General features: G+C 53.8%; 1 pseudogene; it reads left to right on the top strand.

Moving 5' to 3' along the window:
- Positions 1-494: 494 nt before the first annotated feature.
- On the top strand, positions 495-27339 carry LOC142360034 (MAP kinase-interacting serine/threonine-protein kinase 2-like; annotated as a pseudogene).
- Positions 27340-70810: the final 43471 nt, after the last annotated feature.

The following is a 70810-nucleotide window of genomic DNA, read 5'->3' on the forward strand; positions in this document are numbered from 1 at the left end:
ACCATACCATACCCACAGCATCACACCGTACCCACTGCATAGTACAAAAGACACCACACCTTACAAAACAAAACACTGTATGTACCATACCATGCCTCACACATACAACAAATGCAACGCAGAATGGAATACAATGCAAAATGTAACGCAAGACGTTCAAAACAATACCGTACCGTACCCAATGCCATACCATACCCACAACCAAAATACCATACCATACCGTATGTACCAGACAAACAGTAGAACATACAGTACCAGACCATGCCTACCATACCTACAAACCGTGCCACGGAAACCGCACCACACATGCAGTGCATACCAGACAATCCTACCTACCCTCACTGTACAAAATACAGCACATTACAAAATGCAACACTGTAAATGCCATACCATACAGAATAACACAAAATACTGTATGAAACACGCTACACACAATGCAATAGAAACACGACGATACAAAAAAATACGATATAATACAAAATAGAACACGTACAATGGAGCCTATAGCCCTCCATCTCAGAACTCCAGCTGTGGGACTCATTCCGCCGTGTCTCGCTTATCCCAGTGGATCTGTGATGGAATACAGCACACGTTGTGTGCACTCTTGTACAAGACAGCCTGCAATACTGCAGGGCCATACAACACAAACCAAAGTCCAGTGCAAGCCATACACTACAGGCTGTACGGTACAAGCCACGCCACACATAAAACACACTGCAAAATACATTGCAACGCAAAATGCATTACAATACGTACAATACAATAAATATCGTACAGTAGAATACAGTATATAAAATACGATACAAAACCCCCACAATACAATACAGAATTCAATACAATTCAAAATACAGTACGCACAATGCAATAAATACAACACCATGCCCTACAGTACATACCATACAACACCACACACACAATGCACACCATGGAACACGTGCATTACAATGATGCCATAGCATGACGTACAGTACATGCAATGCAACGCAACGCAAAAACCACAGAGCACATACATTCAATAGAAAATACAACACAAGCAACACAACACCTACTATAGCACACACTATATATGTTACATACTATCAAATGCACACAATACAATACAAAATACAGTAGAAAAGAAATTACAGTACCTACAGCACAAAACACACAACAGAGAGAAGACAATACACACCGCGCAATGCAATACAATGTGTACACAACATACAGTACATACAGTACCTACAGGCTGTACAACCTATACAATCACAGAATCACAGAATCAGAGAATAGTAGGGGTTGGAAGGGACCTCTGTGGGTCATCTAGTCCAACCCACCTGCCGAAGCAGGGTCACCTACAGCAGGCAAAATACAATACATACCATAAAATAGAATACAATCGATACAATGCACAACATAAAATACAATGCACACCATACCATACATACCATACCATACAATGCGTACCATACAACACAATTCCCACTGGACTAGAAAATACAATACAATAAATACCATGCCATGTACTACACCCAAAATAATACATAGAATACATACAATAAAATAAATACCGTAACATACATTAAAGAAAACACATAAAATACAGTATAGTACATCAAATACATAAAATTCAATGCAAAATACAGTACAATGCCATACCATACAATGTCAGACCATAAATTACCATACCATACACTACCATACCATACATTACATACCGTATGTTACAATATAATACAAAAAAAATACATAAAATACAATAAAAAACAAACCATACAATACAGACAATACTTACAAAAAATAAATACCACACCTTACAATACATTGCATATAATAAAATAAATGCCATACCATAAAATAGAACACCAGACTTACAATACAAACAGTACAATGCAATACAAAAGAGAATCAAACCCCACACAATACACACAACACAACACACAGAACAGACCAAACCCAGTACAACACAAAACCCAGTGTAATACACCGCATACCATACATTCCGTACCATTCTGTATTCTACACACCATACATATAATACAATATGAAATACAATGCAAAACGAAGCACAGCATCCAAAATAAATACAATAGAAACAGTTAGACAACACACTGCATAGAGCACAACAGCATACTACACAATAAATACAGTGCAATTGCAATAGAAAAATAAAATACAAATTAGAAACATACAACATGATGCAGACAATGCCCTACAATACACAAAACACAAAACAATACCCACAGTACCGTACCATGCCTACCATACCACACAATACACACAATACACTACACAAAACAATAAACAATACAGCAGAAAATACATGATAGGATGTAATACAAAAAATAAAATAAATACGGTACAGTACAATGCACACAATACGATACACACTCTATGACACAATACATACCACACAACATATACAACACATACAGTACAATAGATACACACCACACAGCACAGACAATACGACACCATAACAAAACTTGCCTTTCGATATATAGCACACTGTTCATGCCAAACACCATACACCCCAATGCCACATCCCCAAGACCATACCCCCAACACCAAAACCACAAAATACACCACACTGTACAAAATACACAGCACAGAAACGCCGTACACACCACACCGTGCATACATTGAACGCAATGCAAAATCTGACGCCACACAGAATGTAACGCAGACAGCACAGCACCATACCCCATACCATGCCCAGCGCTGTGCCACACGGGCAGTACAAAACTGAATACAATTCTTACAGTACAGACCATACCGTCCCTACCAGACAAAATACCCTACCATACCAAATAAAAAACCGTACTATACCAGATACGAAACCATACCATACAAAATACAATAATACACGATACATACCACACAATACATGCCATGGAGCACACACTGCACCATACAAGGCTTACCATCCTATAGCGTCCTGTACCGTTCAAAATGCCATCCACACCATCCAAAATGCCATCCACACCACAAATACCTTATCATGCACTAAACTCCACACCATGCAGCAGACCCAACACGCAGCAGAGGGTACAGCGCACACCACAGAAGACAGGACACAACACACACCGTCCCAAACAGCGCCGTGGCAGCCCTGAGCTCACCTCCAGCTCTCCCGTGGGTGTCCTCCGACCCCTCCATTCCCGCTTAAAGCCCTCTCCGTCCGTCCCGCCGGCTGACCAGGGCCGTACCCACACGCCCGGGGCCTCCTCCCGATCCCACCGAGGTCCCTGGGAGGGTGAGGAGGGTTCTGCCGACAGCCCCGAGCAGTGCCCTGCTGCCGCCCCTGCCCAGCCCTCCCCTGAGCCTTGCTCCCGGCACACAGACGGCCCCTGGCCCTGCCGCGCTGGCCGTGCCCACGCCGAGCTGGGCTGTGCGTGCCGCAGACGGCAGAGCCCAGCTCCGCGGCTTGGGGTCCCTCCCGGACACCCCTCCGCCTGCCCACCCCCTCCCGCAGCTCGGCCCCCGGGCAGAGCCCCGCGTCTGCCTGTGGCACCCCGGCCGGCCGGCTGGCTGTCACCCCTCCGGGAACAGCCCCGCGCACCCCTCCGCCGGACCCCGGGCGGGCGGTTGCCTGCGGGGACAGGCGCTGGGGCCGGGCGGCTGCGGGGGCTCTGCCGGGCGCAGGCAGCCCCGGGGAAGCCGAGGACGCCACGTTCCGCCCGCTGCCGGCGCCTGCGCTGCCGCGTCCCTGGGCATCGCCGTGCCGACGGGTGTGGCCAGTGCCCGCTGGTGGCCATTGGTTGCCGTTGGTGGCTCCGCCCACTGTGGGCGGTTCCCATTGGTGGCTCCACCCAGTGCTGGCTCGGCCAATCCGCGGCCTGGGCCCGGGGCTGGGGGCCCGCCCCCTGGGCCCCACACAGCACAGCAGCCAGCACAGCACCGACAGTGTCACACAGACCGTGGGCACAGGGCAGTCGGTACCACAGAACGCAGCAGCACAGCACAGGGAACGCGACACAGAGCAGACAGGGCAGTGAATCCCACAGCGCAGCACACGCTGCACACCGCGCAGTGCACAGGAACGCAGCGCAGAAATCAGGAACATGAAATAAAACGAGGAGCTGGCATGTGACTGCTAGTGACATGTGCTGTGACAGTTAACGAGTGCGTCCCATGTGACACAATTCCTTCAGAGGATGATGTCGGAGTAACCCAGAGGTGTTTTTCTCCCCTCTCCCTGTTCCAGGTTTCCTCCAGTAATCGCCAGTCTGATGCGACTCATCCAACGGAAGCTTGCCAGCAGCCGTCACTGTTCCTGCTTGTGGAGGTGAGTTTCTTGTGACAGGGCTGTCTGCCCCAGCGTTTCCTTTTCGGAAGCATCTGATGTTCAGCTGAAAGAGAAATCAGAAATCTTCCACTAAAATTCACGCTTTTCTTTGTTCGTTCTGGTTGGGTTTATGGTCCTGGATCGTTTATCAGCTGGGTAGGTGCAGGAGCGCGTGTGTAGGAACACGGTGGAAACCCTGGAGCAGTGATGGAGCTCTGGTTTCAGCAGCAATGGAGGGATGTGTCATGCCTGCACCCAGTTTTGAACCAGCGTCGCAGTAACTAAAGTTTTTGCATGTGTTACATGATGGATGTTACATGATGTCCTTCATCTGTTGTGGCTGCTTTAGTTCTTGACTCCATCAAAATCAGCTGTAGTGCTGGAAGTTGCAAAATGTTCTCCTCTTCTTGTGTTATTTGGTGGTTATTCCAACCACCAAACAGCTCTGTGCGGCTGTGCTTTAGCTTTGCAATGTGCAACATTTATGTCAGCAGAGTTCCAGTAATTGCTAGAAATGCAACTGTGGTGTTTGGTTTGGTTGTTGCTTTTTTTTTTAAAGTATAAACTATTTCCTCAAAGTTTTAGTGGATTTCATTGGCCAAAGTCACAAGGCATGATTGCACCTTGATTTCATTCAAGCTGTTCCAAGGGAAAGTACTGAAAAATGCTACAGAACCTCTTTCAGCTTCCCCTCCTCCCCACCCCGCTACTAAAGCTGCTGTTGCTCTTTCAGACAGAAGGGCTGTCATTTTCACAGGGTGTCTTTGTCAAGTTTGGCAAAAATCCCGTTCCTGGCTGTGCCACTCCTTCCTGGGTCCTGTCTGTGTGCACACACGGCTGCATTCAGTGGGCGGAATTACGGGAAGGAGTTTGCAGCAGGCTGCTGTCGGCCATGGGCAGTGCTATGGAGTAGTTATTTCTGCTGTAGCCAAGTAGAGCTGTGTCCTGGGTTTGGCCAGGACAGGGTTAATTTTCACCAGACACCAGGAAGGGGCACAGCCGGGGGGTGGGGGCTGACCCCACCTGGCCAAACAGAGCCCGGTATTCCATACCATGTGACGTCACGCTGGGTTCCGGTGGGGGGAGCGGCACGGCGGGAACGCACTCGCGGCTTGGGGCGGGCGCAGCGCCGGTCCGGTTTCGGGAGAGCGGCTGTTGTACGGTTCGTGGTTGTGTTTTCTCCTTATTTGTATCGTTGTTGTTCCTGTTTTCCCTCTGTTTGCTGTTCTGTTAAACTGCCCTTATCCCGACCCACCAGTTTCTGCCTCTTTCTTTCCATTCTCCTCCGCACGCCGGCGGGGGGAGGGGCGGCCGCGTGGCGCTTTTGTTGCCGGCGGCAGCCGAAACCAAAACATTAAATTGGCGCCCAAACGTGGGGCGGGGATAACGGCAGGGCTGAGCAGCGGGTGTTAAAACTGTTTTCTTAGATTTGCTTGAATTTTGTTATATGCATTTACTGTGTTAGTTAAAGTCGCCGGCAAAAATGTTTCTGACTTTGATCAAATATCTCTGCTACGTAAATCCTTACTTCCTGTATGTGTTTGTGGCCGTGCTGTTTGTTACCTCGGGAAAAAAGATCAGGATGATGATTTTGCTGTACTGTACGATATCGACTTATGATATGATAACATCACTGTGCATGAAATTAGTCTTGTATTTGCATGCGGCACTGCGGTCATTTCCGTACCTCGGATCCTATGTCTTAGATTTTGTTAATAATCAAACCCAGTCTGTGGGGAAAGCCGAAGGGGATACCTTCCCCCACTCTTTCGCCCCCCCCCTCTCCCTCAGGCTGGTCCTAACTGCTTTTGAGAATTTCGAGTACCCGTGGGATGCTCAGGGCAGCACTCTCCTTTTGTTTTGCCTCCTGAATGGGTTGCAGGTTTTGTTTAGGGTTAAGCAAGTCGTTAAGAACATCGTGCAGAGACCTGCCCCGGGGCTGGATAGCTGTGAGTGGCTGGGTGTGTGGGACAGCATGGGCAGATGTCTAGAGCAGTGGGCACCTGCGGTGTGTTTTAAACTCACCCCTGAACAAATACAGAATCCGGACAATCTGGTAAAATATCTGAAGAAAGTGTGCTGCCACCCTGGGAATTCCAGAGAGACACAGATCACCACAATGTGCTGGGGTCTGGCCCATGCCTACCGAGCCCTGTTCAACACTGTTCAGTGCCTTAAAGGGGAAAGGGGGGGAAGCAAAGCGGCAGGCGCTGCAACTGGCGCTGCCCCCCCAGCCGGCCCTGCAGCCCCTCCAGCCCAGCAGGCAGTCACAGCCCCCCCGACTGGCACCGCCGCTGCCACAGCTGCAGGGTCTGCCTCGGTTTCCCTGGCAGGAACAGCAGCTGCTCCAGCCCCAGCTCCAGCTGCAGGCAGTGTGGCTGAGCCCAGTGACCAACCTGTGCCCGTAGCAGTCGCCCCTGTAAAACTAAAGAAAGACGCAAAGAGAGCAGATCGCTCCGGGAGGGATGACGATGAGCCAGGGTCATCACGGGAGATAGAGACAGAGATCATCACCCGGTCCCTGTCCCTGGGTGAGCTGCGAGACATGCGGAAAGATTTCAGCCGCCACCCAGGCGAGCACATTGCCACCTGGCTGCTGCGGTGCTGGGATAATGGGGCCAGCAGCTTGGAATTAGAGGGCAAGGAAGCCAAGCAGCTGGGATCCCTGGCCAGGGATGGGGGCATTGACAAGGCCATTGGGAAAAAGGAACAAGTCCTCAGCCTCTGGAGGAGACTTCTGTCGGGCGTGAGGGAGAGGTACCCCTTCAGTGATGATTTTGTATGCTATCCTGGCAAGTGGACCAATATGGAAAGGGGTATTCAGTACTTGAGGGAATTAGCTGTGCGGGAGCTGGTTTACTGTGACACAGACGATGAGCAGGTACCCACAGACCCAGATGAACTCCAGTGCTCACAATCCATGTGGAGGAAGTTTGTGCGGAGCGCACCCTCCTCGCATGCCAACTCACTGGCAGTTGTAAACTGGAAAGGTAAAGACGCACCAACAGTAGACGAGGTGGCTGTCAGACTCCGCCAATATGAGGAAAGTCTCTCTTCCTCCCTTGTCTCAGCCGTGGAGAAACTGGTCAAGCGACTAGACAGGAATATGTCCTACTCCCCACCTGTACGGGCCAGTGTCTCAGCTATTAGGCGCAAGCATTTCTCTGCTCAGGAGAGGGAATACAGAGGCTATACACCCCGGGGCACCCTGTGGTTCTACCTGCGTGACCACGGAGAGGACATGAGGAAGTGGGATGGAAAACCCACCTCAAGTCTAGAGGCACGAGTACGTGAGTTGCGAGGTAAAACAATCACAAAAGGGGACTCTGTTAGGAAAAATGCCACTCCAGTTTCTAAAAGCCAGCTCTCCAGACCAGGTAGACAGTTTGACCTTGATTCCGATCCTCTGGAGGGGACCTCCAAGTCATTTTTACAGCAGGTGAGCAGCAATTTCTCTGACGAGGATTAGAGGGGCCCTGCCTCCAGCCAGGTGGAGGAAAGGGACAACCGTGTCTATTGGACGGTGTGGATTCGGTGGCCTGGCACGTCAGATCCACAAGAGTATAAAGCTCTAGTGGACACTGGTGCACAGTGTACTTTAATGCCATCAGAGTTCAAAGGGTCAGAGCCCATTTGCATTTCGGGAGTGACAGGGGGGTCCCAAGAGCTGAGTGTACTGGAGGCTGAAGTGAGCCTCACTGGGCAGGACTGGCAGAAGCACCCCATTGTAACTGGCCCCGAGGCTCCGTGCATCCTTGGGATAGACTATCTTAGGAGAGGCTATTTCAAGGACCCAAAGGGGTATCGGTGGGCTTTTGGCATAGCTGCTGTGGAGACGGAAGAAATTAAACAGCTGTGCATTTTGCCTGGTCTCTCGGAGGATCCTTCCGTTGTGGGGTTGCTGAGGGTTGAAGAACAACAGGTACCCATCGCGACCACAACGGTGCACCGGCGACAGTATCGTACCAACCAAGACTCCCTTCTCCCCATTCATCAGCTGGTCCGCCAGCTGGAGGAGTCAAGGAGTGATCAGAAAACTTGCTCACCCTTTAATAGTCCCATATGGCCAGTGAGAAAATCTACTGGAGAGTGGAGACTGACAATAGACTACCGTGGCCTGAATGAAGTCACACCACCGCTGAGTGCTGCCGTGCCAGACATGCTAGAACTTCAGTATCAGCTGGAGTCAAAGGCAGCCAAGTGGTATGCTACAATTGACATCGCTAATGCATTCTTCTCCATCCCTTTGGCAGCAGAGTGCGGGCCACAGTTTGCTTTCACCTGGAGGGGCATCCAGTACACCTGGAATCGACTGCCCCAGGGGTGGAAACACAGTCCCACCATTTGCCATGGACTAATCCAGACTGCACTGGAAAAGGGTGAAGCTCCAGAACATCTGCAGTACATCGATGACATCATTATATGGGGCGACACAGCGGAGGAAGTTTTCGAGAAAGGGGAGAAAATAGTTCAGATCCTTCTGAAAGCCGGTTTCGCCATTAAGCGAAGTGAAGGGACCTGCGCAAGAGATCCAGTTTTTGGGAATAAAATGGCAGGATGGGCGCCGTCAAATCCCAATGGATGTCATCAACAAAATAGCAGCTATGTCTCCACCCACCAGCAAAAAGGAAGCACAGGGCTTCCTGGGTGTTGTGGGTTTTTGGAGGATGCACATCCCAAATTACAGCCAGATTGTAAGTCCTCTGTACCACGTGACCCGGAAGAAGAATGATTTTGAATGGGGCCCTGAGCAACGACAGGCATTTGAACAGATTAAACGGGAGATAGTTCATGCCGTAGCCCTTGGTCCAGTCCGGTCAGGGCAAGATGTTAAAAACGTGCTCTACACCGCAGCCGGGGAGAATGGCCCAACCTGGAGTCTCTGGCAGAAAGCACCAGGGGAGACTCGAGGTCGACCCCTGGGGTTCTGGAGCCGGGGATACAAAGGATCCGAGGCCCGCTATACTCCCACTGAAAAAGAGATTCTGGCAGCATATGAAGGCGTTCGAGCTGCTTCAGAAGTGGTCGGCACTGAAGCACAGCTCCTCCTAGCACCACGATTGCCGGTCCTGGGCTGGATGTTCAAAGAGAGGGTCCCCTCTACGCATCATGCCACCGATGCTACGTGGAGTAAGTGGGTCGCTCTGATCACCCAGCGCGCCCGAATGGGAAACCCCAGTCGCCCAGGAATTCTGGAGGTCATCATGGACTGGCCAGAAGGCAAAGATTTTGGAGCATCGCCAGAGGAGGAGGTGACACGTGCTGAAGAGGCCCCACTGTATAACCAGCTGCCAGAAGATAAGAAACAGTATGCCCTGTTCACAGATGGGTCCTGTCGCATTGTGGGGAAGCAGCGGAGGTGGAAGGCTGCTGTATGGAGCCCTACACGACAAGTCGCGGAAACTGCCGAGGGAGAAGGTGAGTCCAGCCAGTTTGCAGAGGTGAAAGCCATCCAGCTGGCTTTAGACATTGCCAGTCGAGAGAAGTGGCCAGTGCTCTATCTTTACACTGACTCTTGGATGGTGGCCAATGCCTTGTGGGGGTGACTGCAGCAATGGAAGAAGAACAACTGGCAGCGCAGAGGCAAACCTATCTGGGCTGCCCCATTGTGGCAAGATATTGCTGCCCGGCTAGAGCAGTTGGCTGTAAAAGTCCGTCACGTGGACGCCCACGTCCCTAAGAGTCGGGCCACTGAAGAACATCAAAACAACCACCAGGTAGATCAGGCTGCTAAGATTGAAGTGGCTCAGGTGGATCTGGACTGGCAACATAAGGGTGAACTCTTTATAGCTCGGTGGGCCCATGACACCTCGGGCCACCAAGGAAGAGACGCGACATACAGATGGGCTCGTGACCGAGGGGTGGACTTGACCATGGACACTATCGCACAGGTTATCCATGAATGTGAGACATGCGCTGCAATCAAGCAAGCCAAGCGGGTAGAGCCTCAGTGGTATGGAGGACGATGGCTAAAATATCAATATGGGGAGGCTTGGCAGATTGACTACATCACACTGCCACAAACCCGCCAAGGCAAGCGCTATGTGCTCACAATGGTGGAGGCCACCACCGGATGGCTGGAAACCTACCCTGTGCCCCATGCCACCGCCCAGAATACCATCCTGGGCCTGGAAAAACAAGTCTTGTGGCGACATGGCACTCCCGAAAGAATCGAGTCAGACAACGGGACTCACTTTCGCAACAGCCTCATAGACACCTGGGCCAAAGAACATGGTATTGAGTGGGTGTATCACATCCCCTACCATGCACCAGCCTCTGGAAAGATTGAACGTTACAATGGGCTGCTAAAAACCACTTTGAGGGCAATGGGGGGTGGGACTTTCAAAAACTGGGATACCCATTTAGCAAAGGCCACCTGGTTGGTCAACACCAGAGGGTCCACCAACAGGGCTGGTCCTGCCCAGTCAAAACCTCAGCGCCCAGTAGAAGGGGATAAAGTCCCTGTAGTGCACATGCGGAACATGTTAGGGAAGACGGTTTGGGTTAGTCCTGCCTCGGGCAAAGGCAAGCCCGTCCGGGGGATTGCTTTTGCTCAAGGACCTGGGTGTACCTGGTGGGTAATGCGGAAGGATGGGGAAGTCCGATGTGTACCTCATGGGGATTTAATTTTGGGCGAGAATAGTCCATAAATAAATTGTATAAAGTTAGTTGTTAAATAACCCTGTCACTGTCTGTTATCACTGTTATAATTGTTATATGTTGTACCAGTAGTAGCATAGTAAGAATCGTCCAGATTAAAGAAGGATGGACTTTTTCAATGAAAACCTAGCAGAGCACGGTGATGATGGAACTGGACCTGGTTTTCAACAACTGGCATCCAGCGACTTCATCAAGATCAACATCTCCTGCAGACTGTGGGCACGGGCTGCACCAGATACATCAGCCGTGAGCTCCGGATGCAGCAAGTGACCGCCCATCACCACACATCACCTCTCCCGCCATGGAAGACCATTACGACAGATGGAGCCTGAAGTCATGGATTAAATGAACTCAACGGACACTTTAGAGTGATGATCCATAGATTAAAGGAATGATATCTGGAGACAGGAGAAGTGGTGGTGATCAACTGGACAATGGGGGACCTGGGCATGACGTAGATGGTATGGAATAAGGGGTGGATAATGTCCTGGGTTTGGCCAGGACAGGGTTAATTTTCACCAGACACCAGGAAGGGGCACAGCCGGGGGGTGGGGGCTGACCCCACCTGGCCAAACAGAGCCCGGTATTCCATACCATGTGACGTCACGCTGGGTTCCGGTGGGGGGAGCGGCGCGGCGGGAACGCACTCGCGGCTTGGGGCGGGCGCAGCGCCGGTCCGGTTTCGGGAGAGCGGCTGTTGTACGGTTCGTGGTTGTGTTTTCTCCTTATTTGTATCGTTGTTGTTCCTGTTTTCCCTCTGTTTGCTGTTCTGTTAAACTGCCCTTATCCCCACCCACCAGTTTCTGCCTCTTTCTTTCCATTCTCCTCCGCACGCCGGCGGGGGGAGGGGCGGCCGCGTGGCGCTTTTGTTGCCGGCGGCAGCCGAAACCAAAACAAGCTGTGAGGAACTGGGAAGCGTGCTGAGGTCTGACGTGCCTGGAGACATTTGGTGATGTAGACGTAGCATGGGGTTCTTTCTTCCTTACAGCCTCTCATCTGTCTGTCTGTCTGTCCCAAGGGCTGGAGGCGTCAGTTAAACCCAGTGGCTTTCCACCACAGATGGTGAAAATCTCAGGAGTACGACTTTGGTGGGTCCTGTCGGCACGCGGGCAAGGGCACTGGTCTGCCAAGATGATGTGACATCCTCAGAAGAGTTTGGTGTCTTTTCTCACTTTTGGAGTGTTGCCAAGTTACACTCTGGGCTTTCTCATTCTGCTCTGATATTGCAGAAGCTCGGTCCTTCTTTGTCCCTCTCCTGGGTACCTTTCTGGAAAGCCATTCCAGAGGCCCGTGGTGTCTGAGCAGGGGCTGTGTCCCTTCGCGCGGTGGCTGTTGGCGAGCTGCCAGCTCACAGGGGCTGGTGGCTGTCACCCTCCTTGCTGTGTGAGGGACAGGGAGCAGATGGGACCCCGTGCTCTCCTGGCCTGCCTGGATGTGTGCTTGGCAGATGTGAGCAGATGGAGATGGCTGCTTTGTTGAGAAGAAACAAGAGTACCTCTGAGATTTAGTCAGTTAAATGCTCAGCTGTTAGGAAAGAAAGAAAAGGCTTCCAGAGGGTGGAAGGCAGGGTGTGGGGGGGCGCCCCGGGGCATGCTGGGAGCTGTAGTCCTGGGGCCTGCCCTGGGGCAGGGGCTGCTGCTGGCCATGTTGGTTCCCGGGGCATGCTGGGAGCTGTAGGCCCGGGGCAGGGGCTGCTGGGTGGCCATGTTGGTTCCCGGGGCATGCTGGGAGCTGCAGGCCCGGGGCAGGGGCTGCTGGGTGGCCATGTTGGTTCCCGGGGCATGCTGGGAGCTGCAGGCCCGGGGCAGGGGCTGCTGGGTGGCCATGTTGGTTCCCGGGGCATGCTGGGAGCTGCAGGCCCGGGGCAGGGGCTGCTGGGTGGCCATGTTGGTTCCCGGGGCATGCTGGGAGCTGCAGGCCCGGGGCAGGGGCTGCTGGGTGGCCATGTTGGTTCCCAGGGCATGCTGGGAGCTGCAGGCCCGGGGCAGGGGCTGCTGGGTGGCCATGTTGGTTCCCAGGGCATGCTGGGAGCTGCAGGCCCGGGGCAGGGGCTGCTGGGTGGCCATGTTGGTTCGCGGGGCATGCTGGGAGCTGCAGGCCCGGGGCAGGGTCTGCTGGGTGGCCATGTTGGTTCCCGGGGCATGCTGGGAGCTGCAGGCCCGGGGCAGGGGCTGCTGGGTGGCCATGTTGGTGTGGCAGGGACAGGATCCACTGCAGGCCGCGGCTGAGGTGAGGGCTGGGGCTGCCCGTGAGGGGAGCGGGGCCGTGGGGCGGGCACTGGGGGCTGTGCTGCCTGCTGGCCACGCGAGGGGGGCGGGGGGGAGCTCCCCGCTGGAGCTGGGCCCGGCCGGGGCAGCCCCGGGGGGGAGCCCAGAGCTGGGGAGGGGCAGGGGACGGAGACGGAGCCCCTGGGCACAGGCACCAGCGGGCTTGTGGGCTGAGCAAGGGAAGGCAGAGCTGCTTCTCTGTGTGTTGCCTTTCCCTCTGCTCCCTTCTCCCCTCCCTGTGTGTTGCCTTTCTCTCTGCTCCCTTCTCCCCTCCCTGTCCCTCGGTGAGGCTGGTGTCCTTCCCTGGTGTCCTTCCCTGGTGAGGTGAGCTCCCAGCCCGGGCTGAGGGAGAGAGAAAAGGGGTGAGGGGGGAGGGGTCGCAGCCCTGAGTGTGCAAGTTTCATACAGACGCCCGGTTCTGAAGATACAGCGTGTGTGTGGGTCAGCGTTACCTGAAGATTTTTTTTCCTGGTTGATTTGATGCAGCGTGGTACATTTTGGTGGGAACACGGGGATGATGTATCCGAAGTTGCTGAAAATGAGGTGATCCTGGTCATAGGTTTTATTTCTTTGCCTGTTCTGGGAGCATCATTCTGCATGTATTGCTAAATGTATGTCTTCATTTCATTGAAACTGCAGTGTAAAACTGGAAATATTGTACCTGCAAAAGAATGGGAACAGCTGTCCTTGTTCGCCAAGGTGAGCAGAGAAGCAGTGGGGAGCAGTTTGCAGGATCAGAACTTCAGCCTGCTCTGGGTGATAGACCCTCAGGTGGGTAAAGAGAAACCTCGCTTTTTGAAATACAACTCTTCCTATCATGGTATTTCTTTTGTTCGGTTGTGTTGGCAGTCAGACTCTAAACATGTGATTAAACTGTTAAAAATCAAGCTATTTAAGGATTCTTTACTGTCTTAAATCCCATTACAAGCAGTGCACTGTGTTGCCCTGTGGATACTGCATTCTCATGAGTGACCTGACTGGAAGTTTTCCTTTTCTTTCTAGTACAGGGATGCATTTATGAAGGCAAATCCAGGGTACAAGTGGTACCCCACAACAAACCACCATGTGACGGCTCAGACATCCCCTGTTGCAAACAGGAGAAATCCATGGGCTTTGCCTCAGACTCTGGGAGAGATTCACTAAGCCTGAGGAAAGAGACTACAAGGTGAAGAAATGCCCCAGCGTCACTTCAGCGTGGCAGGTGAGATTTCCACCCATGTTGCTCAAACACAGCAGCTTCAGTTTGTTTGAGGATGCGGTGTTGGAATTGAACTGCAAGAGCAGTTTTCTCTACTGCACGTAGTACTGTAGTGCTGATACCTTTCATGTCCCAAATGCGGTTGCCAAGACTCGAGTTAAAACTCTGCATAACAACCTAAAATTTTCCTTAGTGCATGATTGTTTTGAAGAGTCAAGTCCCGATCTGTGGCATATCATAACGCACACCCTGTATTGGGTCCAGATTTGACTGAAGCTTATTTCAGGGCTATCTGCTGTTGAAGATTTTCATTTTCTAGTCAAGAGGGAAAACGCTGGTTAGAGTGATTCACAGATCCGGTAATAACCTAACAGCACAATGTATGCTGTTAACCAGGTGTCCTTTATTACGGCGCCGGGCACATGGGGGATCTCTCCTCCAAACGTGTGCGCCAAACACCCTTTAATTTCAGGTTAAATAGAACTACAATATGCATATTAATCGTTATATTTTTGAGAGCGTATGAATCTATTCCAATTCTCCTTTAGCAGGTGTATTAGAGCTCCTGGGTAGTCTCTGGTGGTCTTAGGTCGTTACTTCATCTCTTTCAGTAGTCTTCCTCACTTGCCCGTGAGTTACATCCGGGGCGCTGCGCATGCTCGGTTCGTTCTATCTCGTTGCAAAACTGCAAAGCTGCTTTTCGCTGGTTCTTGGTCGCAGCTCCTGCTCTTGTCACAGTCTTGTCCTTGCTAAGTTTGCTAATCTATAAGGAGAGCTTGCAACTTCCACACAGGTGCTTTGTTAAAACTAAAACTAGAAAATACCACTGCAGCTAGTTTGGTAAAGTGTCATGTTTCTTATTATTCCTTCTATCAAGAGGTGTTAAAGTTCTTGTGGATGAATGTACCACAGGCGAAAACTTTTTGTATTTAAATCAGTAGAATTGCTATTTAACTTCACTTAAAGAGTGCCCTGTTGTCTATTACATCTTGGAGAGGAAAACATAAAAAAAAAATCAGATCTGTGACTAAGTGTAGGTGCAGTGCCTGAACGAATGAAAAGCAGGTCATCTCTCACTGGTGTCCACAGACAGCAGAACTGTTGCAGTCCTGACCTTGAAATACAGAGACATTGACATTAAATACTGGCACCTTAAGAACCTTGGCTTTTACATTGTCTTTCTACATCTCATTTTAGTTTGCTGCCACTCTTTTGTTTCGTTTGTCCCTTCACTTCCTTCATCCTCCTCCCTACTTAGATCTTGTTGAAGGCTAAGTTTTTGAAATCATTGCCTGTATTTGTAGGTATTGCTTGTTTTGCTGTAGATCTCTAGCTTTTTGCATAGCCTTGCTATGTCTGTGTTCGTGTGCTGCCCTCAGGTTTTTAGGTTTTGCCTTGACTTCCTTAATCTTCCTCCCTAATTAAGTTTTCTTTCAAAGTCGAAGGGTTTCCAGAATGCCCTTGCTTTCTGCATTGTGTTTCTGCAGCGGATTTAGTTTGCTGCCATGGGTTATTAGATTTGCCCTTCCTATAATCTTCCTCCCTATTTCAGTGTTTGTATGAAGTCTGAGGATTTCACATATTGTTGTCTTCAAGAGTTTTGTGTCATTCCTTAGTACCTACCTTTATTGTTCTATTATTTTTTTCTTTTTTCCTTTAATCTCTGTCAGCTTTTCACTTTTTGACATTCATTTCTTGGTCTTCCTTTCTGCTGTAGTCATTCTGTCTTGGTTTGTGTCTTTATGCTGGCTTTTTAAATTGTCTTTCCACAGCTGTTTCAGTCTGCTGCCACTCTTTTGTTTAGTATTTCCCTTGACTTCCTTCATCCTCGTCCCTATTGAGATCTTATTCAAGGCTAAGTTTTTGAAATCATTGCGTGTATTTGTAGGTATTGCTAGTTTTGGTGTAGTTCTTTAGCTTTTTCCACATAGCCTTGCTATGTCTGCCTTAGTGTGCTGCCCTCGGTTTTTACTTTTTGCCTTGACTTCCTGAATCTTCCTCCCTAGTTAAGTTTCTTTCTAAGTCGAAGGGTTTCCAGAGTGCCCTTGCTTTCTACATTGCGTTTCTGCAGCGGATTTACTTTGCTGCCATGGGTTATAAGTTTTGCCCTTTACTTCCTTAATCTTCCTTCCTTATTTTAATGTTTGTGTGAAGTGTGAGGATTTCAAATCTGGTTTTCTTCAAGAGTTTTGTGTCATTCCTTAGTACTTACTTGTATTGTTCTATATTTTTCCTTTGTTTCTTTAATCTCTGTTGGTTTTTCACTTTTTGACATTCACTTTTTGGTCTTCCTTTCTGTTGTAGACATTCTGTCTTGGTTTGTGAAACTCCCCCAGGCACCAGTACAGGCTGGGGCGGCCCTGCTGGAGAGCAGCTCTGCGGAGAGGGACCTGGGTGTCTTGGTGGACGACAGGCTGACCATGAGCCAGCAGCGTGCCCTGGCTGCCAAGAAGGCCAATGGCATCCTGGGGTGCATTAGCAGGAGTGTGGCCAGCAGGTCAAGGGAGGTTCTCCTTCCCCTCTACACCCTAGTTAGGCCTCATCTGGAGTGCTCTGTTCAGTTCTGGGCTCCCCAGTTCAAGAAAGATGAGGAGCTACTGGAGAGAGTCCAGAGGAGGGTTAGGAGGATGATGAGGGGACTGCAGCATCTCTCCTACGAGGAAAGGCTGAGGGAGCTGGGCTTGTTCAGCCTGGAGAAGAGAAGGCTGAGAGGGGACCTTAGAAATGCCTCTAAATATCTGCAGGGTGGGGGTCAGGAGGACAGGGCCCAACTCCGTTCAGTGGTGCCCAGCGATAGGACAAGGGGCAACGGGCACAAACTGGAGCAGAGGAAGCTCCAGCTGAACACGAGGAAGAACTTCTTGCCTCTGAGGGTGACGGAGCCCTGGCCCAGGCTGCCCAGGGAGGCTGTGGAGTCTCCTTCTCTGGAGATATTCCAGACCCGCCTGGACGTGATGCTGAGCAGCTTGCTCTGGGTGACCCTGCTTGGGCAGGGGGTTGGACTAGATGACCCACAGAGGTCCCTTCCAACCCCGAACATTCCGTGATTCCGTGACCCACAGAGGTCCCTTCCAACCCCCAAACATTCCGTGATTCCGTGACCCACAGAGGTCCCTTCCAACCCCAAACATTCCGTGATTCCGTGACTCACAGAGCGCCGTGGCAACCCCCAAACATTCCGTGGTTCCGTGGTTCAGTTGAGTGTGCAGGGAGCGTGCAGGGAGTGTGCAGAGAGGCCAGGCGTGCACAGGGAGCAAGTCGTGAGCGTGGAGCGTGAGCAGTGACCATGCAAGGAGCACGCGGTAAGTGTGCATTAAGCGTGCAGTGAGTGTGCAGACAGGCCAGGAGCGTGCAGGGAGCTTTCTACGATGGCACGACTGGTTGGGTAGAGGAGGGGAGAGCCGTGGGTGTTGTCTGCCTCGACTTCAGCAAGGCTTTCGACACAGTCTCCCATCACATCCTCCTAGGGAAGCTCAGGCAGTGTGGGCTGGACGAGTGGTCGGTGAGGTGGATTGAGAACTGGCTGAATGGCAGAGTTCAGGGGGTTGTCATCAGCGGCGCTGAGTCTGGTTGGAGGCCGGTAACTAGCGGTGTGCCCCAGGGGTCAGCACTGGGCCCAGCCTTGTTTAACTTCTTCATCAGTGACCCGGATGAAGAGTTAGAGTGTACCCTCAGCAAGTTTGCTGATGACACCAAACTGGGAGGAGTGGTGGATACACCAGCAGGCTGTGCTGCCATTCAGCGAGACCTGGACAGGCTGGAGAGGTGGCCAGAGAGGAACCTGATGAGGTTCAACAAAGGCAAATGCAGGGTCCTGCAGCTGGGGAGGAAGAACCCCAGGCACCAGTACAGGCTGGGGCGGCCCTGCTGGAGAGCAGCTCTGCGGAGAGGGACCTGGGTGTCCTGGTGGACGACAGGCTGACCATGAGCCAGCAGCGTGCCCTGGCTGCCAAGAAGGCCAATGGCATCCTGGGGTGCATTAGCAGGAGTGTCGCTAATTGGGGCGCCCTCGTTAGCAGCGCTAATGTAGAGCAGGGCGCTGATTGCCCCGGCTGCGAGGGGGGCGGGATTTGGGGGGGCTTGGGGGGTCCCGACCCCCCCGCTCTGGCCCCACTGGCACTTTGGGGGGGGGGGGGCACACCCGAACTGCGGGGAGGGGGGCGGAGCGTGACGCGGTGCCCGGGAGGGGCGGGGCATGGGGGGGCGGGGCGATGGCGGCTCGGGAGGGGGCGAGCAGCCAATAGGCGGTGCAGGTGGTGACGTCATGCGCAGCCATTGGCCGAGGCGCCGCCGCTCGGCGCGTGCGTTCTGAGCCCGGGTCGGCGTCAAGCGATACGTGGGGTGGGGGGAGGGGAGGGGGGGACACCCGCGCCGTGACAGGCTCCCACGGTGCCACCCAGCCGGGGTGGGGCCGTGGTGGGGGGGGCTGTGCTGTGACCCCCTGCCGCGCGCAGGCCTCGCGGCTGAGCACCGCCCCGCTCGTGACATGTGTGGGCTGTGGGGGGGGGGAACCCGGGGGGTGTCCGTGGGGCTCCCCGCACCCCGCCTGGTGCAGCCAGGGGGGGGCTGTGGGGGTCCCCGCCCCTGGGCGCAGCGTGGGGGGTGGGGTGGGGGTGTGTCCCCGCGGGGGGGCGGTGTCACACGGCGGGGGCGGGGCGAGGGGGCGGAGCCGCCGCCATAAAGCTGCGGGGGGGGGGCGGGGGCACGTCCCCTCCCGGCGGTGCGGAGCGATGCGGAGCGGAGCGGGCTGCGGTACCCCCGGCAGCGGCAGCTCTGCGGGGCCGGTGAGCGCCGGGGGGGTTTTGGGACCAGGGGGGCTCCGTGCGGGCCCCGTGCGGGCCACAGCCCCCTGACACCCGCCCCCCCCCGGGCTCCTCTCTCCACAGGTCTCGGCCTACCCTCGGCCCCCCCCCGATGGCTCTGCCCGCCCCTCCGCATCCCTCCCCCCCCTCCCGGTTTATTTTCCTGTTTTTGTTGGTTGGTTGGTTGGGCTTTTTCCTACCCCGCACCCCTCCCTTCTTTCTCCCTTCCCCCCGCCCGCAGCAAGGTGGTGCAGAAGGAATCTGAGATCCCCGGTTTCCACCGCTCCTTCAAGGTAAGGGGGTGCTCCCCGCCCCCGTGATGCTCCGGGGGGGGGGGTAGGGGGTTGGGGTGCTCCGGGGGGGGATGGGAGGGTGCGGGGTTGGGGTGCGGGTCTGCGGCGGTTGGATCCCCTGCCCGGAGTGGGGGGGGGGGGGCACGGACACACATCAGCGACCTCCCCCTTCCCCCCCCCCCCCCGAGGAGAGAGGGGAGCGCCCAGGGTGATGCCACCCAACCCGGGCCGCAGGACCCCCATGTCCCGCCGGCCCGGTGGTCGGGGTGCTCCCCGAGGGGGGGTCAGACACCCCACACACCCCACCCCCCCCCCCCCGCAGCAAGGCTTTGCTCACCCCGCTGCAGCTCCCACGGGTGTCCCCCGTGGGGTGGGTCAGCGGGTGGGCTGCATGTTCCCCCCCCCCCCAGCTGCACTCATTCACCGCACGTCTGCGAGCAGGGGGTGGGGGGCTGCCGGGCCCAGCCTGGGACCTGTTGTGCGAGGGCCAGATCCTGGCAGGGGGTCTGCAGCCAGGGCACCAGGACCCCCGTCCCTCCCGGTCACTGTCAGGCGAGGGGGGTGCGAGGGGGGGGTCTGGGTCCCCCAAACGCTGGCTCTCGTCAGCCGGGCACCTTCGTGGGAGCTTTGTTTAGTTTGGCTCCCGGGGCTGCGAGGGATGCTGGGACCTCACCCGAAACCTGCCCGGCTTATTTTAGCTGACACCTAATCCTGCTTTGAGGACTTCTGGCTGGGGTTTGGGCCCCCCCTCCATCCCCCCCTCCCATCCCCCCCTCCATCCCCCCCTCCGTTCCCCCACCCCGGGTGGTTGGGGACCAGGACGGGGGGGACACGGGGGACACCTCGGATGCGCTGCCGGAGCCGCCGCGCAGCGTCTGCCCTGTGTGTCCCATCCCCCAAACCTTTTGTGCGCCGGTGCTGCGGCAGCGGGCAGGGCCCCCTGTCCCCCGTGTACACCCCTGGTGCCCCCCCCCGGGAGGCCTCATCCTGCCCGCGGTGCAGGGACTTGGGCCCGAGCCGCTCATCCCCGCCATGACATGGGGGCCTTGGGGGGGGCTGGAGGGTGACACCGCACTCCGCAAACCCTGATACTGTCTTTTTTTAGGGGGGTGGGGGGGGAATCTGGCCAAACGCTGCGCAGGAGCGTTTTCAGGCATCAGGAGTGGTGCTTGGTTGGGGGAGATGCTCGTGGCATCCCCGCACCGCGATGGGGACCCCCCGGCCCCTCGAGAGCCGCCCCGGCAGCAAACAGGCGCTCTCGGGCTGTTTCTGGCGGCGGTGGCCGGGGCTGGCTGCTCCCGCGCCGCGCTGGGGCTGGCAGCCGGCCCGGGCACCGGGGCACCGGGGCGGGTTGGGGAACGCCGCCGGGAGCTGCTGCCTCCACCCAAACAGATTTCGTAACCCCGCGGAGGACGGGGCCCTTTCGCCTCGCGGCCGGGTGCCCCCGGCACTGCCCCGTCCCGCGGTGGGGTGGCTCGGGGGGGGCTGAAGTTCCCCACGTCCCCTTTGGGGTGCTGGGGGCGGAGGCGCTGGGTTTGGGGTGGGGGAGGCAGTGGTTCCCACACCCATCGCCCATGTGGGGTGCAGGGAGGGTTGGGAGCGGGGCCCGATCCTGCCAGGTCACGGGCATCACGCAGCCACGGGCACGGCGCTCACCGGAGCGGCGCTGAGTGGGCTCCGGCCCCCCGTGACCTTGCGGGGAGGCGGGAGGACGCGGTGCGGTGGCTCCGGAGCCCGTCCTGCCCTGTGGCTCTTCTTCCTCCCCCCCTCGCTGTAGTTCAGGTCAGGGTGGATGTTCGGGGCTGGGTTGGTACGCGCAGCCCCAGTCCCTCTCATCATCGCCCGCGTGCCGGCCTGGGGCTGCTGGCACAGAGGCATGACCCCGCGGCAACATCCCCGGCAGGAGACGTGGTCAAACCCTTCCTCCTCCTCCTCCTCCTCCTCCTCCTCTTCCTCCGGCTCTGCTGCATCCCTCTGGCAGCAGTGCCATGAGCCGGTGCCCTGCACGAGCAGAGCGTGTGCCAAGGCCAGCGGCGTGCCTGGACCGGGCGGGCGGCGGCGGCTGGTCCAGCGACTGCCGTCTCACTCGTGTTCTTGGCCCTTGCAGGAACAAAACCCCTTCGAGCTGGCGTTTGACCTGGAGCCCGTCTTCGAGTGCCCTGGACCTCGGGATGTCGGCCCTCTGCATTCCCTCGAAGGCGTTGGGGGGCTGCCCCAGGGGTGGCGATGCTGGGGGGAGCGCAGGGTGGCTGGGGGTGACTCAGGCCAGTGGCTTTGCTCCGGCGCAGATGTGCCTTTGAGTCAGCCCATCGACATCCCCAGCACCAAGAAAAGGAACAAGAAGCAGCACTGCAGAGCCACCGACAGCTTCTCCAGCAGGTTCGAAGGTGAGCGGGGCTGCCCAGGGACCCCAGGGGTCCCCCCCCCGGGCTGCGGCAGGGCTGGGGCCCTCCTGGTGTCCCCAGGCTCGGGGACAGCCGTGGTGTCCCGTGCCGCGGTGGGGCCGGCAGCTCAGGCGCCCTCTCTCCTGCCAGATGTTTACTGGCTGTGCGACGAGGTGCTGGGAGAAGGGGCCCAAGGCAGAGTCCAGTCCTGCGTTAACCTCGTCACCAACAAGGAGTACGCAGTGAAGGTAAAGCTCTGCGGCTTGGGGCTGCAGAGCCGGCTCCTGCCCACCCCCTGTCTCAGTTTCCCCTTCTGCCCTCCACATCCTGGGCTCCTGGCTCTCCTGGCTGTGCGGAGCTGGCACAGGACGACGGTTTCACGGGGTAGAGGGGATGGAGAGGGGCAGGAGCGGGGCAGGGCCAGGCCACGCAGGTGGCACACTGTCCTCTGCCACCGCCCAGCTGCAGGACCTTGGTCAACCCCCTTAGCCACGCTCCTATCCCTGTAAATTAGGGCAGACGCGAGATTAAATTAACGCTTGCGCCGCGTCTAGGGACTTGGGGCAAGCAGGGGCATGTGGTGCGGCAGGGTGGCCAGCCCCCGCTCGCCCCAGGGAGGTCTTCGTGCCCCCGCGAACACTAGAGGGGTCAGGGGATGAGCCAGCTGCTTTGGGGTCGGGGATGGTGGTGCCGCATCCCTGCACCTCACAGGCTCCCAGTCACAGCGTGGGGGGGCTGGGACAGGCCCTGTGTCCAAACGCAAGGGGCACTTGGCTTCCCCTGTTGCCCCAGGATGCTTTTGGGTGCCCAAGGAGGGAAACTGAGGCAGGGGGAGGGCTGCATGGTGGTTGGGTGTTCAGTGTGCCCCGAAGGGCTGGGGGTCAGTGAGACCACCCAGCTCTCCCCCGCGGGTGGAGACCCCCTGCTCACCCCATGGCACGTCCACCAGGCACCCACTGTGCCAGCGCCCGGCGGGGCGAAGGGCCGTGCTCCGCTGCCGGGGCGGCTGCGCCGGGGCTCGGCCGCAGAGCTCGCCTTGGCTGCGGGCCCCGGGAGGGAGCGGCTTGGCCCCGCTGCCGGGAACAGCCTGTTCTGCTTCTTTAACCCCTTCGGGCACCCCCCGCCTGCCTCTGCCCGGCCCCGGGGGTCCCCAGCGCCGGGTGGGTTGGGGCGCGGTGGTTGCCGGCCCCGGTCCCTCCCCAGCAGCGGTGCCTCTCCCTGAGTCTCGCCCGCTTTGCCTTGCAGATCATCGAGAAGCGCCAGGGCGACGTCTGCAGCGGGGTCTTACGGGAGGTGGCGATGCTGAATCTGTGCCAGGGACACAGGTACCGCAGGGCAGCCGCCGTCCCCATCCCCCACCGTGGGCACAGGGCGCGGGCTGAGACCGGGCTGGCGCTCGAGACACCCATGGGCGGCAGGCAGGCCGCCCTCCTGCGCGGCTCTCCCTCCGCGTGGCCTCGCCGGGAGCATCCCGAGGCGACGTGGAGCCGCTTGCCATGACGACGGGGCCACGGCGGCCGAGTTGGAGCAGTGCCGAGGGGCGAGCCGAGCTGCCGCCGCGGCGTTCGCCGTCCCGCCGCGGAGAGCTGCTGAGCGGGGCAGTTTCTGGAGCGGGGCGAGCGAGCCAGGAGGGTCTGCGAGCAATTAGGGAGCGGGGCCCGGCGCTGGAAGCCCCTCTCCCCACTGGAATGTGGCCGGGGGCCCCAGCCGCGTGGTTTCAGTCGCTGGAAACCCGATTTTCTCCTCCGTTGGCCCTGCCCCGGGGAGCCGTGTGGGGTGGGGGGCTGCGGGGAGGGGGGGACCCCACGATCTTTCTGGGGGGATGCCAGGCTGACGCCGCTGTCCCCGCAGGAACATCCTGCAGCTGATCGAGTTCTTCGAGGAGGAGGAGAGGTTTTACCTGGTGCTTGAGAAGATGAGGGGAGGTGAGTGCGGTGCCGGGGCGGGGGGAGCGGGGGCGGCAGGAGCCCCCCCAACACCCACGAGCCCCCACTCCGCTCTCGCCCGGCCGCAGGCTCCATCCTGACCCACATCCAACAGAGAAGCCGCTTGAACGAGCTGGAGGCCAGCACGGTGGTGCGGGACATCGCCAGCGCCCTGCACTTTTTGCACAGCAGAGGTGAGCCGAGCCACCCCGGGGTGCAGCCGTGCCCCCCCCAGCCGGGGGGTGCTGCCCCCCCCTCCTGCCCGGGGAGCAGGGGCCGGTGCCGGCCGCGGGCGCGCAGGGTCAGGCCCGGCTGCGTCGTGTTGTCGCGGTGCGGAGTCTGCTCCTCCGGTTTGGCCGGGACTCGGGGCCAGCAGCAATTTGTGCCCTTCGCCATGACGCGGGTGGTGATTTGGGGTGGGGAGGGAGAGGTCCCTGCGCCGCCCCCAGACCTTCTGCTGTGGAAATCTTGGGGGGAGGGGGGGGCAGGCTTTTCCACTCATCGCCTCTTCTCCCCCCTCCCAGGAATTGCTCACAGGGATCTAAAACCGGGAAATATTCTGTGCGAGCGCCTGGACCAGGTGAGCGGGGAGCAGGGGGTGGTGCCGGGGCTGGGGGAGCCCTGGTTCCCCGCGGGGGATGCTGCTGCGGCAGCTGGGGCGCGAACGCGGGGCTGAGGGTACCCGGGGGCTGCTGGGGGGGGTCACTCACCGCTGCTCCCCCCCTCCCCAGGTCTCCCCAGTGAAGATCTGTGACTTCGGCCTGGCAAGTGGCATCAAACTGAAGGGGAATTGCTCCCCCATTTCCACCCCGGACCTGCTCTCGCCGGTAAGCGTGCAGACCATGGGGCAGGGGGGGTATAATGTCGATGGGGGGGGTCCTGGGGGAGGGGTGGGTGTTGTGGAATGTCCATGGATGGGGGGAATGTCCCTGGTGGGGCTCCCCCAGGCTTTGGGGCTGCGTGCAGCCCCCCGCTGCTCGTCGCTCCCGTCGCTGCGGGACCCCCCTCGGCAGCGGCGGGCGAGATGCAGTTCCGTAACGCGGGGGGGCCGGGCAGCGCAGGGGGGGCTGGCGCAGAGCCCGGGCTGCCGTGAGCCTTAGCAACTGCCGGCCCCGGCGGAGGCAGCTGCGCAGAGGCTGCGCTTTTGGGGAGAAGTGGGTCAGGCGAGGGGCTGGGGGGGCCACCGTGATCCCCCCCACTCCGGTTGTGGGTGAGAGGGGGCTGGGGCTGCTTGCGTGCGGTGCAGCCCCTGCAGGGTGGGCACCCTGAAAGCTTCTGGGGTGCCCCTGCGTTGCAAGGAGCTGTCTCACATTTGGGGGGGGGCACATACCAAGCCTGCCCCCCCCTGCAGAAAGCCCTGCTCCCCTTATCACCAGCAGCAGGGCCCCCCCCCCCGCGCAGGGATTTGCCCTGTGCCCCGCTGTTTTCGAGGTGCTCACGGTGTTTCCAGGGTGCTCACGTGCTGGGGGGGGGCAGACCCTGGCCCACGCGGGGTGCCCAACAGCAGAGGGGGGGCCAAAACACCCCCCCCCCTTGTTCCTCCGCGTTTCCCCTCCCCCAGGGGGAGGACCTGAATTTCTGAGGTGTCCCGAGTTTCCCGTTCTCAGCAGCGGGGGCAGAGGGGGGTGGGTGCTGTGGTCCCTGCCGGGTGGAAGCCCATGCAGGGTGCTGCGGGTTGGGCTTGCGTGGGTGTTTTTCTTCTTCTTGCGGTGGCATCAGCTGCCGAGGCCGGCGAGGCGTCTCGTTTGGAGGCCTCTCGTTATGTTATGGGGTGATTATCTGCTGGCTGCAGCTCTGCTCTCCCCTGGTCACGAGGTGGTGCGGGCTGCGGGTCGGGTCACGTGCGCTGGAAAGCCCCAGAGCCCCGGCAGCCGTGGGGGAACCATGGGGGAACGGGACCGCTGGCTCTCGCCTCGCATCAGCGTTAACTCCTCCGGCACCGGATCCGGCGCCCGCTGCGGCGGCCCTGCCCGCGTCAGGCGGGGGAACAGGCAGAGCCGGCTCCGTCCCCGCCGCCCGCCCGCCATGTCCCGGGCGATGGGACGGACGCTGCCCCGCTGAGCCGGCCCGGTGGCGGCAGTGCTGGGGGGCAGTCTGGGGGGGTGTTGCACCCCTTTAGGGTTTTATTTTTTTCGGGGTGGCAGGGCTGTGACATCCCCCGCGTGGCGATGGGAAACCTGGCCGGGATGATCTGCCCTGCCAGGACCAAACCCGGGAAGCGGCCGTGTCTGCACCCTCATTTTGGAGGGGGTAGCCCCTTAGTTCTGGCAGACACCCCCCCCCCTGCCTCTCAGCTCTGCCCCATCGCTCCCCTGTCCTTTGGGGCTCACCCCTGCCTCTCCCCGCAGTGCGGCACCCCCGAGTACATGGCCCCGGAGGTGGTGGACGCTTTTTACAAGAATGAGGAGGCACCCACCTACGACAAGCGCTGCGACCTGTGGAGCCTGGGCGTCCTCCTGTACTTCATGCTGAGCGGGTACCCCCCCTTCGTGGGCCACTGCGGCTTCAGCTGCGACTGGGACGACGGCAAGTCGTGCTACACCTGCGAGGTGCGTGGCAGACCCCAGCAGTGCCGAAACCCGCCGCTGGTTTGGCAGCACCCCTCCCAGCTCAGCCCCTTTTTTATTTGCCCCCCCAACCAGGGTATGCTCTTCAGGAACATCCAAGTAGGGAAGTACGAGTTTCCTGACAAGGAGTGGGCGCACATCTCCTTTGGGGCCAAAGATCTCATTTCCAGGTTGTTGGTGCGAGATGCCAAGAAGCGGCTCAGTGCGGCCCAGGTCCTGGAGCACCCCTGGGTGCAGGGGGTGAGTGCTGCTACCCCCCCTCCCCCCCCTCCACTCCCCAATGCCGGGGTGGGGGGACACCCCATTGCGGGGTCCTCAGCTCTGACCTGGCTGCGTTTCGTTGCAGTGTGCCCCGGATAACAGCCTGCCGACCCCCATCATCTTGTAGAGGTGAGCGTGGGTGGCCCTGGGGTGGGGGTGGGGGACACATTCCAGCCCCCCAAATCCTGGCTCCTCTCCCCAGTGAGCTGCTCTCAGCTCTGCTTGGCTGCAGCTCTCGCCATCTGGGCAGCTGTTGCAGCACGTGATTCGGGCTGGAGCTGTGTTTTTGGTGCCTGACCCATCTGGCGTGGCATGCGCGTGAGGGGACACCCCGATATTTGCCCCCCAACCTCCCTCCAGCCCCCCGCATCCCACCCTGAGCCGCTTTCTCCCCGCAGGAAGAGCAGTGCCAAAGAGCTCACCTCCTTCGCCGCAGAGGCCGTCGCCGTCAACCGCCAGCTGACATGGTGCGACAAGGATGAGGAAGAGGAGGCGGAGGAGGAAGCACGGCCCGTCACCATCAGTGCTACCTCACGGGCCATGCAGCTCTACCCCCTCCTGAGTCCAAGCTGGTGGCCAAGCAGCGGCAGAAGTGCAACCTGGTCAAGGCGGTGGCTGCTGGGCAGCACCTGGTAGCCCCCGTGGTCGTGGTGGCTGACCAAGCGTGAGCTGCACCCCTCGGACCTGCTGTACCCCACGTCCCCCCCATCCTCCTTCTTTCTTCCCTCCCCCCCCAACCCCCACCATTTCTGGCTAGTGACAAGATCAGGACTCGTCCCTGTGGCTGGTTTCCAGGGTTTTGCTGATCTTGTAGGTCTGGGGTTGGGAGGGTTTCTTGAAGATCTGTTTTTTAAGGTATTAAATCATTAAGGTTGCTTCACCCAGGACATCTGACTGACACACGGACTTTTGTTTCCCCGACTCTTGGTTTCTCCTCTGAGATTTTTTCCTCCCTCCCTGACACCAAAGGACTCTTTGTATCCGCGGCCGCTTTGCCGAGTTCAGCTCATTTCATGCTGTGAACAAAAGGCCCTCGGTCGCGTTTTCGACAGCGGGAGTTGCGTTTTAACCTCGTCCCTCCCTTCGGAGCTGCGGGTCTTTCTCCGATGTTGGGGTCGATCCCACAAACCCCCCCTCCCGGGGGTCTGGGAGGCATCTCCCGGGCGCAGGGACCCCCGCCGTCCCGTGCTCGGGGGCATCCGCGGCTGCGCTTCGAGGGGCTGCGGCGGGCAGGGAGCAGCTCGGGCCGGGGAGAGACGGTGCCAGCGAGGGAGCAGCTCCCCGTCCCACTGAGCCGCCCTCTCTCCTCGGCAGCCTGCTTTCAGAGTAAGCTGTTCACCCCTTTTTTTTCTTTTTTTTTTTTTTGTTTTTTAATTGTTGTTTTTAAACTGCTAGCTGTGCTTTTCTGCAGGGCATGGAGAAATGTCTTCCTTTCCCCCCGCGCTCCGGCCGGCGGCTCCCCGGGGGTAAGGTCAGAGCCGGGGGGATGCTCAGGCGCCTGGGGCCGTGCTCTTGCGCTGGGTCGGGCGTTGCACCCCTGTTTGTGGAGGGGGGTGCTCACCAGTGGCTGGTGGAGGTGCAGGGCAGGATGAGGTCTCCAGGGCGGCTGGAGCAGCCAGAAAATATTACCCCTGCGGGAATAGCGGGGTGCTCTGTGGGAAGGGAAGGACCCCCCTTTAAAGAGCGCTGGGACTCGTTGCAGGGCAGTGTGACCTGGCATGGCTTTGGGCTGTCCCCGAGGCTGCCGTGGCCGGAGGGTCTGGGGGTGCCGAGGGTGCCGAGTGCCCCAGGATGTGCCGGTGGGCGAGCGGCCGGGCTGGTGGCAGCACCCGAGGGCCACGGCACTGGGGAGCAGCTTGGGAAGGGCTCGGGATGCGGGGCCGGAGGGTTTGGGGTCGCGGCGGCAGCGCCTGGGCAGTGCAGTGTGGGACGGGTGGCTGGGGAGAGCTGGGCATGCGTGTTCATGTGTGTGCATCCGTGTTCATGTGTGTTCATGCATGGAGTCACGCTTTCCTCGGAGCTTGCTTTGGGGAAGGGAGGGAATGCTCGCGGGGGAGGGCCTGGGGGTGCTGAACTGGGACGAGGCCCTTGGCTGGTTTCTGCGGAGCGGGGCCGGATCTGTCCGGGTGAGCCAGCAGCGCCCGTGCTGGGGGCCAGGCTGGCCTCCAGCTCGTCCGAACCCCCCCTGGCACCACGCCGGAGGGGCAAAGCCCCGCTGCCTGCCGCGCGTCGTGCCACCGAGCTGCGCCCGCCGCCGTCCCCGCGCCTCACCGGGAGGGAGGGTGCCCCTTCGTTAGCGATCTCCTCTCCCTTCCAGCTGAATGCTTTGAGCTTTATACTCTGAAAAAGCAGCCTCGGCCCATGGCGTGCACAGGGGAAGGCTTTGGGAGCTTGCTGTGAGCCGGGGAAGAGACTCCCCCCAGGTCTTCAGCCGAGGGCAGTCACTGTCTCTGAAAGCAAAACAAAGTTCTCCTTTTTGTTTGAAGACTGCTGACAGCAAAACTATGCAATATCTGTTGTTTTTTGTTTCAGGGAGGTGTGTGTGAGTGAGCTTGGGACATGGTGATCTCGGGTGTTGATGGAGCTTGGGGCAGGGACCGTCTTTTCTGGCCCTTCCTGGCCCTTCTGCCGAGCGGCATCGGTGGGTTGGGAGGGTGCTCCCCCCAAAACCGCCTCTGCCCTCTCCCCTGGGTGCCCCTGGTCCCACCACACAGGGTGGGGAGGAGCAGGGCAGCAGCGAGGGGAGACCCCCAGCACAGGCACCGTGACACCCCAGAGAAGCCTCCTTTAAAGGAAAAAAAAAGAAATCCATCTTGATTGTACATTGTTACTTTTTATAGCTTATTTTGTCTTATCAGTTGTCGATAATTCCTTATTGTCTTATAGTAAGAAATACCGAACGCTGTACAGTACGCGATGCCTTGAGCTGGTGTTGTGGAAGCTGTTGTTAATGCTGCACGCCGCAGCCTTTTTTAAAAAAGAAAAAAGTCTCAGGAAGGGGATGGCAGGGGGAAGTCTCTCCCATGTTTTTTTGGCCCCCGTGCTGGTGTTGGCAGACTGAATTTCCCTCTCTTCCCGTGTGTAAGGCCGAGCTCTTCCACAGAGAAATGCGGTACACGCTCTGCCTGCGGTGGGTGCGTGGCCGGGGGGCCGCGTGCTGGGCCGGAGCTCGTCCCCGTGGGTGCGTTGCCCACGCATCCTCGGCCGGGTCTTTGCGGCGAGGCGGTGGACGTGCCGGCGAGCATCCGAGCTCTTCGCTGGTCGCTCGGCCCAGGCTTGGCTTTGCGTTGCGGCTCGGGGGGGTCGGTTTTGGACCCGGCGCTCCTGGCGTGGCACTCGGGGTCTGGAGGGGACCTGTGCCGTGGGGCTGGCGAGCTCCTGGCAGCTCCGGCGTGCGGGCCAGGGTCGGCGTCTCTAGAGAAGTTTTAAGGAAGGGAAGGGACCGGCATGGCTGAGCCGAGACCGTCTGGTCAGACCAAAGGGCAAGAGGGAACTGCCCTGGCAGTGGAAGCAGGGACAGGTGTCTTGGGAAGAGTATAGGGATGCTGCCCGGTTGTGCAGGGACGGGGTCAGGAGGGCCAGGGCGTGGCTGGAGCTGAACTTGGCAAGGGATGCACAGAATAACCAGAAGGGCTTCTACAGGTACGTCAGCCAGAAAAGGAAGGTTAAAGAAAGCGTACCCCCCTGATGAACAAGAGTGGTGACCCCGTATCAACAGACGAGGAGACGACTGAGGTACTCAGCAACTTTTTTTGGCTCAGTCTTCACTGGCAGCCTCGCTCCTTGCCTGTCCCGAGTCCATGGACTGCAAGACGGGGACCGGAGGGGCAAAGCCCCCCCCACTCTGAGGAAAGGTTCGTGACTACCTGAGGAACCTGAACAGACATAAGTCTATGGGACCTGATGAGATGCATCCCAGAGTCCTGAGGAAATTGGCTGCTGTAGTTACCAAGCCACTCTCCATCATATTTGCAAGGTGATGACAATCACATGAAGTCCCTGGTGACTGGAGGATGGGAAACATGGTGCCCTTTTTTGAAAAGGGTAGAAAGGAGGACCCTGGGAACTACTGACCTGTTGGCCTCGCCTCTGTGCCTGGGAAGATCATGGAACAGATCCTCCTAGCAGCTATGCTAAGGCAGGTGGGGTCAGGGAGGTGATTTGAAGCCATGCTGGCATGGCTTCACCAAGGGCAAGTCCTGCCTCACCAACCTAGTGGTTGGTCTTTCTATGGTGGAGCGACTGCATCAGCGGACAAGGGGATGTCATCTACCTGGGTTTCTGTAAAGCCTTCGACACGGTCCCCCACAACATCCTTCTCTCTAAATCGGGGAGGTATGGATTTGACGGGTAGACCGTTCAGGTAGATAAGGAGTTGGTTGGAAGGTTGCAACCAGAGGGTGGTGGTCAATGGCTCGATGTCCAAATGCACAGTGGTGACAAGTGGTGTCCCTCAGGGGTCTGCACGGGGACCGGCACTGTTTAATATTTTCATCAATGACTTAGAGAGACCGAGTTCTCACTGAGCAAGGTTGCAGACAGCACCAAGCTGAGTGGTGCAGCTGACACGGCACAAGGACGGGATGCCGTCCAGAGGGACCTGGACAAGCTGGAGAAGTGGGCCTGTGTGAACCTCATGAGGTTCAAGAAGGCCAATTGCAAGGTCCCGCACCTGGGCCAGGGCAACTCCCCGCTATCAACACGGGCTGGGGGATGAAGGAATTGAGAGCAGCCCTGTGGAGAAGGACTTGGGGGTCCTGATGGATGAAAAGCTGGACGTGATCTGGCAGTGTGCGCTGGCAGCCCAGAAGGCCAACCGTGTCCTGGGCTGCATGAAAAAAGGGTGGCCAGCAGGGTGAGGGAGGGGATTCTGCCCCTCTACTCTGCCCTGGTGAGACCTCACCTGGAATCCTGCATCCAGCTCTGGAGCCCCAGCACAAGAAGGACATGGACCCGTTAAGGCTGGGTTGGACGGGGCTCTGAGCAAACTTCTCCAGCTGAAGATGTCCCCGCTCATTGCAGGAGTTTGGACTTGATGAGCTTTAAAGGCTCCTTCCAACCCAAAAGGTTCTATGATTGTGTGATGTCTAAGGACTCTTGTCCCTGTCCAAGAAATTGCTAAGAGTGAAATCACCAGGATCTTCCCGCAACCCCCTACAAAAGTTCGAAATAGAATATAATCGAATAATTCCGGCTGGAAAGGAAGCTGAAACCATCATCTGACGCGGCTGCCTGACCGCTGCAGGGCTGGCCGCAGGCTGAAGCCTGTTGTTCAGGTCACTGGAGACCGCAGCACCGGGAAGAGGGGGCGGGAGCAGCGCTGGTGCCATCGTGAATAGCACCGGGCGGCGGGCGCTGCGCCTCGGCCCGCGGCTGCCCGGCGCCGGCTGCCCCGGGGCCCGCGGCGGGTGAGGGAGGGGCGGCCCGGGCTCCGGCCGGAGCCGCGCGGCGAGAGGGCCCGGCTGGCGGCCGGAGGGCCCGGCGGGGAGCGAGGGCGGCCGAGCCGGGGCGGTGCGCGGCGCCTGCGGGAGCGGGTCCCGGCGAGGGCCGGGCGGCCGGGCCGGGGGGCCCTTCCCCGGCGGGGGCTCCGTGCCCCGGGCCCGGCGTGTTCCTCCGGGGCCCGTTCGCCTGGGGAGGCCGCGGGCGGGGCGGGGCGGGGCGGGGGAGGCGTTCGCTGCCGCCGGGCCGGGGCTTGGTGAGGGGGGGGAGCGCTCGCCGGTGCGGCCGGCGGCTGCGGGAGCGCGGGAAGGCGGCGAGCGACGACGGGCGCTGCCCCGCGGCTTCCGGCCCCGCGCGCTGCCGCGGGGGGTTCGGTTCCCGCCGGCGTGCGGGGCGCGGGGCGTCTGCGGCGCGGGGGGGCGGGAAAAGGTTTCGAACTGAGATGGTTCGGGGTGGGCGCCGCAGGGGCGAGGGTTGGCGGGGCTCTCGAGTTATGGTGATTGATCTGCGGTGCGGTCCTGGGGCGTGTAGGGCAAAATAAGTGACGGCAGGCGTGGGGGGATTGTTAAAATTCATGGAGTTGTTAGTGTTTAGCGTTACGGAATGCATTTTAAATTAAAAATTTGTACTCCATAATGCAGTAAAATGAGTTGAAGATTTCTGTTTTCTGTTTGCTGATAGGAGGAAGAAGAAATGGTGCCATAATGGCGGTGAAAGCAGTGCGGTTGAAGAAAGGACTCTTATTTCACCTGAAACTGGAGGAAGAGATCTTATTTTTAAAGATCAGAGGATAAGGTAACGTAACGATAGCAGATTAGTGGGGGAGAAGCTGGAATTGCGAGTATAGAAAATGCTTCCCGCAGGTCGGCACAGACAGCATGACCAGAAGTTTCCAGCAATTGGGAGGAAGAATTCGGGGTTCAGTTCCCCGTGGTGCTTTTGTAGGTTATGTACAGCTGAGCAGGTCTGGCTTTCGTGTTGTAGTTTATCTGTCAGTGCACGGGAAACAGTATTTCTTGAATATTTGTATATCAGTGGGACTTTTTTTTGTAAGGCATGTTGAAGCCTTTAGGGTTTTTGTCCTAATTAATGAGAAGCCGTAGTGAGTCCGTGATGTCTTCTGGGTTTAAAGCTGCTCATGTGCTGTCTGGATTGAACCAGAATCCCAATACACCGTTAGCTTTTCAAAGTTTGAGCTGCATCCCAGTTTTGTGCTCTTGGTTTTTGTGGTTTTTCATCATTTTTTCTTCTCGGTTGAGTCTCTGGGAACACTACTGTGGTTGCAAGCCACTAGTCTTGACCCCTTTTAGACTCCGGAGAGAATATGAGTTTCTGTGCTGTTAGAAAAACCTCCTGGTAAGTGGCCGTGGTGTTTTGTTTTTTTAATCTTCCTTAGAACTGCTGTGCATGTTGTGACTTTGTCTGATTTGGGAATTTTAATAGCTTTTCTGGTCTGGTAATAATTGTAATTTCATTCAGCAAAGGGTGTGTTCAGTAGATTAGTGGCTCGTGTCACTGTGTGTTTTCTGTAGCAGCCGTGCTGCCTTTCGTGTGCAAGCATTCAAAACACACAAGTTTCACAGCGTGCTGTTGTCGACTGCAGTCCAAAAGATGCTCGTGGAGGACTGCCCAAACCATCGCATGAGTCCAAATTAAGTTTACTAGCTAATCAAATCTCTGGCTTCACTTCATAGCTCTTTTAGTTTATGCGAGTGATTAAATTAATGGACGTTTACTTCTTCATTTCAGCAATCGCATGATGGCCATGATTCCGGCAGACCATTCCAGAGCAGCATTTCGTCGTGTGCACCGAGTGTTGCTCATTGGACAACCAAAAGTGTGGATTCAAGTGATGAAAGCTTTTCTGAATCTGCTGATGACAGCTGTTTGTGGAAAGGAAAACGGCAGAAATGTTTCAGCTTTCCTCCTGCGAAATCTGAGCCTTTTCAGCTTGGCCAGAACCACCAAAACCAAACTGCTGTCGGTGGGTGTGGTGCTCCAGGAGCAGAATCGGGATGCAGTGGCTACTGAGCTTGGGATTCTAGGCATGGATGGTAGTATTGACAGAAGCAGGCAGCCTGAGACTTACAGTTATTTCTTGGCTAAAAAGCTGATGAAGGAGGCAAAAGGAGGCGGAGACTTTAGGTAAAGAACTGGATGAATACATGCACGATGACAAGACAACATTGCCAGTGGAAGAGGAAAATGGGCAAGGCTTTCTCAAACGGGAGCGGCCTGTGAAAGATAGACTGGGTGAAAGACAAGAAATGAAATATAAAGGAAGGTATGACACAACAGAAGAAGATTCAGAGGAAAAAGTGGCAGATGGCTTATCGGTAAGTTTAGTAACCCCATATCTTCACTTCCTTAAGTATTGGTAAACTGCTGATGGAGTAGTAGTTTTCCCCCTCTTGGGGGAAAAAAGCTTTCTTTCTGCTAAATATGTAAGGTGTCTTACCAGATTACAAAAAGTGTGAGTGCCTTGTGTGTATTTCCAAAATCTGGGATTAAAATGCAGCATTAGGGCTGGTACCTTGTAGAAGCATCCAATAGTACTGTTCTAATTTTTTTTTTTTAAAGATCCACCAGATAGTTTGTTATTTGAGAACAGTGGTAAGGAAAAACATTGTTTGTCACGATACAGATTTAGTAGTGACATTTTTAGGAAACACCCCGTGAGTAAAGATGTGTGTTTGGAGTTGGACACCAGTGAACACCTGCAGTGGTCACCATGAAAATCTGGCTAAGTTATAAACCTTTGGAACTGTAGGTGACTGGGCCTGTGTACTGTTTTGGAGAGCACAGCTTCTGAAATCCCTGTTCTTTACGTGGAACCTGCTTGTCTGAACAAAATGTTTTGCTGCTGTAGTAATGAAGGGCTGCACCAGGATGAGACAGCAGAACTGAAATCCAGCCTTGCCTCTGCTCTGTTGAGAAGCTGAGCTGCAGTTCTGTGCTAGGTCATGGAAGCCGCTGTTGGGGTTACCAAGCTCCAGCCGTGTGCGCGCTTGCCGCGCTCCAATTCTTTTTCACAGTCCTGCTATTGAGTTGTTGTACACTGAGCTGAGTCAGAAAACTGAACTGTCCAAAAGCCTGTTGCTTTTTTTAAAGAGTTAGTTTGGAGAGAGATTTGTTCCCTTACCCAATTTGCTGTACAGTTTCCTTAGAGCTGGCACTGGCAGCGCTGGTGGTGTGAGAGAGGGCACCTGACTGCAGTCGTTCTTCCTTAGATTGACTTAAACAGCCACACAATCCTTTTTCGGTGGTTCAGGGGAAGAAAATGATGTTAAACAGGGGAAAAGCAGTTACAAGATTTACTGACCCTAAGTTTGATGTTTAGATAAAAGCTGGGTTTATTGATCATTGTTGATTTCTTACATGGGATACATAGTATTGCCAGATGCTGAAATACAGCAATTAGACCATTATTGAATTATTGATGCTGTTATCAGTTCTCAGTAGCTTCTCCTTTATGGATTTGGAAAGTTTGAGTATGTCTCTTGTAATAAACTCTTCTTTGTTGTATTGAGCCTCATCAAAATAGGGCAGAAGGCTCTTTTTTTCTGATTGTTTATCGCAGTAGTGGCACTGAATAGCATCAGTAGGATTGTGTTTATAGGCATCACGGCACTGTTGCTTGATCTGTGCTGCACCGTCTGTGCCTGGATTCCTGACCTTTTGTTGTGGTGGCCCACACAGTGAACTGAAATCAAAGGGGTTTTCTGACTGTCTGTTGCAATGTTTTGCCCTTTCTCTTGTTTTCCTGTTGCAGTGCACAGCTGCTTGTTTAAAGCAGCGTACGGGAGGGTTGCGCAGGGCCAGAATGAGCGCAGGGTGGGGATTTGACTGTTTAAGCTGCTGCTGCTACTAACAGAAGGTCTATTTCACCAGCTCTCTGAGGACTCCTGGTTATCTTAAAGTTCTCTCCATCTTTGAGAAATGCTTCCATCTCTTCCAATAATTCATAATTTAGAACTCAATCCTATAAATATTTAAGAAAGCATGTACATGCTGGTGCCTGATCATTCATTGAACTCGGTGAGACTAAACACCAAGTGTAAAGTTGAGCGGGTTGGGTAATCCCTTTTGTGATGAGGACAATTGTCACTAAAATGTGAGTTTTAACATTTAATTTCAGGTAACTTCAATCATACGGTTGAAGCTAGGCTGGTTGTTCACATCTGCGGTCAGATCCCTTCTGTTATGCAGTCACTGTAATGTATGCAGCTGTAGAGCATGCCAATGTCATCGGAAGCAAGGAGGCCAGACAGCAGTCTTCAAGAAACTTAGGAGGTGGTGGTGGCCTGTTGGTCCCTGAAGTGTAAAACCACTGAGCTGTCGTGCTCGGGACTGTGCTTAGTGAGGAGCTTTGCCACTGAGAACATGAGACTTTAGCATCTGAACTCTTGCTCTGGACAGGAGGTGTTGGTGTGTGGGGTGATGATGTTTTCCAGTGGGAGCACGTGCTTCGGCACAGTGAATTGATGCTGTGAGAGCCTCTCCCTTCATGCAGACTGAGGATGAGAACTTTTGTACGAGGACGTTGTTGCTAACAAAAGAACCCAATTTAACTCGGTCATATTGCAGTGTTTTGTTCTTGTTTGCATTTTGTAGGTTGTCATAGATTAGTCAACAGAATGGTTTAATTTTTATTCTGTATGTTTGTCTGAATGGCACACGATACAGGAGAACTTCAACAACTAGCTACAGACAACAGCAAGTGTAGATTTAACTATAAAAGGTGCTGTACTGTCAACTGCTAAATGCACAGCAGACTTTTATAGTTCAGTTTCAGAGATTTATACAGGTCTTTAGAGTTTCTCATTTGGTTTAATCTTTCACACATCAATAGAAAATAATAATCACTCAGTGCATTTTAATTGAAACAAATTTTTAAAATGCATGCTTTAGAAAAAGAAATCTGGTTCAAGGAGCCACTGAAACACATTTAAATGTATGGACTCTGTCATTTTAGCACAGTTTTATCTCCCACAGAATGAACTACTCATTATGGAAGTTCCATGGTCAGTTTTACTCAAGAAATTATGCTGACAGTAAGTGTATCTTTTTTTTCCCCTCCTCTCAGGCTTTGTGAGCCAAAGAAAGATTTAATTGCCCGAGTAGTGAAAATAATTGGGAAGAGAAAAGCTATTGAACTGCTTGTGGAAACAGCTGAAGTGGAACAAAACGGTGGACTGCTCATAGTGGTAAGAAAAATGTGATATTGTGGGTTTGCGGGGACACCCCCCCCCGACTTTTTACTTGTAGAATATTTACGTAGTATGATTGCGCAGCTTTCACATTGTACAGGGTTCTCCCAGAGCCTCGTGGCCTTCCCTCCCCATGGAACTTGCTTAATAAATGCTAATGTAACCTTCCAGCGGGATTTGAGTGAGCAATGAGGTGAATGTGCCTGGAAATTGCCGCACTTTTGTATTGAGATTGGTGTCTGTTCCGCAGTGCTAACGCTGTATCTGTTACTCTGCCCCCCCTCGGGGTCTCTTGCTGGCAGACTGAAGAGTGGAGGGTTCTGAAGCTTGAATCAAAGCTTGTGGTGTTCGGATGGAGGTGAAGCCTCTGGCCCAGTGCTGCCGTGAGTCCGGTGGGTGTTTGGCAGCACGGACAAGCCTGCTGGGTTAATCAGCGTGCCGTCAGAGGCCCGCGGGCCCCGGGAGCATTTCTGATGTCGCATTTGAGGAGTGACTTTCAGAAGGGAATCTGTTAGCTTGATTAGAGGACCATTGGCTTGTGTTATCAGTAGATCAAAGCTCAGTACTGACTTCTGTTACAAATCATGGTAAAAATCCTGTACTTAATGGTTAGGTTTTCAATTTCTCGGTATGTTTTGTGGCTATTAAATAATGAGCCTCAGTGCAAAAGTTCAGAAACAAAAAACGTGGGAGGAAACTAAGAAATACCTTCGGGCATTTGTTCAGAATTTACATCTGTTAAGTTCTGTCACTGGAAGTAGAGAGGAGGAAAAAAGGGGTGGGGGGGGGGAAAGGCTGTCAAAAACAAAAAAAACCCAGCACAAAAAAATTACCACCTCCCGCCTCAAAAACGAGATATTGAATTGCTGTGACAGAGCTCTGGTGAAGTTCAGGCGGAGCTGGGTGCCGGGAAGGGAGTGAAATTTGTGCACTAAGGACAGGAGAGGAGGAGCGAGCCAGCGCGCAGCCTCCCCCCATCTCCCCCGCTGGCCGAGGGAGCTGAGTTTGTTCCTCGGCCGCTCTGCCGCAGCAGCCGGAGGGGGTTTGGCCCCAGGGATGGGGGCTTCCCCCCCCCCCCCCCCCCGTACAGGAGGCTGCTCCTGCTGCCGCTCGCGGGGCTCAGCTGCAGCTGCCGGCGGTGCCGGTGCTCGCCCCGCCGGCCCGTCCCCCCCTTCTCTGTCCCAGCGGCTGTCCCGTCGGGTTTCCAGCCCCCGCCTGCCCCCGGTCAAACCCCCGCAGGTGCCTGCGGGGCCGCAGAAGGTCGCCCGTGGGGGGCAGCTGACGGCCCCCCCGCCCTCCCGGCGCTTCCCCCGGGCCGCGGCTGCTGACCCGCTCCCGGGGGGGGGTGGGGGTGCCCGCGGATCGCCCTCCCCCGCCGCCTGGGTGCGGACACCGCCTCCGCGCCCCGGGGCCGCTGCCGCCCGTCAAGGCCCGGTCCCGGCGGGGGGGCCGAGATGGCGGGGGGGCCGAGATGGAGGCGGGGGGGGCCGGAGCCTCTCCCGGCGCGGGGGCCGCGGGCGCCGGGGCCCGCCCGGCCCGTTGCGGTGCGGAGTGGAGCAGCGGGGAGCGCGGCCTCGTTCGCCGGGCGCCCCGGAGCCGGGCGGGCGCGGCGCGGGCGGTGCCGCCGCCTGCGGGGGTCCCGCGGGTCGGGCCGGGGCCGGGGCGGGAAGGGCCCCCCAGGGCCGGGCCGTCTCCGCTCGGCCGAGCCGCGGGGCCGCGCCGCCCCCCTCCCCGCGGGCGCCGGGGCTGCGGGAGGGGCCCGCCCGAAACGCCTCGGCGGCGGGGCTGGGTGTGCGGCTTTCCGGGGCGGGCTGCGGCCGGGAAAGGTCTTGTCCAGCGCGGGGCGGCGGGGGAGCGGCGGAGACCCGGCTGCGGGGAGCGGCTGTTCCGCTGCTGCGGGGCCGGCCCCGCGGGCGGGGGCCGGGAGCGGAGGCGCGGCCCGGCCCCCCCGGGCTGCGGGCAGGGCGGGCGCGGGAGGCCCCGGCTGGATCAGTGCGATTCCCGTTCGTGTCTGTGTTTCAGCCCTGGAAAGTGCCCCACATCTCTCATCCTGGACCAAGGGCTTTCGGGGAGGATGGTGCGTTAGGCTGGTCCTCCGTCCCTGGGAGTGACTCTCAGGGCTGGGCTGGTTTCTAGGGCTGCTGAATTCTTGTGCAGAGTTCGACCCCTGCACGATTTACTCTTGGTTCTGCAGAGCTCGTAACCAGAGGGAGGCCTGGGTCTCTGCTGGGGGGTAGGTGGGCGCTGAGAGCTCAGCTGTGCCTGTGATGGCTGCTGCTGCGGTTCCTGGGCTCACACATCAATGAAATCTGAACACGGTCTCTGCTAACAGCTGTTCTCGGTCTGCAGGAAAACCAAATGCTGAGCCTGAACTACTGAACCTGAAGCTGCTTTTTCTTCCAGGGAAAATGCTGCATGAGGTTCAAAGCCTTGTCACTGAGGAGCCAAGGCATTGGCTGGATGTTCTCTCCACCTGGAGAAACCTTCACGGGTGTGAGGGGAAGAAAGACAGCGTCTCTCCAGAAGACCGCTTGCCTCTGAAGAGGAAATCGGCAGAAGAGACAAATCCTGCAGCGAAAAGGCAGCAAACGGAACAGGTGAGAGAGCCCGTGCCTGAGGAGGGTCGAGTGGAAGCTGGAGAGAGGTGTGTGGGACCGGAGAGAAAGAGCCCTCAGGGCTGCCGGGCTGCAAGCCAGGCTTCCTTAGGAGACCCTCCCAGAAGCAGGGGGAGAAACCTGCTGCGAATGAGCAGCTTGGCAGCAGTTTCGGAGTTTCTCGTCGCTGTCGCGGGGCGATTGCCAGAATACTTCCTTCACAGGTACGCTCTATGCTAAAGTGTCTGCGTGTTAGAAGAAGGTGGCGAAGGGGAAGAGAGATGTGTAGTTCATTTGTCATTTCAGCTGTGTGTTGTCTGTTTTAGAACAGCAAGCGGATTGAAGCTTTTTCTGCATTTTCTCAGAAAAGCCCTTAACCTGCATTTACCTTAAACAAGTAGAAATCCAAGGGCTGTTGTTAATTTGTGGGCACTGTTACCCTGAATTTGTTTCCAATCAATGCCTGTTATTGTGGACAAGTAAAGGCAAGAGTTTGGGTTGGCTGGGCTCGTGGAGCCTGAGGAGTGATCTGATGGTGGTTTGCAGGTGCTTAAAGGGCCATTGCGAGGACAATGGAGCCGGATTCCTCTCAGTTGTGGCAGACAGTGGAGAAGATGGGCAAAAGGCAGAATGTGCAGCTTCGCTGTGCTCTGGGTGGGTGTTGGGGAGAACTTGTTCCCCAGGAGGGTGGTGCAGCCCTGGGAGGTGCCCTGGGGGCCAGATGGCATTAGTGGCTGGGAGAGGGTGGTGGCACAGACACCTCCAGGGGCCCTTTCCATGCAGCACTTCACCCATCTACGGTATCTTTCTACTGTGAGGAAAGGAAAAAAAAATCGAAAAGAAACCCTGTGTAGCTGCAATTTATGCAGATTTCTCTTACTTGAAGATAACAGTCGTTTAGCGAGATCTTTCTTTCTTTGCTGCTAAAGCTGGTGCCTTGGGAAGGTGGGACGCATCAGCCTGCCAGCAGGAATGTTTGCTTCAGTTTGTGCTGTGCGTGTGAGCTATCCTGCTCTGAAGGTGTTCAGAGCTTTCTGGATGCCCTAACAGCATTAAAATTGTGAGTTGCAGTTGTGCCTTCACAAGTTTGCTCTTAGGTTCTCTGGGTTACAGCCGCCAGAAATATTTTGTGCGCGATAAACAATTCTAAAATGATGACAGCTTTTGTTGTGGCTTGGGCAGGACTTGAACTTCGGCCTCCTGCGCTGGAGCTGAGTGACCGTCGTTTTGTCCTGCCGTGCCTCTGCTCTGCCCCTGGCTCGCTGGCTGTGCCCTGGGGTGCCTCTTCTGGTCTTTGTACCAATGTTCTTGTAGGGATAAAAGAGACCATTTCTCTCCCCAGGTGTTTGTGAGGATGGTGCAGGCAAGGCTGTGATCTGTAGTTTTCTTGACCCCGTTATTTCTGCTGCCTGTGCCTGTTCTCTCCCCTCGCAGGAGATGGGAAGAGCCGCTGGCGCAGCGCTCTCGAAGCAGTGTGGGTGGCGGGCTGAGCTGCGGGACCCCGATCTGGAGGTCGTGGTGGACGGCCTGTGGCTGCTTCCAGGGTTGCCCCTGACATCTTTTGCTGTGTGTTCTGCTCCCTTTGCACGTGGGGCCGTGGCCTCTCCCTGTTTGTCTTTGTGCCGCTGAGTTGAGCTAGAAATGATGTGGTAGCGCTGAGCAGAGCTTTTTGGTAGGCGCTGTGTGCGTGCCGTGCAGAGCCCTCAAACACCAGCCCGGCCAGCGTGGGCCTGTACGAGAGGGGCAGGATCCACACAGGCGCCGTCTTGGGATGCTTACGGACTGCTGGGCTCCGCTGAAAACGGAGATGGCCCGAGCCACTGGGCAGCTGGTTCAGCCTCTGTAGGGGAAGAGAGCGGGCAGCAAGGCCATGTTCTCGAGGAGCTGGACTTGAGAATGCCCATGGTGGGAGAGCCTCCTCCTAGACCCTCTCCCCGACAAGGAGCTTGCTTGAGGAACCCTCCCTGGTGCCAAGCTGCCTGGAGACCTCGGAGAGGACTGGCTGCTCGTGACAAGCTGTTTCTCCATGCCTGTGCTTGGCGTGTGGAAGCTGCTCTCAGCACTGATGCTGAGGCCGCCTGTGAAAGCTCCGAGTTCATCCACTGGCTCCGGTTTTCCCAGGCTCTGCATCAAAGACGGCTTTGCTGAGCCTCAGGTGGGGCTCTTGGTCTCCTCCTTCTCGATGTAGTGGTCGAAGTCTCCTCCTCCTTTTGATTCTCTGTGCTTACGTGGCATCGTTTATTGACGCATGCATTTCATGATGTTGGTGGTCTTTATAGTTCTTCTGGCGGTCTTCGGGATGAAGAGTCTCTTCTTCCTCGGTGTCCTCTAAAATGTCCTTTTCCTGTAAGCGCATGCACACTTGGTTTTTTCCTTGCACAAGCGATATAGTTAGCCTGGTCTCAACCCCACAGCTGTGCTGTCTGTTGTTCCATGCCTTAGGTGGTTTTGTTATTTCACAGGATGCTGGTTTCCACAGGTGCACAATATGTGCACTTGACAGGAATCATCTTCCAGTCTGTTACAGTGTCCGCTGGCCGACCTTTGTTTCTGCGCAGACTCCGTTCTAAGATCACGTATCCCGTGTCCTTCCAGGTTGTTTTGCTCCGGTCTTGTTGCCCTCCTGGTGCCTCTTTCTCTCTGTAGCTTGGTGCATCTGCCCTCCCAAGGCTGAGCTGTCTGGGGTAGAATTATTGAGGAGCCTCTCTGTCTTAGAGCTTTCCTGTCTTCTCAAAACAGCAAGGATCTCGTTTAGTTTAATGCCAATCACTCTGGGAAGTGGAAATTTTACATTTACGGGTATCACTTTGCAGGGCTTTGCAGCGAGCCCGGTCCCAGCTGGAGGGGACACTGGTTGTGCTGCAGACGAAGGCGCTGGAGCCCTTGTTGTCGTGTGTCCGTCCCCGTGCCGGCCCCCAGGGTCTGTCCTTGTCCCAGGGCCGCGTGCTGCTTGGTGCGTGGGGCCGTGTCGGTGAGTCCCGCGAGGACGCGTGCGTGCTGGCTGCCCCGCCGCAGGGCTGCTTCCCCTGGGGAGGGGGACAGGGGAGTGCCCCCCGGCACTGCCTGCCCCGCTGGGGGTGCTGGGGCCTGGGGCCGGCCGGCTGCCCTTTGGGGCTTGGCAGCTGCGATCTGGGGCTCAGCGAGGCTTTTGCACCTCCTGGGTGCTGTTTCCCGGTGCCCCCTGCGCTCCCTCCCCCTCCCACACAATCACGGAGCCGTTGTGGAGAAACAACTTTTAATGGAAAAACGAGAAATCAAGGGAAAAGGCCCCATAGGGCTATTCTAACCCCCCTCCCTCCCAAAAGACACCCCCCTCTAAAGCTTCTCTAACCGCCCTCCCCCCCAAAAATACACCTCCCGTCCTCCCCCGCTTCCCCCCCACTCCTCCCCCCTCCTCCCTCTCTTCCCTTCTCTGGGTCTAATCCCCCCCTGGGACCCCCGTGCTGCCTGCCAGAGCCGAGGGGGCTGGAGTTGGGGCTGAGCAGGTCCTGGGGCAGCGACAGCGAGGGGAAGGCGCGGGGGGGATGGCTGTGCCGGTGCCCGCAGGGTCCCCAGGCACGGAGACGCTGCTGGCACCGTCCCGGCTGAGCCCGAGGGAGTCCGAGGAGGAACGGAAGAGCCTTTGGGCCTCTTGAAGAAGTTCCTCCTTGGACACCTCAAGGTGGTCAGCCGGGTCCCCAAGGTGTTGGTTCTGGGGCGCAGGAGAGGGGCTGGGGGGGACGTCGCTGCGCGGGGATGCCCCTGCGGGGGTGGCTGTGCCGGCAGTGGTGGTGTCTGCCGGTTGCCCCTCGACGTCCAGGTAGCCAGGGATGGACGCTGGCTTCTCCAGTGGTGCTGGGGCCACCGCTCCCCCCTCCCTGCCGGTGCCCGCAGGGTCCCCAGGCAGGGGGACGCTGCCGGGCCCCTCCTGGCTGACCCCCAGGGTGTCCGAGGAGGAACCGAAGAGCCTTAGGGCCTCTCGAAGAAGTTCCTCCTCGGACACCTCCACGTCATCTGCCAGGTCGCCAAGGCTTTGGGGGTCAAGCAGAGGGGCTGGGGGTGACGTCGCTGTCTGGGGGGATGTCCCTGCCCGGCTGTGCCCCCACGGTGGTGGCCGTGCCGGCAATGGTGTTCTGTGCCGGCTGCCCCACGATGTCCTGGTCACCGGGGACGGACATTGGCTGCAGCAGGGGGGCTGGGGCCACCACTGCGCTCTGATTTCTGCCGGGTGCCCGGTGGTGTGGGCGGCCCTGAAGTGTCCCAGGGGCTGCCCAGGACGGAGGAACCCCGGGGCCCCCCAGGGCAGCAGCCGGCAGAGGAACGGTGCTGGGGTCCAGCGCAGTGTGGGCCGGTGGAGGCAGGTGGGAGCTGGTCCACAGGATGTGGAAGAGGCGGGGGTCGAAGCAGCAGCTGCACGGAGCCATCTGCAGCCCTGGGTCGGCGAGAGGGAGCGGCGGTGGGCCGGGGGGACCCTCGAGGGGCACCCGCCGAACTGTCCCCCATCGCCGACGTCCCCCGGCTCTGCGCCAGGCGCATGGGGAGGTGGTGGGCAGGGTGGTCCCCGTGGGACGAGCTGCTGTGCTGGTGGGACGGGGCTGGGAATCGGGGAGGAGAGTCGCTGCTGGGAGGTGAACCGGGAGAGATGGCCCCAAGTGCTTGGGGAATGGTCTGGGAATGGGATTTCCTGGGCGCGCATCAGGCAGGCGAGGGCAGGGCCGCTCGGCCGGTCTTGCTGCAGCCCCGTGCGAAAAGTGCGGTGGGGACAGGGGTGGTGGGGTGGTGGGAGTGCCCGGGGTCTGGGGGTGCTGAGGGTGCCCGGGGTCTGGGGCTGGTGGGGCTGGCGAAGGTGTCGGGGTGGCAGAGCAGGCAGGGCTGCCGTAGGTGGTGGTGGTGGTGGCTGGGGGGCCGGGGGTGCCCCCGTGCCGGGGGAGCCCCCCAGAGTGGGGGTGCCCAGGCTGCGGGGAAGGGCTGCTGCTGCGCGGGCGGTTGGCAGAGGTTGGCTGAGGCTGCAGGAGAGAGGGGAGCGATGGCCGGCGGTCACCTCCGCTCTTGTCCCCGAGAGCGTCCGCGGGCTGCAGGGGTCGGGGTGGGTGCCTGCCTGGGGGGCAGAAGGTTTCAGGGAGCAGAAAAGTGTGCAGGGTCCGGGGCGCGGGGGCCGCGGGGTGGGAGCCACAGCGGTGGCCGCGCCATGTTCTGTGGTGGCCGTTGGGTGCTGGGGACTCTGTGGCGTCTCCAGGAAGGGACGTGGGGGCTCCCGTGTTCCGTCCCGCCCCAGCAGGCTCCCCAGGGCGTGGTGGGGAGGAGAGGGTGAAGGGGGCTGGGGTGTCCCTGGCCCCTCCCGGCGGCTCTCGGGGGCGGTGGGTGCAAGTGCTGTTGTGTTTAAAGAGGATTTTTGCGGGGGAAGAAGAAGAAGTGGATTCAGCCGAGCCGCGTGCGGCCCAAGCTGCATCCGCAGCCCCCTTGTGCCACCCGGCAGATGCATTTGTGACGGCTGCGTGTGCTGCTGCGTGCTGCGCTGCGTGGAGCGAGGCAGAGGCAGGAACAAGGGCCTCGAGGGCGCGAGGGAAGGTGGTGATTCGAAGATCCGGTAGGAAAACCTCACAGCACAATGTACACTGCTCAGCAGGGATTCTTTATTGCGGCGCTGGGCACACCGGGGATTTCTCCTCCAAACGTGCGCACCAGACACCCTGTTGCTTCAGGTTAAATACAATCACACATGTAAATACTCATTATATTTCTAGGAACTAATTAGCATATGTAAATATCTTTCACGCATGTCTGTTAGCATCTTTGGGTGGTCTTTGGGGGTCCCAAGATGAAGGCCCATCCTCTTCATCACGCTGTTCACTGATTGACATTTGTCTCTGCGCAAACTCCGTTCCAGGATCACGTATATCGTGTCCTTCAGGTGGTTTGGCTCCGGTCTTGTTGCCCTCTTGGTGCCTCCTGATCTCTGTAGCTTGGCGCATTTGCCCTCCCAAGGCCGAGCTGTCTGGAGTAGAGTTATTTAGGAGTCTCTTTTATCCCACAATTATCCCAATTATTTGCTGAGAACCAAGACCACTTTTGTTTCACTTAATTATTTTGTCTAACGACTAAGTGATAGCTTGTGCCCATGTCCTTCCACTACATTCCTTAATGAGAAAGCAGGGATTAGTGTAACAGTTACATCGTTAGATCACTGTGCATGCAGGAATACAAGCTACAGTACTAAAGACTACTAAAAACTACAAAATATTAAGGCTTTTTGTTATAGTTTCACATTTCTTACAATCCCCTCTATCATTCCCCCCTTCTCTTTAAGACTTTTGTTTCTTTTAGATCAAAAAGTCTTAGTAATCATCAGATCAGTCCATTCTTACATTCCCAACATAATCGATCACAGCACTTGCAGCATTGAATCATTATGCAGGCCAAAACACATACACCTCCTGTCACAAGAGCTAGGAGAAACAGGTTCTTTAACCAGGATAAATTTGGTAGCCATGAGGTGAGTTTATCAAATAGCTGGACTCATGGCTACCATCATTACCCACGGAGTTAGACCCATCGTGGTCGTCTTGTTATTTTTATCTTGAGATGCGACTGTTGTTGTACAGTCCAGGGAACAGAGGCTTTCTTGACCCTTGAATAATGAATCCGAGCTGGTTGTTCTCGGATTTTGATTGCAGTACAAGCGGTTAGCAGCTCTTGATAAGGTCCGTTCCACTTCTCTCCAAGGGGATCACCTGAAAGAGTCTTAACAAAAACCCAGTCTCCAGGTTTGATTAAGTGTATTGGTTGGTCTAGGCTCCTACCCCGTGCTTCTCATTTTTGAACATTATTTATCTGCTTTCCCAAAGCTAACAGATACTCTTGTAAGTACCCCTCCCCAATTTGCACCATGTCCCCTGCTTGATATGACAATTGATAAGGCCTTCCAAACAAAATTTCAAATGGACTAATGCCCTCTTTGCTCCTGGGTTTTACTCTGATTCTCAGTAAAGCTAAGGGTAGAGCTTTGTCCCAAGACAAATTTGCCTCCTGACCGATTTTTGCCAGTTGTTTGCTCCAATGATTCATTTTTTCTACTTGGCCACTTGCCTGCGGTCTGTAGGGGGTGTGTAGCTGCCAATCAATACCCAGAATTTTACTGATGTGCTGTACTACTAGTGCGCAAAAATGTGACCCTCTGTCCGAGGATATGATTGCTGGCACCTCAAACCGGGGTATGATTTCATTTAACAGAATTCGTACCACTTCCCGAGCCTTATTTGTTCTACAGGGAAACGCTTCAGGCCATCCGGCAAACGTGTCTGTTATAACCAGCAAGTATCGATACCCCCCTTTTCTTGGAAGTTCTGAAAAATCTATTTGCCAGTGTTGTCCTGCTATGTTGCCCTTTCCAGTTTTCCCAAAGTGTACTTTGCATGTTGTATTTGGATCATTTCTCAGACAAATTTCACACATTTGGGTTGCTTGTTTTACAGTAGTGTACAGGTTTCTGCCTACTGTTCTCTTGTTCAATCTTTATACAATGCATCTGCTCCCCAGTGAGTTTTGTTGTGTTCTGTTCTGACTACTTCCCATAATAGGTTTGAAGGTATAACTATACGATTATCTGGTGTTAAATACATCTTACCTTGCTCACTGGCTCCCAAATCCTTTACTAATTTCATATCTTCTTTTGAATATTTAAATTCCATTTCTGTATCTACGAGCTTACCGCCTGGTACCAGTGCCAAGGTTTTTACAGAATTTCTTTCTGCTGCGCTTTTAGCCTCTTGACCTGCAGTTTATTTCCCAGTTCCTGTTCAGTGTTACCTTTTTGATGCTCTCTGCAATGCATTATTGCCACTTGTTCTGGTAGATTTATAGCTTCCAAAAGCTGCAAGATTTCTTTGGCATGCTTGATGTGTTTACCTTGAGCTGTGGGCAGTCCTCGTTCTTTCCACAATGCTCCATGAGCATGGACGACCCCGAAGGCGTATTTGGAGTCTGTCCAAATATTTATTTTCTTTCCTTTCGCCAATTCTAAGGCTCTAGTTAAAGCGATTATCTCTGCCTTTTGAGCAGACGTACCTGCAGGTAAAGGTTCTGCCTTGATTACCTTGTGTGCGGTGGTTACTGCATACCCTGCTTTACGAGCTCCGTCTTTTATGAAGCTGCTGCCATCGGTGAACCAGGAGTCCTCTGCGCTTTCCAACGGTTCCTCCTTTAAATCAGGTCTGCTGGAACAGACTGTTTCAATAGTCTCCAAGCAGTCGTGCGTTAGAGGTTCCATAGTGGCGGAATCTTTACTAAGAAAAGATGCTGGATTTACGATGTTAGCTGTCACAATATTAACATCATCTTGTTCCACCAAAACAGCCTGGTCCTTCAGGAATCGGGATGGTGAGAGCCAATGGCCCCCCTTTTGTTCCAATACTGCAGAAACTGTGTGTGAGACTACGACTGTCGTTTTCTGGCCCATAGTGAACTTAGGAGCTTCTTGAATGTTAAGGACAACTGCTGCAACAGCTCGCAGACACCCAGGCCATCCTTTGCCTGCCCCATCCAATTGCTTGGAGAAATATGCCACTGCTCCCTTGTGCAGCCCCAGCTGTTGAGCGAGCACTCCCAGGGCAACGCCTTGTCTCTCGTGAGAAAGTAGCCAAAAGGGTTTTAGAACATTTGGAAGTCCAAGAGCCGGGGCTCTCATAAGTTCCCTTTTTAATTGTTCAAAAGCCCTTTTTGCATCTCCGGTCCAAATCAGGTATCTGGCATTATTTTTCAACAGTTCATACAAGGGTTTTACCATTAGCCCATAATTATATATCCATAGTCTACACCATCCTGTCATTCCTAAAAAGGCTCTTAATTCTTTTACCGTTTGTGGTTCTGGAGTCCGGCAGATTGCTTCTTTCCTCTCTCTTCCCAGTTCTCGTTGTCCTCTTGAGATTTTCAGTCCGAGGTGAGTCACTTGTTGTTGAATCATCTGAGCTTTCTGTTGAGAAACTCGATAACCATTCAGTCCCAGGAAATTAAGAAGACTCACTGTCCATTTTTTGCAATCCCGCTCTGTTTCTGCAGCGATGAGGAGATCATCGACAGATTGTAACCAAGTCCCCTTTTGTGTCAGAGGATCCCACTTTTCGAGATCCCGAGCTAGCTGATTTCCAAAGATGGTAGGGCTATTTTTGAAACCTTGGGGTAACACTGTCCAGGTTAACTGGGTTTTTCGTCCAGAATCTGGATTTTCCCATTCAAAAGCGAATAGGTTCTGACTGTTTGAGGCCAGAGGTAAAGAGAAAAAGGCATCTTTTAAATCCAGTACGGTAAACCATCCCTGGCTATCTTCCAGTTTATTCAACAAGGTATAGGGATTAGCTACTACTGGGTAGAGATCTTCCACGATTTGATTAATTGCCCTCAAATCTTGTACTAACCTGTAACTTTTCCCATCCGACTTCTTCACTGGCAAAATGGGGGTGTTGTATTCAGATTCACATTACACTAACAATCCAAAATTTATAAAACTATCAATTATTTTCTTAATTCCTCTTCAGTCCTCTAGCTTAAGGGGGTATTGTTTGATCTTAACTGGTCAAGCTCCAGGCTTCAATTTTATCTCTATTGGGTCTGCATTTTTGGCTCTGCCTGGGGTTCCCGAAGCCCATACCCCTGGATACGCTTGGTCCAGTATATCCTGAGGTATTTCTCCTTTTTCTAAAATTTGAATCAATGCCAGGCTCAGAATTTTGGTTAATTTAGTATCCTCAATTTTAAATTCTATTTGTGCCTTTCTGAAAATGATTGTGGCATTCAGTTGTTCCAACATGTCTCGTCCTAGAAGGGACTTAGGGGCCCCAGGCAGGTACAAAAATCTGTGTATTCCAATTTGCTTACCTAATTTGTACTTTAATGGTTTTAGAAAATATGCCTTTTCCGATTGGCCTGTAGCGCCCACAACGGTTATAAAATCCTTACCCAAAGGCATCAGTTGTTGATTTAAAACAGAAAACGACGCACCAGTGTCTACCAAAAATTCCACACTGCGTTTCCCTAGCTTGATATTAACCAGTGGATCCGCTAGGGTGGATTCCCCAGGTCCCCGTCATTCAGTGTCCTGTAGGTCAGCAGCTATTGTGGGGCAGGGTGCCTTTCTCTTCTGTGGACATTCCCTCTGCCAATGTCCGAATCCCTTACAACGAGCGCACTCATTGCTTTTTAGTCTCCTTTGATCGTAATTCCTCTTACTGTTCTCATCCCTGTTACGATACACTCGCCACGCCTCTTCCACTAGCGTCTCTAAATTCCTTACATCTGGTTCTTTAAGCTTCTGCAGCTTCTTTCTAATATCATTAGCAGCCTGTCCTATAAACAGAGATACCAGCTGCTGTCTAGCTGCATCTGATGTCGGATCTATGGTTGTGTGTTTCCGCACTGCTGTTCGTAATCTATCCAGGAATTCTCTCGGGGTCTCTGTCGGACCTTGTTTTACTTCATACAAGGCTGACCAGTTTACTGCTTTCGGGATCCCGTGTTCCAGCCCACACTGAACCCAAATACGGTATTGCTGTAACAGTCGATACTGCGTGTGATCATTAGGGTCCCACCCGGGTCTCTGAGTGGAACATGTTGCTCCTCGGTCCCTTGTAAAGTACCTGCAGTAATTTGTGCCCTCACATGATCCCCTGCTGTTTTTAACACAATTCCTTTCTCAGTCTCTGTCATTGCCTCGACCATCAAATCCACATCTTTCCAATCCGGATCCAAATTCTTAACTATCCGTTCAAATTTCTTGGCTACCCCGCTAGGATCTTCCCTGGATTCCTTTACAGTTTCTCTCCATTTGTCTGTATCTTCCATTTGGAAGGGTGTTCTTATCAGGGTCGGCCCCCCCGGCCCCATCGCCTGTCTTAAAGGGGCTTGGATGATGGGTCCCACCTCACTACGAGTCCGAGCAGTGACGAGACTTGAGCGCTAGGTGGCGCTCCGCCCTCATCAGAGGCCTCGTCCCCGTCTGCGCGGGCGGGGGTTCCCGCAGCCGACCCAGCATCGGGGAGGGGGGGGGTGTGACACAAAATCCTCCCTGCGCTCCTCCACTTTCTTCTGATTCCCTTTTGTTTTCAGACACCTTTGCCCTATGCTGCACGCAGAACAACACCGCTTAAGTTTTCCCAGCTCGTTCTTTCTATCCCTTTCTAATGCCAGTCTGCGGGGCTAGATTTATACCACTTTCTTTTTGCCACTCGGGGTGATTTCACAAAGTGAAAAACATTTTGGCATAGGAGACCTCATCCCATTTTCCTTCTCTTCTCAAGAACAACATGAGCTGTAGCAAAGTATTATAATCCAGGGTGCCATTCTCAGGCCACTTTGCCTCATCATCTAACTTGTACAACGGCCACCATTGATTACAATACTTAACTAACGTCCATTTATTCACACTACCTCCCGGGGGTCCCCCTGTCTCCTTCCAGTGATGCAAAATACAGCCCAAGGGGCTCTTCTTCAGAATCTCTTTGCTCTGTGAAGTTCCCATTATGCAGCACGTCCACCTCTTTGTTCCCCAATCAATGTACAGCAAACCCTAACAAACAAGCCTAAACCAACCCTTCTGACGCCGACAGCTCTAATTACTTAACCAAATTCTATACTTTAAGCTACGAGAAATAGTTACTGAACCGCAATTTTACACCGGAATGTTGTACGACACTTATAACAAATACAACATACTATTATGATTATCACTAGTAGTATAATAACAACATAGGATAATTACTTTAAAATAAACATTCACTGTTTTCTTACACTTTGTTTTTCACCGGCTGCTTCCCTTGCGGGAGAACAGAACCGCAGGTCAAAACTCCACACTCACCCTTGTTTAGGTGTCTTATTCACACAGAGGCCTCACACACAGTCACACAATTTTAACCCGGAGTTACTGCAATCCAAACCGATTGCCAGAATCGTAGGCAATTTCCAGAATAATGATCCATGTATCAGTCAAGACCGCATCCAGTGGGGACTTGAACCCCTACAGTGGGGACTTGAACCCCTGTATACCTCTAAGGTGCTGGCAGCCCGGTATACTCTCCCTGCGTAATTAAATTACGACTCAGGGGACTCGAACCCCGTCGGTAGTAAAGAGTAGTAAAAGAATACCTTTACTCACAGATGGTCCTTGTCTGTTCCCGCGGTGATCCAGATAAGGCGAGGATCCCCTTTGGGAAAAGGCTCCCGAGGACCCAAGGGGGTCCTCTTCTTACCGGGTCCCGCAGCCGAACAGAATGGGTCCCATCTGGGGTGCCAAACTGATTCGAAGATCCGGTAGGAAAACCTCACAGCACAATGTACACTGCTCAGCAGGGATTCTTTATTGCGGCGCCGGGCACACCGGGGATTTCTCCTCCAAACCTGCGCACCAGACACCCTGTTGCTTCAGGTTAAATACAATCACACATGTAAATACTCATTATATTTCTAGGAACTAATTAGCATATGTAAATATCTTTCACGCATGTCTGTTAGCATCTTTGGGTGGTCTTTGGGGGTCCCAAGATGAAGGCCCATCCTCTTCATCACGCTGTTCACTGATTGACATTTGTCTCTGCGCAAACTCCGTTCCAGGATCACGTATATCGTGTCCTTCAGGTGGTTTGGCTCCGGTCTTGTTGCCCTCTTGGTGCCTCCTGATCTCTGTAGCTTGGCGCATTTGCCCTCCCAAGGCCGAGCTGTCTGGAGTAGAGTTATTTAGGAGTCTCTTTTATCCCACAATTATCCCAATTATTTGCTGAGAACCAAGACCACTTTTGTTTCACTTAATTATTTTGTCTAACGCCTAAGTGATAGCTTGTGCCCATGTCCTTCCACTACATTCCTTAATGAGAAAGCAGGGATTAGTGTAACAGTTACATCGTTAGATCACTGTGCATGCAGGAATACAAGTTACAGTACTAAAGACTACTAAAAAGTAGAAAATATTAAGGCTTTTTGTTACAGTTTCACATTTCTTACAATCCCCTCTATCAGTGGCCTGCTCTTCCCCAGCACTCGGTCGAGTGCTGCTGCCAGGTCTTTTGGTCTCCTGGTGGGCACACAGCTTCGGGTCGCCCTTGGAGGGGCCGCGCTTTCCCTGTGTGCGCGGCAGCCGGGAGGAGACGGCACCCGCCGCTGCGTGCTCCCAGCACCGGAGTGGGTTGTGCGCAGCGTCGGCTGAGGAGGTGCTGGGGCTGTGTGTGCTCGGCCGCGTCCCGGCACAGCGCTGGAGGTGCAGAGCTGGGCTCTGCCCCGTGCCCCGAGCGTGCTGCAGCCGGTGTCCAGGCAGGGAGGGCGGCTGGGGCCGCTGTGGCCACCGAGTGCTGGGCTGTGGCTGAAGCTGTGTGAGGAGCAGCGGAGCCTCCCGGGAGACCTTTCTGGGAGGGAAGCCGGGGGGCCAGTAAGTGTGGTCTGTGAGGGCTGGGGTCACAGCCGAGAGTTAGAACATTCTGGAGGTCTGCAGAAGCTTGGTACAAGGGGCTGGGAGTAGAGGTGATCGTGTGTTCAGGAAAATGCATTGTGAGAAACCCTTCCGAGGACAACTGGCTTCCGAACCGACCTCATTGCCGAGGGATGAGTATGGACGTCGTGCGGTCACCGACGGCTTCTGGTTCACGTTGTTTTCTGCCTCTGCTGTCTGCAGGAAAAGCCTCGCAGGCAGACTGTCTCTCCCTGGAGCAGGAGCACGGTTCAGCCCAGGCAGTGCGAGTAAACTTGAGTTTTCTGGTGTCCAGAACAAAGCAGTTGAAATGCCTGCCCGTGGCCGTGATGGCGTCACGCAGTACCTGGCACCTTTGCTTCTCAGCAGTGCTGCTGGGAATTGTCCTTTCCTTCCGAGGAGGAAGAGGAAGGATGCCAGCAAGTGCCAGTGGGAGCTGAGCATGGGCACTGTGCCGTTTGGAGTGGCCTGGGAGTTCCCCTGCTGTCAGGGCTCTGGCCCGTGGGGAAGAAAGCCTGCGTTTCTTGCTCTAGCAGCAGGGATTTGAGCTTCGCTCCTGATGTGCTGTGCTGGGCACCTGCCTGCTTTGGGCAAGAGCAAGGCCTGGCTGGAGGAACAGCCTGCAGTAGCTGGTCCAGGTCAGCTGTGCTGGGGGATACCAGTTCCACGCTGTGAGCAGCGGTGGAGCTGCTCTTGTGCTTTGCATTTCTGTATCAGTGTATTTCACCAGTTCCCCCTCCCCAACGCGTGTTCCGGCTTTAGGACCACAAGTTTGTTGAGCAAACATGCAGGCATTCTCCACACCAATGTGGCCAACAACAGTGAGCCCAGGGCACTGGAGAAACGACTTGGTCCTTTACTGCCAAAGAGCAGAGGTTTCTGTTTTCAGAATGAGCGAGTGGCAGGGGTTGGAAGGGCCCCTGGGGATCATCTGCTCCAACCCCCCTGGCAAAGCAGGTTCCCCCAGAGCAGGCTGCAGAGGACGGCGTCCAGGCGGGTTGTGAAGATCCCCGGAGAAGGAGACTCCACAACGTGTCCGGGCAGGCTGTTGGGGTGCTGTGCCACCCTCAAAGTAAAGAAGTGCTTCCTCGTGTTTTTGCTATCAAAGAGCGTGGGAAATGCGTCTGCGCCGTGTGGCCAGGACCCCAAAGATGGTGTCCTGGTTTCGGCTGGGCTAGAGCTAGTTTTCCTCCCCGCAGCTGCTGTGTTTTGGGTTGCGTATGAGAAGAGTGTTGATCAGAGTGGTGGTTGTAGTTGTTGCTGAGAAATGCAGGGCTTTCTGCAGCCTCCCGTGCTGGCTGCTGAGCGGGTGTGCTGGAGCTGGGAGGGAGCAGAGCCAGGCAGCGAGGCCAAGGTGGCCCATGGAAAGAGTCTGTACCATGGATGTCATGCTCGGGTGGTAAAGGCAGGTTTTGTGGGGGTCAGGAACCCTTTTTTTATTAAAAATTCTCTTGTCTCTCTCTTGTGGGGGTTTGAACATTTCCGGGAGGTTGGTCATTTTCCCAGAGTTTGGCAAACTCTATGGATTTTGTGAGTTTGGGGAAATGGGTGAAATTCGTGAGCTCGGGGAAGCCCGCGGGTTCCGCTGTCGCTGCTCAGGAACTGGCTGCAAATCAGTCATCGGGCAGTGAGAAAACGGTCTTGTGTAGCGTTTGTTTGGCATGTTGGTTGTTAGCAGCAGTAGTATTGGTACGAGTGTTTCCAGTGTTGTCGTATTAACGTGTCTTTGTCTCAACCCAGGAGCTTTCCCTGGTGTCCGTTTCTCCTGCCCATCGCCCTGTGAGGGAAGGAGAGGGGTGAGCGAGCGGCTGCCTGGTGCTTGGTTGCTGGCCGATGGGTTAAACGAGGACAGGTGGTATCTCTCTGTCTTTGCAGAGCAATGGATTTTTGTTGTTGTTAAGCTGTACGCTAAAGAAAAAGCCATCTTCCCTGCCAAACTGTGCTGTAGGAAAGGTGGAAAATAGGCAGCAGGAACCTGGCATATTTCTGAGAAGGGAGAGGTGTGTGAGCAGTGAGACACAAACCAGCAAGCAGGTTTTGGAGGCAGGCTGAGCGCCGAGTGTCAGAGGTGGCCAGCTGATGGTGCAGTGATGGTGAAGAGATGCGTCGGGGTGACAGTTCCTAGCTGGATGGAGCAGTTGTTATTCCGTACCCTTGTATTTTATTCTGCCGCGCGACTTCCATGTTAACGTGAGAACTCTCTGTTCTGGTTTTCTGACAGCCCTCATTTACGTTACTGAGAAGAAGCAGAAAGTGAGGCAGCCTTCAGGCAGTTTGCAGTGTCTTTGTGTTTGCTGTGTCTCTCAGGCCCATGTCACCAACCGCAGAGCTGCTCGTGCTCAGGACCGTCCCTTTGTGCATGGGGTCTGCCTTTCTGCAGTCCCTGCATTGCCCCAGCGGTGTGGCTGTCCGAGCTGGAGGCCAGAGCTGGAGGCTCCTCCCTGGTGAGTCACGTGCTCCAGTGGCTCCTGTGAACATGTCCCCAGTCTGCTGTGCTGGATGGAGACTGCAGCTGTGAGTTGCAGTGCTTGCTGAAGGCACATCTGGAAGGAGTCAGGCCCTGGGTGTCTGCAGACCTGCTCCAGACTGCCCGACTGGGATGGAAGTTGTGTCAGGTGCTGCTGATCGTGTCCGAAGGGAGCAGGAGTTAGGCCAAATTTGCGGGTGATACAGAGGCACCCTCGGAACCTCCGGTGAGATGGGGAATTGGTCAGAGCAGCTTTTAGGGCCTTTTCAGTCAATGCAAAGGCACCAAAGGCTGCAGTCAGTGGGAAGAATACAGTGCTGAGTGATGCGCATTGCGTGATGAGGGAGAGCAAATGGATCCCCTTTTTCTCCTCCAAGCCTGGAGAAGGGCAGTTTTGAGGTGGGGCTGCCCTTGTCTGCAGAGGGACTGGGTGGGAAGAGCAGCCCTGCTCCTGCCTGGGTGTGTTCAGGACGGCCTGCTTCCACCTCGCTGCCTCTCGACAGCAGAGTCGCCAGGGAAGTTCTATGAGCTTGTTAGTTTGCAGGGTGTGATGGGACCTGAGAGGTGTCTCCCAAGGTAAGAGACTTTCCTGCTGTACAGCCTGACCGAGAGCAGAGTTGGGGAAGGGAATTTCCCTGACAGGTCTGAATTCCCTGGTGTCGTGTAGAACCTGAGGAGCGTGTAGAAACGCCTGCTGCAAGGAAACCCGGTGTTGGCCGTGAATGGACAAGAGCATGAGCAAGTACATATGATGGGGAGCTGTGTTTGTTGTCCCTTTCTCCTTAGGCCACCCCTCTTCTCAGTAGCAAAGAGGTATCCAGAAAAGCAGTTTTGTTGGGAATACTGCTGAAGTTTTCGTCATTTGTTTCAGATGAATGAAGGTCACGATCGAGTGAGTAGTACCCCCGAGCTCTGCTGCCCATTTCAGGCCATGTGGGACTTGATGACGCGCTGCAGAGGGTTCCCGTGACAAGTCAGCCGGTACGTAGGAAGCAGAGAAACCCCTGACGATGGCTGCTTCAGGCCAGTTGTCGTTTGTTTCTTGACTGGACCTGCTGAGGCTGCAGGAGCGCTGCATCCCGCGGGATGCTCACCGCTTTTGAGCGGCTGGTGATGCTGTGCTGGATGCAGCCCGGGTGCGGTTTGCCCTCTCTGCGGCCAGGGCACACTGCTGAGTGACGCTGAGCCTGGTGTCGCGCAGCAGCCCCAGATGCCTTTCTGCAGGGCTGCTCTCCAGCCACTCGTCTCCCAGTTCAGACTTGTGCCTGGCAGGGCTCCGTCCGAGGCGCAGAATGTGGCATTTGGAGTCGCTCAGCGCCATCCCATTAATCCTAGCCCAGCGCTGCCATCTGTCTCGATCCCTCAGCAAGGCCTCTTGTCCCCCCAGAGAGTCAACAGCACCTCCCAGTTTGGTACCGTCAGCAAGGTGGCTCCTGGTGCGTTGAACCCCTGCTTCCAGATGGCTGGTAACGAAACATGACGGAGCTGGCCCTGGAGCTGAGCCCTGAGGAGCAGCGCTGGTGGCGTCAGAGCAGTGGGATGTTGCCAGCTGATGTGTGGGAGGTTGAAATCTCCCGTAAGGATGAGGTCTGGAACTTTCTCCTGGTGGCCTAAGGAAGAACTCGTGGGTGCTTCCATTGCAGCTGGGCGATCAGTAGTAGACACCCACTAGGCCATCTCCTTTCTTTTTAGCCAATGGAGATGGATGATTTTTTTGGAAGTATGGGTGGTACTTGACTGTCTTCTTGCTTTAACAATTCCTTTTTTCTTTTCTCTTCTTCTGTGTCTCCTTCCCCTTTGTCCGTTCCCCTTTTCACCTTTTCCTTCCCTCCCTTCCCCTCCCCTCCATTTCACTAACACCAGAATTGGTCAAAGAATCTTGTGATTTCCCTTCCACTCTTCACCCTTCCTTTTCCCTTCCCTCCCGATGAATCAAATAAGGATGAGGCTGTTATTTGCCTGAAACGCCAGGGAGTTTTCAGCTCCAAAGTACTCACAAGGACACATCTCACAAAGGTTACCAGTGTGAACGGGATTCATTGTCTTGTTCTGCATCTCTTTCAGAGCAGATGCTCACAGACATTGACAGGGTGTGCACGTCTAGCCAGGAGCAGGCTGATGCAGTCCTCAGTTTAGCTTACAAAAAAAAAAATCCCTTGGAGCGTGGGAAAGGAAAGGGAGAGCCCCAGAGCGTCGTCAGTACCCTGCGTCGAGTGGCGAGGCGGGTGCCTGCCTCGTCTGGTTAGAGAAAATATGAACCTTTGCCAGGAAGAGGAGAGCTGGTGAATGACTGATGCACAAAGGCTGTGCTCTGAAGAAGAAAAGGAAAACTTTCAGGAATGTGGTTTCTCTCTGTTTTTTCTTTTTTTGTAATGAATTTTTTTCACATCAGTTTTCATTGCAGCATCCAAAAAAGCTCTGAAAACATTGCCCCACCTAGATTAGAATTCCTTTTCTCCTTCTAAATTCTTCTTTCCTTTCAGCTTTTGAGAAGAAACAACTGTCAGCAGTGTCACCTAGCACCGAGGAGGAAAACCCAGTGGGAGCTCCAAAGTGCGGGGATCATTTGCAAGATGTCTGCCTGCGATTTCTTACGGCTGCTGGCCCTGGCTGTGCAGGGGTGGAGGCCGGAGAGCTCTGCAGTGCTCCTCAAGTGCTCCTGCAGAAGGCATTGCCTTGGTCAGAGAGCTTGTGGCCAGAGCCTGAGGGGAGATGCCGCTTCCCAAAGCCGCCTTTGTCTTGGCTTGCCCCAGGGTTTGGAGGTTTGCCTGGGAAATGGGCAGTAAGGAGAGATGAAGTTTCCCTGCACTTGGTGTCTGGTGCGGTGATTGTTTTAATTATTTCTTTTCTTTCCCCCTTGCTGGTTCAACAAAGGCAAATGCAGGGTCCTGCACCTGGGGAGGAACAACCCCAGGCACCAGTACAGGCTGGGGCGGCCCTGCTGGAGAGCAGCTCTGGGAGAGGGACCTGGGTGTCCTGGTGGACGACAGGCTGACCATGAGCCAGCAGCGTGCCCTGGCTGCCAAGAAAGCCAAGGGGATCCTGGGGTGCATCAAGAGAAGTGTGGCCAGGAGGTTGAGGGAGATTATCCTCCTCCTCTGCTCTGCCCTGGGAGGCCCCATCTTGAGTGCTGTGTTCAAGGTCTGGGTTCCCCACTTCAAGAAAGATGAGGAACTACTGGAGAGTCCAGTGAAGGGTTACGAAGATGATGAGGGTGTCACCGAAAATCCGGGAATAACACCTCATAACACCAATGTAGTGTTAAAAGGCAGCATTCTTTATTGCAGCGCTGGATGCACGGGGGATAATTCCACCAAGCGTGCATACCCCATACCCTTTTCGTGCAGTTTATACAGATCAAAATATACATATTCATCTGATTACATAAGCCCTTTCTTTCATAGTCAAATCAGTCCATTTTCATACACTCCTCCCACCCGCGCTTGCGCAGTGCCTCCTAGTGGTGGTCGTTGGGGGTCCCAAGATGAAGGCTTATCCTCTTCGTCACAGTTTCTGCACAAACTCAGTCCTCTTCTGGCCCTTGTCCCTGCGGCACGGGTCGTCTTGACCAGTTCTAGGCACCTGCTGGTTTTAATTGAAACTAACTTCTTTGGGGGGAGATGTATGACTTTTTGCTTCAATTAATTCACACAATAGATAGGTACCACAAATACACCTGCAATCATTTAATAACACTATTTCTATTAAAAATCCCCTTCACCATTATTGTTTAACATTAATGACTACCTAGGGACTAAACCCTCTGTTCCCAGACCTAATGTCCAGATGGGCAGGGCTGTACAAGGACATAGCAGCATTGTTCGTGTTTTATGATTAACTGATTCCATCACCTTGGTTACATTTCCCCGCTTTGGAAGTTTTGAAATAATTCTCTTTTCAATACTTCCATAATTAAATTTTTCTTAATCATATAATGATTAAATATTATTATAATATTTTTTTCAGAATCACAACACTACACTTATAGTCCACGTGTTTCGCTATAGGGTGGTGGAAGTGTAACAACCGACTCACTAAGGTTTTGTCTTCTTGCAATAGCCTGAATAATCTTTCGATTAAAAGCTGTTCTGCTGGTGAGTTCCTTTTTCAGACAATAATATATGAGCAGTATTATTAAAACTACTACCAGTAAAAGCAGTCCGGTACCGATTAAAGATTTGACCCGAGAACTAATATTCCACCCTAATCCGTTAAAAATTTTATCAAGCCAATTTTCTTGCATGTCCTGTTGGATTTCCTGAGTGTCTTTTTCTATTTGTTTTAGTAAGTTTAAGTCATGTTCAACATCCTGAGTGACGTTGGGGATATGTAGACAGCAATGATCTCTCCTACCTTTTAGGTACTCACATACTCCATGTTTTTTTAACAGGAGCATGTCTAAGGCCATTTTATTTTGCAGCGTCATTCTTGAGGTTGCTTGCAACTGTAGGTTTAACTGTCTGAATCCTCTCCTTGTTACATTTGCTAATTTTTCTACTTGACCAGTTAGTTTATATAACCAGGCTTTATTCCTATAAGTCGATAAGGGAGTCAATAAAGATTCTAAGGCCCATCCGATTTTATCTCCTGTTGAAGGCTCATTCCAGTTTTCATCTTCTTCAACTTCTGATCTTTTTATTCGTAATAATTTCAAATTCTCAGAGTTCCCCTTAAAGGGAGTCTTTTTCCAAATTGGACATAATGTTGGCATTCCTAAAGTAATTTGTTTTACCTTACCATCAACCGGTAGGTGAGTGGACCAGGTTCCATCACTCATTGCCCAAACTAAGTGTCCTGGACTTTGAATTGTAGATTTTCTACAACTAAAGAATGTTCCTCTTTTGGGCTTATAGGTATCAGTCAACTGTAAATCATTTCTAAGTCCCCTACACTGGCATCCATATTTCAAGGCAGCTGCTAAAGGTGGAACACTTTGGATTGCTTTACTAACTGTACTGCAATTACACATTTTTGTACAATTCCACCAGGGTACTACAATTTCCTTTTCCCAGGAAGTACTTCCTTTGTCATCGACCGATGGGAAAGCTGCAAAAATCATCCCATCCCAGGTGAAACACCAGGGGGCACTGGCCATGTACTGGAACTGAGATGTGATGGCCATTGACCATACTGAATCCCACAAAGTTATCTCTTGTTTAGTTTGATTGGGCTCTTTGCATTCCCATTTCATGATTGTTCGAGTAACATTTTTCTTAACGGGTTCATCATAAGCACACCAACCTATATTGGGAAAAACTATTTGGACAAAAACATAATTTAGTAACTTCTCACAATTTGCTTTACTTCCAGGGGTTTTCCATTGTTTTCTAACATAATCTATTCGTTCCTGCCACTCAACAACGGGAACTTGTTCACAATGAGTACCGTTCTTGTTGGGTTCTTTGTTACTTCGATTTGTTGTCAAGATTCCCCACGGAACTGATTCTCCTACTGCCCTTGGGATTGGAAGACACGCAGTTATTTGGGTCACGTTTTGTAAATTTGCAAATTCTTTTATAAGCCCGATCATCAAATTTTCTTCTGGAGTCCTCCTTGGGAGGTATATTAATTGTTCTGCTTTTATTGGCAGCGTAGTAATGTCTTTTGTTCTTACTTCCAATACACTGAACAGTGCTCCTATTATCATCAGTTTCCAGATCGAGATACAGTCTCCCCGCATTTTACAGCAATAGCTACTCTTTTTAGATATATTTCAAAGTCAGTTTTGCAGTCTCTGGATCTCTATTGATGACTCTCCACGAAGGGGCCTTCTTCACTCGGGTGTAGTATATCCACGGTTCCACCCCTTCTACTTTGATTGCAGTGTAAGTTGTTAACAGTACCTGAAAAGGTCCTTTCCACTTCACCTGCAGTGGTTCAGAGTTCCAAGTCTTTATGCACACGAAATCACCTGGTGGATATTGATGCACAGGTGTATCCAAAGCAAGCGATCTGGTCAGCACAACGTATTTTCGGAGTGCTTCAAGTGTTTTTCCTAAAGAAATCAAATACATCTTTAAATCTGTTTCCCCTGTTATTTTCGTATCCCCTGGGATTAAAGGAGTCTGATAAGGTTTGCCATACAGAATTTCGTATGGACTTACACCATCTTTAGATCTAGGTTGAACTCTGACTCTCAGAAGTGCTAATGGTAAAGCTTGTGGCCATTTCAAAGACACCTCTTGACAAATTTTACTTATTTGTCGCTTTAATGTTTGGTTCATTCTTTCAATTCTCCCACTTGATTGTGGCCTCCAGGGGGTATGTAAATCCCAATTTATCCCTAAAATTTTACTTACTTGCTGAACTATTTCTGCTACAAAATGTGGTCCCCTATCGGAAGACATGCCAATTGGTACCCCAAACCTTGGTATGATTTCTTTCAACAGTATTTTAACTACTTCTCTCGCTTTGCTGGTGCGACAAGGAAAGGCTTCCGGCCATCCAGAAAAAGTATCAATGAATACTAATAGATACCTGAATCCATTCTGCCTGGGGAGTTCAGAAAAATCAACTTGCCAGTAATCTCCTGGAATGTTACCCTGTTTTGTTACTCCTAGGGGTGCCCTTTTCCAATTTAAAGAATTATTTTTGAGACAAATTGGACACTTCGTTACTATGGATTTAATTACTCCTGTCATTCCTACACACACCACAGATGATTTTAGGCTCGAGACCATAGCATCTACACCCCAATGTGTCTGTGCATGTTTTTCTTTCGCAAGTTCTAACATAACTTGCAGGGTTACAATTACCTGTTTTTCTGGCGTTACCTACCACCCTTCTATATTTTGTGATGCTTTCAATTGTTCTGCTAATTGTTCATCCAATTTACTGTATTTTGGTTTCAGATTTGGGATTTTTATTTGTTTTACTGGTACTAGAGCAAGGATACCTTGTTCAGCAGCCTCCTTTGCTGTTTTGTCTGCCAATCGATTACCTATGTTTACAGCTGTCTGACCAAATTGATGAGCCTTGCAGTGCATCACTGCCACTTCCTTTGGTTTCTGTGCCTCTTCGAGGAGCTGAAGGATTTCTTCTTTGTGTTTTATCGATGAACCTTGGGCTGAGAGCAGTCCTTTTTCTTTCCAGATGGCTCCATGAGCATGAATCACACCAAATGCATATTTAGAGTCAGTCCATATATTTACCCTTTTTCCTTCTGCCATTCGCAAGGCTTGCCTCAACGCCACCAGTTCTGCTTTCTGTGCCGAGGTATTTGCAGGCAGCGTTCCTGACTCCAGTGCCTCGGTGGTGGTGACAACAGCGTATCTGGCCGTTCGTCTTCCTTCCTTCACAAAGCTGCTTCCATCCGTGAACAACTCCAGAGCAGGGTTCTCCAGAGGCTCATCCCTCAGGTCCGGTCTGCTGGAATAGACTTGTTCGACAGTTAGCAGGCAGTCATGTTCTAGATTTTCTGTTGGATTTTTCGTCGACAGAAACATTGCTGGATTTACGATGGTTGTGGTTTTTAATTCCACATCATCTTGCTCCAGTAAGACAACTTGATATTTCAGCATTCTGCTGGGGGACAGCCAATGACCCCCCTTTTGTTCTAGAACAGTTACCACCATGTGTGGTACATACACCACCATCTTTTGGCCCATAGTCAATTTTCAAGCTTCCTGAATCAGCAATACCGTCGCTGCCACAGCGCGCAAACATCCCGGCCATCCTTTACTCACGTTGTCAAGTTGTTTAGAGAAATATCCTACTGGCCGCTTCCAGGATCCCAGACGTTGTGCCAGCACTCCAAGGGCCAGATGCTGCCTCTCATGGACAAACAGTTCAAAAGGTTTGGTTAAATTAGGTAAACCCAAAGCAGGGGCCATCATCAATGCTTTTTTAAGTTCTTTAAATGATTTTTGGCATTCAGGTGTCCATGTCAGATACAAGTCTTTGGATTCTCTTAAAGCGTTGTAGAGTGGCTTCACATATAGTCCATAGTTTGGAATCCAAAGCCGACACCATCCAATCATTCCCAAAAAGGTTCTCAGCTCCTTTGGACTGTTAGGTTCTGGGATTTGGCAAATGGCTTCCTTCCTTATGTTGCTTAGTTGCCTTTGCCCTTGAGATATTTCAAATCCCAGATAAATCACTGCTTCTCTTCCTATCTGGGCCTTATTTCTGGAGACTCTATATCCTCCTTGGCCCAGAAAATCCAACAAACTGATAGTAATTTCAAAACATTCTTCTTTGCTTTCTGCTGCTATCAGAATACCATCCACATATTGTAACAATGTCCCCTTTTCCTGGTTTTGTCTCTTCCATATTTCTAATTCCTTTGCCCACTGGTTTCCAAATACTGTGGGGCTCTTTTTAAATCCTTGTGGAAGTACAGTCCACGTCAGTTGCATCTTTCGTCCTGTTGCAGGGCTCTCCCATTCAAAAGCAAATATGCTTTGACTTTGTGCATCCAGAGGTATGCAAAAGAAGGCCTCCTTTAAATCTAGTACAGTAAACCATTTATGCTCCTCTTTCAGGGATGTCAATAAACTATAGGGATTGGCTACTACTGGGTGCATATCTTGAACTATTTGATTTATAGCTCTTAGACCCTGGACTAGTCGATATTCCCGTCCCCCAGGTTTCTTTACCGGTAATATAGGTGTGTTATATTCTGACTCGCATTCTACCAAAAGCCCATATTGCAAAAATTTCATGATTAACCCCTCTAATCCTTTTCGTGCCTCCCACTTAATAGGATACTGTTTTTGTCTTACCAGTTTGGATCCGGCTTTTAAGGTCACTTTTACCGGTTCTGCCAGTTTCGATCGTCCTGGAACCTCACTTGCCCAAACCAAGGGGGTTACAGCATTTTCCACCTCTTCTGGAATTCGTTCTTCTTTAAAAGAATCCTGTAACATAAATACTTTCGCCTCTATGGCTTTTGATTCCGGTATCAATAATTCAGTTTCCCCATTTTTAAAAGTTATTTGTGCCTCCAATTTACTTAACAAGTCTCGCCCTGACAAAGGCAAAGGGCATTCAGGCATATATAAAAACTGGTGTGTTACCCACTGTTTTCCCAATTTAAATTTTAATGGTTCCAGAAAAGGCCGATTTTCCCTTTGTCCTGTCGCACCAACGACATCTACCGAATGATGACTGCATTTTCCTCTACATGTGTTCAATACCGAATAAGTGGCTCCCGTATCTACTAAAAATTCTACTTCTTCATTCCCTAGCTCTAGTGTAACCAGGGGTTCAGCTATGGTTGACTCCCCCGGTCCTCTTCGTGATTCCTCATCTAAAGTCATCAATTTAATCGCGCGAAGAGTCGGATCTAACTCCCCGGCCTTAGGACATTCTCTTTTCCAGTGCCCACGTTCCTTACAAATAGCACATTGGTCTGGTGCTAATCGAAGATTTATCCTTTCCCTTTCTCCAATATTCATCCCTCTTCCTCTTCCTCTTCCTCTGCCTTTCCTATTATTCCCAGCTAGAGCCGCCAATAACTTTCCATCTCTCCGAGCCTGTTTTACTTCCTTCTCTTTTTCTCTATTATTATACACAGTCCATGCTACTTCAAGCATTTTTCCCAAATCTCTAGATTCAGGTCCTTCCAATTTTTGGAGCTTTTTCCTAATATCGGGAGCCGATTGACCCATGAATATGGAGGCCAATTGTATTGCTTCGTCTGGTTGTTCTGGGTCCAAATTAGTATACTTTCGGGCAGTTTCCTTCAGTCTCTCCATGAAAGCTGAAGGAGACTCATTTAGCTCCTGCCTTATTTCATAAATTTTTGAGCAATTTATCGCCTTTGGCATTGCATGTTTAACACCGAACAAAATCCACCTCTGATATCTGGTCAACATTCCTCTGGGTCCCGGCTGATTCGGGTCCCAGTCAGGATCTGAAGAGGGAAAGTTCTGATCTACCATTCCCTGCAAATCTCCGTGGGCGTGAGCTCCCTCTACCTGTTTCTTAGCAGTATTCAGTACCATCCTTTTCTCTGTGCCATCAAGCAAAGTATCTAAAATCACCTGCAAATCATTCCAGTCAGGATCCTGGGTCCTAATTATTGTCTCAAAGACCTTTGCTACTCTCTCAGGGTCTTCTCGATAAGTGCCTGCTATTTCCTTCCACGACCTTAAATCAGTTATTGAAAACGGAAGCTTTACTGTCACCGGACCAGTATTTCCTACTGCTTCTCGGAGAGGGGCCTGGAGGGGAGCTGGCTCCGCTGCCCCCCCTGTCCTTCCCCGCGTTCTTCCCGAAACCGGGCTAAATTCTCCCGTGTCGTGCCATTTGCCGGAACGGAGGGAAGAAGCAGTCACTCAATATGAGAGATCAGCAAGCTTCGTTTATTGCAGTTTGGTTACACAATTTATAACAGTCTTAACTAGTTCATACATATTGCAAAAGCTAAGCTCCTTATTGGCTGTTAGTCTAAAAGTCAAGTCCCGCCTCGATATCCTGTTCTAACGGATTCTTCTCATAACTTCGTAACCACAAGTTCCTGATACCGTGCCTATCTGCTAAACAAGGACAGTCTAACCTTGTCCCTGATTGGTTCCTAAACTAGTTGTTTTCGATACTTCTTGAGATCCTGATGACTTAGCTTTTCTATGTCGAAATGCCCTTGCTCCGCTAGCCATTCCTCCACAATTCCCCCGTTTTTATTTTGTGCAAGCCAAATATTGTGTGTAGTTTGTATTATTATCCGTTTAATACACGATATTGTACAACTAAATATAACAAGCCCTACTATAACAATTATTAATAGCAACAATAGACTTTGAATTATCCCTTTGAGCCATCCTCCCAACCCCAACCAATTAGCTATGCCTTCTAGGCCAAAGAACCCAACATCTTTTTGTATCTTTTGTGAATGATCCATAACTTCTTTTTCTGATAAGTTCATACAACGCTCATCAACAAGTGCCTGGGCAAGCGGGATTTCACTTATAGAAGGTTGAGAGTCAATTGGATGCTGAATGAGAGGTCTCTCCTTTTTCACTGCTGATTTTCTGAAGCTTGTTATTCTGTCATGCAGCTTGGGCTTGTTCCGGCTCTCCTCTTCCGCGGCGCGCCCGCTCCGCTTCGGGTTCATCCTGCCGGAGTCCAGGGGCTCCTCGCCGCCGCCATTTCCCCCTGGGTCACCCGTTCTGACGGCGGAGGCTCCGCCGAATTGCCCTCCAACGCAGAGCCCAGGCGGGACAAGTCCCAAGCCCCAGTGGAGGAGCTGTGCGGGACGACTACGGTCCGTACCGAAGGGGGCAAGGGACAATCAGGGGCCGTCGGCTGTGTGGAGGACACTCCAGCAGGGGCCGCACTACTCCACCTTTCGGCCGCAGCGGCAACGACTCGCTGTTCAGCTTTATGCATGGTGAGAGTATTTGTTACTGCCCGCCATGGTTTCATCAATTTTTTCGCTGCCTTTTCTTCGTTAATAACGGCATCAAACAACTTATCCCCTAGCTTTCGCCACTCCTCCTCCTCGAAGACCGTACTGGGGTCGGTAAAGACCCCCCTAAGTACGCCATAGTCTAACAGATCAGGAAGTTCCTTTTTCAAATCTATTCTATCAATGCTCCGCTTCTCTAAGAAGCATTTGAGCAGATTATACGCCGCTTGTCTATTCATACCTCAATCAGCGCGCTGTTGCAGCCTTTGCAAGACTCCGGCGGCGCGTGGCTGGCGGGACAGCCTCTCTAGGTGCTCCCGAGCGCGGGGAATGTATCCCTTTCGCCTCCTGCGCTGCTTACAGGACCGCACGAAACTTCTCCGCCGACCGTGGCTCCCGGACTCTGCTATCAGGTCGCCGGGGTTCCGGACTCTGCTATCAGGTCGCCGGTGTCCCTGTTCGGGCGCCAATTTTGTCGTGCCATTTGCCGGAACGGAGGGAAGAAGCAGTCACTCAATATGAGAGATCAGCAAGCTTCGTTTATTGCAGTTTGGTTACACAATTTATAACAGTCTTAACTAGCTCATACATATTGCAAAAGCTAAGCTCCTTATTGGCTGTTAGTCTAAAAGTCAAGTCCCGCCTCGATATCCTGTTCTAACGGATTCTTCTCATAACTTCGTAACCACAAGTTCCTGATACCGTGCCTATCTGCTAAACAAGGACAGTCTAACCTTGTCCCTGATTGGTTCCTAAACTAGTTGTTTTCGATACTTCTTGAGATCCTGATGACTTAGCTTTTCTATGTCGAAATGCCCTTGCTCCGCTAGCCATTCCTCCACACTCCCGCACCCTCCCCCAGAGGGGAGGTGGAAGGGCTACCGATCTCAGATCCCTCTGCATGATTATCCCCCCATTTCCGACGCGGTGCCACCATTAGCTCGACATCATCCTCCTCAGACTCAAACTTCAAACATTCTTTCCCGACGCTACAAGCGGCGCAGCATTTCTTTGAACCTTTCTTACATTTTCCCTTTCCCAAAGCCATTACCATAGAACTATGCGGATGTATCCCACACTGCCTTTGCCATTCCGGATGATTTCTCAACGAGAAAAACAAATCTACATATGTCATTTCTTCCCATTTACCTTCCCTTTTACAAAACAACATCAATTGCAAAGTGGTATTCTAACACAGTGTCCCGTCCTCCGGCCACTTCTCCCCGTCATCCAGAGTATATAACGGCCACCAAGGATTACAATATTCAATTAACTGTTTCCGAGTTAAAGGGTCCCCCCCCAGCTCTTTCCAGTGTTTTAAAATACATCCCAAAGGCGTGCCCCTTGGGATGGGTCTTTTACTCGGAAAGGTGCCCATCCTTCAAGTGACCAGTGGTAGTGATTGTGCACTATATCACAAACACTAATCAGAGGGACCCCAACCCTTGTTGGAGCTCCCTTTTGGGATCCCAGACCCCTGCTGAGATCCTGGAGACTTCAACCCCCTGTTGAAGACCTCCCCCTTGGGCCCCGCTCCACCGGCTTTCACCGAGCAGAGACTTTCCACAAAGGTACCTTTCAGCCCAACTCTACGAGGTTTTCACCGCGATTTACGAGCAGGCGTATATTATACTTAAAGAATGCCTTAATTAAATTCCAGGGGACTTACTTGGAATCCTTCGGTCCGGGGATCAGAGGTTCTCCTCGAGAATCCCTCGATGCCGGCTGCAGGTCCCGTGATCCCGTGGATCCATCGGTTTTCACAAGCAGGGTCCCATCTGGGATGCCAGAAACTGTCACCGAAAATCCGGGAAGAAAACGTCGTAACACCAATGTAGTGTTAAAAGGCAGCATTCTTTATTGCAGCGCTGGATGCACGGGGGATAATTCCACCAAGCGTGCATACCCCATACCCTTTTCGTGCAGTTTATACAGATCAAAATATACATATTCATCTGATTACATAAGCCCTTTCTTTCATAGTCAAATCAGTCCATTTTCATACACTCCTCCCACCCGCGCTTGCGCAGTGCCTCCTAGTGGTGGTCGTCGGGGGTCCCAAGATGAAGGCTTATCCTCTTCGTCACAGTTTCTGCACAAACTCAGTCCTCTTCTGGCCCTTGTCCCTGCGGCACGGGTCATCTTGATCAGTTCTAGGCACCTGCTGGTTTTAATTGAAACTAACTTCTTTGGGGGGAGATGTATGACTTTTTGCTTCAATTAATTCACACAATAGATAGGTACCACAAATACACCTGCAATCATTTAATAACACTATTTCTATTAAAAATCCCCTTCACCATTATTGTTTAACATTAATGACTACCTAGGGACTAAACCCTCTGTTCCCAGACCTAATGTCCAGATGGGCAGGGCTGTACAAGGGACATAGCAGCATTGTTCGTGTTTTATGATTAACTAATTCCATCACCTTGGTTACACCGTAACAGCATTAAAATTGTGAGTTGCAGTTGTGCCTTCACAAGTTTGCTCTTAGGTTATCTGGTTTACAGCCGCCAGAAATATTTTGTGCGCGATACACAATTCTAAAATGATGACAGCTTTTATTGTGGCTTGGGCAGGACTTGAACTTCGGCCTCCTGCGCTGGAGCTGAGTGACCGTCGTTTTGTCCTGCCGTGCCTCTGCTCTGCCCCTGGCTCGCTGGCTGTGCCCTGGGGTGCCTCTTCTGGTCTTTGTACCAATGTTCTTGTAGGGATAAAAGAGACCCTTTCTCTCCCCAGGTGTCTGTGAGGATGGTGCAGGCAAGGCTGTGATCTATAGTTTTCTTGACCCCGTTATTTCTGCTGCCTGTGCCTGTTCTCTCCCCTCGCAGGAGATGGGAAGAGCCGCTGGCGCAGCGCTCTCGAAGCAGTGTGGGTGGCGGGCTGAGCTGCAGGACCCCGATCTGGAGGTCGTGGTGGACGGCCTGTGGCTGCTTCCAGGGTTGCCCCTGACATCTTTTGCTGTGTGTTCTGCTCCCTTTGCACGTGGGGCCGTGGCCTCTCCCTGTTTGTCTTTGTGCCGCTGAGTTGAGCTAGAAATGATCTGGTAGCGCTGAGCAGAGCTTTTTGGTAGGTGCTGTGTGCGTGCCGTGCAGAGCCCTCAAACACCAGCCCGGCCAGCGTGGGCCTGTACGAGAGGGGCAGGATCCACACAGGCGCCGTCTTGGGATGCTTACGGACTGCTGGGCTCCGCTGAAAACGGAGATGGCCCGAGCCACTGGGCAGCTGGTTCAGCCTCTGTAGGGGAAGAGAGCGGGCAGCAAGGCCATGTTCTCGAGGAACTGGACTTGAGAATGCCCATGGTGGGAGAGCCTCCTCCTAGACCCTCTCCCCGACAAGGAGCTTGCTTAAGGAACCCTCCCTGGTGCCAGGCTGTCTGGAGACCTCGTAGAGGACTGGCTGTTTGTGACAAGCTGTTTCTCCATGCCTGTGCTTGGCGTGTGGAAGCTGCTCTCAGCACTGATGCTGAGGCCGCCTGTGAAAGCTCCGAGTTCATCCACTGGCTCCGGTTTTCCCAGGCTCTGCATCAAATACGGCTTTGCTGAGCCTCAAGTGGGGCTCTTGGTCTTGTCCACGTTTTTGCTCTGAAAACGTTCAGGTGCTGAGGACTGGGACATTTCAAAAGCGTCGTGTTTCTCTGTGGGCTTCCCGGGGAGGGACTGCGGTCATAGAAGACCTGTTGGGGAGCTCAGTCTGCTTTTGG

Source organism: Opisthocomus hoazin, unplaced genomic scaffold, assembly GCF_030867145.1.
Source record: "Opisthocomus hoazin isolate bOpiHoa1 unplaced genomic scaffold, bOpiHoa1.hap1 HAP1_SCAFFOLD_56, whole genome shotgun sequence".
NCBI lineage: Eukaryota > Metazoa > Chordata > Aves > Opisthocomiformes > Opisthocomidae > Opisthocomus > Opisthocomus hoazin.